The sequence below is a fragment of the Lolium rigidum genome, chromosome 7 (genome assembly GCF_022539505.1).
Source record: "Lolium rigidum isolate FL_2022 chromosome 7, APGP_CSIRO_Lrig_0.1, whole genome shotgun sequence".
Classification (NCBI taxonomy): Eukaryota; Viridiplantae; Streptophyta; class Magnoliopsida; order Poales; family Poaceae; genus Lolium; species Lolium rigidum.
The window spans coordinates 197,951,576-198,004,982 of NC_061514.1; the positions used below are offsets into that span (position 1 = coordinate 197,951,576).

General features: G+C 43.5%; 2 protein-coding genes and 1 long non-coding RNA gene across 7 annotated transcripts; 1 reads left to right on the plus strand and 2 right to left on the minus strand.

Moving 5' to 3' along the window:
* Positions 1-4,175: 4,175 nt before the first annotated feature.
* Positions 4,176-6,887, minus strand: LOC124677163. Of its 5 annotated transcripts, XR_006993967.1 has the most exons (4): positions 5,533-6,887; positions 5,386-5,428; positions 5,179-5,272; positions 4,176-5,036 (listed from the first exon to the last, which is right to left on the minus strand). It is a non-coding gene; the product is annotated as an uncharacterized LOC124677163 (long non-coding RNA). The 5 variants fall into 5 exon arrangements; XR_006993966.1 differs by having other exon boundaries at positions 5,386-6,887; XR_006993965.1 differs by having other exon boundaries at positions 4,176-4,727; positions 4,993-5,036; positions 5,179-6,887.
* Positions 6,888-36,805: 29,918 nt separating this feature from the next.
* On the minus strand, positions 36,806-37,758 carry LOC124670305 (non-specific lipid transfer protein GPI-anchored 20-like). The gene is made up of 3 exons (XM_047206810.1): positions 37,413-37,758; positions 37,260-37,322; positions 36,806-37,161 (listed from the first exon to the last, which is right to left on the minus strand). Exons 1-3 carry the CDS (start codon positions 37,756-37,758, stop codon positions 36,992-36,994), a joined length of 579 nt encoding a protein of 192 aa, XP_047062766.1. The 3' UTR covers positions 36,806-36,991.
* A 5,383-nt stretch (positions 37,759-43,141) lies between these two features.
* Positions 43,142-44,113, plus strand: LOC124670192 (non-specific lipid transfer protein GPI-anchored 20-like). Its single transcript, XM_047206704.1, has 3 exons — positions 43,142-43,484; positions 43,635-43,697; positions 43,797-44,113. Exons 1-3 carry the CDS (start codon positions 43,142-43,144, stop codon positions 43,964-43,966), a joined length of 576 nt encoding a protein of 191 aa, XP_047062660.1. The 3' UTR covers positions 43,967-44,113.
* Positions 44,114-53,407: the final 9,294 nt, after the last annotated feature.

Here is a 53,407-nt window from a genome sequence, read left to right on the forward strand (position 1 = left end):
GGGAGCGGAGCAGAGAGATCGGAGTCGGCGGTTGCAGGCAGGCACCGTCCTTGCTGCAGATGGAGAAGCGGTCGTTGCGGGGCGAGAAAAGGAGGGATGTGGCGAGGGGCGGCGGCGCTGCTGTCCTGCCGGAGCTGCGGTGACGACGGCGGGGTCAGCGGTCAGGGAGCAGCGGCGGGGGCGGAACCCTAGGTCGGGGTCAAATAAATCGCCATGGGAGGTGGGGGTCGGAGCGATACAGGTGGTGGGGGTCGGAGCGATACAGGTGGTGGGGGTCGGAGCGATACAGGTGGTGGGGGTTGGAGCGATGCGGGAGCTGCGCGTTGGTCCTCACTCGCCGATTCGGGTTGGAGAAGCTCGGGAAACTACTCTGGACCAGTTTCTGGCTACATACAGAAAACGAGCTTCACGGTGGGAGGAAGCTGTGTAGAAATTGGGCTGATCTTTTGGGCTTCAGCGGTTGGCCACCTAGAAGCTGCTCTATAAACCCAAAAGAAGTCACCCTGAAGTGGAGACACAATTTTTGTTGCACATGTCCACAGACAGGTAGCAAAGATTATTTACAAGACAACAATCGCAATAATGTTTGTCCTTGCACTCGTGAACATAATGTCTGCACAGCCCACCTGGGAGATTGATCTTCTGGTCATCCTTGTTACTAGCTATGATGATGCGGCCTAATCACGAGACATGAAACAAAAGAAAAATCGTTCTCATGTTTCTAGGAGAAAATAAATCACGCGTGAATAACCAGTGAACTATAACTTCGATGTTGAAGGACAAGTACCGCAGAAATAAAACAGTCACACAAAAACTAGCCACATGGGCTAGTACGAAGTACTTACCTTGCGTAACAGTAGCAAAACATACGAGATGCATAGACATCATCATCAGAGCTAGTAGTACACGGATGCGACTAGTATAATTGTCCATCCTCTATAGGCACTAACTTTGATGCTTTGTCGATGTGATAAATCGGTGAGACAACACAAACAAATGACTGAGCTCCTATATATAGAGAGATTGAGAGAGGAAAAGAGATCCCGTGATATAACTTTCCCCACTCCCCTCAATCACGCAATTATTAATTTGGTCCTTGATTGATTTACTACTGCACTCAAGTACGCTGATTGGGGGGAGCGGAGGCGAGATTTAAGTTGAAAAATTGGAGCCCAACAAAAAAAACCAAACGGTGCACTCAATTAACGCGCTAAATAACTCAAAAATCGGGCTTTTAATGCCCCAAATTCTATTTACTGCCATGGCACTGTGTTGTGTTACAGGGTGCTTCCCGCCCGGGCCTCACGATCTCCATCTAACGGTGTACCTAGAGCGGTTGCTTTTTTGGAAGTTTGTGGTACACGTGTGGCCAGGCTGTCACGAAATAAATTCACGGATTGTGGCTGCATCTTCCGTCTCCAAACTCTAGAAACCAGAGGTGGTGGTGGTGCTCGTTCGACGACGCCCGCACGGCCCCGGCGCGCTCGACCTCCGCCGGCGACTCATCCGCCCGGCCACGGCGCACCCGAACTTCGCCGGCGACTCACCCGCCCGTCTCGGCGCGCTCGTCCTTCGCCGGCGACTCACCTGCCCGGCCCGGCGCGCCCGACCTTCGCCGGCCACTCACCCGCCCGGCCCTGATGGAGGCGGCGCTTGACGCCGTCTTCCTTGCGGCGGATCTCGACCACGTCGGCCGGATCAGGTACCTCCTGATCCCCTCGATTTTGGGCAGATTTTGAGCTACAAATTGGTGAGCTATCATGACGGATGTAATATTTGTAACGGGATCATGTACTTTCCTACATTTTTTCCTCAATTCTGGATACAATGTTGTAATTGGATGCAACTGTAGCAATTGTTTCCCCAAATCTGGATGTATATTTTTGCAATTGGATGTACTTTTCCTATGTTTTTTACATTCCGAAATAGTGAAAGGTTTGAGATGTATTTTTTCCAGAACTCTAGATGAGACTGACGCTTCTGAATGTAATTTTTGTCATTTTTCTACATCCAAACTGTTCGAATGGATCAAGGTGTCGAACACTAGTATGTTTTGTGATCCCAACTTCGGTGTATGGATGTATTTTTTATGTCTTTTCTACATATGTCTGCAATTTTTACATCCGAACTATACCACAAACTATCTGTTATCGGTTGTTTTTGAGAATATAATTTTTGCAGCGGTGTATAGTTTTTTTTGGCAAGAATGAACTGCAAGGGCTAATTATTCTTTCGTTTGGGAGATGTGGGGACCACTGCATGTGACGACACTTTCGGACGGGAAAGACCTCGCCCATCACTATCAACTTGCTATTTTAGGAAATTTTTAGATTCAGACAAGGGAGCACTCCGGTAGACTAACCGGTGCTATAGCACCGTGTAGCATCGTCCATTTAATGCCTTTGAGGAGGCGAAATAACTTACCGCTTCTAATCTCCCGCGAGAAACGGGCTACACTGGAACGTTGTGTGGCCGGATCGTAAACTTTTTTATTCCGAGCGCTGAGCGTCCCCGGATGATAATATCGCCCGATCCTCCACCTCTACATGCCGACACGTGTCTTTCTCTCTCTAAACAATAAACCCTAAAAAGGCAACTAAAAACTTTCTGCTCATTTCGCACATCGAGGGGCCACACAACCGCTATTTCCCCACCCCTTGCGACCGATGGCCGTCGACGGAGAACCCGTCGCCCGTGAACACAGTCGAGGGCGTCGCAGATGCAGATGCAGAATTCCCCCCTCCCCCACGCGCACATCCCCGGCATGCATGCCCGCGTCGTTCCTCCGTCGTTGGAGAATCCCGACACGACGGCTAGTGCAGCAGCACCGCCTGCTCCTGCTTTATCTCCAAGCTCCACTTTTGCAGCAACACCGACGGCCTTATGTAGCATAACCACATGCCTCCAGTAGTAGTGCCACCCCCTCGTTTGCAGCATCCCGCCGCTAGCACCATTGACGTACGATGGAAGCATCGCGGGCGACCAGTTGGAGAAGGTGCGTCCGCCTGTGGGAGTACCACCGACGAACGATTGGAGCAGCACCGGCGGCCCGTCAGAGCATGTCCAGCCGCATGTGGGAGCATGGCTCTCTGCCCGTCGGAGCGCGACCGGTGGATGATTGGAGCAGCGTCGGCGGCCCGTCGGAGCAGGTCCGGCCGCCCGTGGTAGCAATTCCGCCCGCCGTGGGAGCACCCTCGATGGACGATTGGAGCGGTCGGCGCCCGTGGGAGCAGGTCCAGCTGCTCGTGGAAGCAAGTTTGTCCGCCTTTGGGAGCAGCACCGTCCGCCCGTGGAAGCAGGTTTGGCCGCACGTGGCAGCAGGTCCGTCCGCCCGTGGGAGCACCGCCGCCATCGCCCCTTGCATAATCTGGTGGCGTGTGTGGCCACTTTGTACACCTTGCACGCTCCCGAAACTAATGGAGCTCGCCCCGTGCATTAGCAACCAGCGCGGCCCCTTGATGAGTCTCGCCGGAGAGAGCAGAGAGAGATCACATGGAGAGAGATTGATGGATATGGAGATGGTGAGCGACGGGGAAAGAAATGAGAAGCGACAGGATAAAATTTGTTCATTCGAGTGGTGGATGATTTTGTCATTATAAAAGAAACAAAGAAAGACAAGTGTATTTTTTTAGACAAAAGGCACTTAATGCCCGACTTTTAATTAATAAAGCCTTTAGGTTTTGAATACACAAATACCGGTACATGCTGCGGCATACAACTTCGCTAAACATAAAAAAGAGCTAAAGCAGAAACAAAGAAAGACAAGTGTATATTCATCTCATCATAATGTTACGTCATACTTGTAGGTTAAGACACATGTTATCTCCTGTTCTGGAAATAATAAAATAATATAGAATTATTCGTTTAATTGTTTTTTAAAACAATTTTTCATAGATCTGTCGCCTGTGACTATCCTGGGTTCCTCGGGTGAGAGCTGACATAACCACCTAGACTATGACGGACTAGTGGTTGGGGGCGCCTCCTCACCGTGCGGTGGTTGTCCAATTCCATTCCAATAGGAGTCCTATTTCATTTTGTGTGTTCGTCATCCCAATAGCAGTGCTATTTCCTTTTGTGTGTTACCATCCCTTCCACTCTCCAATCCCTGCCAAAATGCATCTTCAATACAACAAAACTACATGTAACTGTTATGACCTGAAAGCTGAATCTTCATATAGTATACCAAACAGCGCGCATTTACTTAATTTAAAAGTTCAAATATTTCTCGATATACATGCAACATACCTCTTGAGGTACCCATTCATTCTACAGTTCCATAAAACAGTGTAGTAAGTTCATTTGTATTAGGTATCCATAGTCAATCGGGCTATAGGAAAAAGGCAAAAGTTACATGTTACATTCACAGTCCATGGTTCTTATGCTAGTGGCCAGGTTACAACACATGCATCTCTACATAGTTGCACTCAGCTTAGCTTGAGTCTTTTTAATGGACATGGATTAATCTGAATCTGCCTGAAGTAGTACCTGTATCAGAAACCCCTCCTCCTTTGCCATACAGTTGCAGCCCAATCTTATCATCCCAATCACGGTCAAATTCTTCTAAGCATCCGTCGTCGTTCTCTGTGTACATTCTTCTCCCACCGGCATGCCCCAATACAGTTTTTGATGTGGAAGCTCTCGGTCTGGTGCTTCATCAAGTCACGGGAGGTACCTGTGTTGGACCTTGGCATGCCAATCTGCATCTCCGTCTTTCTAGGAAACTCATCCTGTCATCATCGATTAGTTCGGACAAAAAGGGGAAACAGAAAGGCCTAGTACTTTCAATCCAAACAATGCAAGGCAGAACAACCAAACTACATCTTCACTCAAATGCTAGCCAAAGACAACAACAAGGCCACCAAATGAAGATATATATATATATAGTGTAGGTGTCAATATCCTGACAATTAAACGGAAGATAGTACTAACATAAACATCCATTTGCCATAGGATGTAGGTGCAATAAGATCAGCAATAAGAAAAATAACCTACCAGCTCAACAGAAGATACAAACAGTCCTCAGTTCCATCGCCTCCCTGAAGGTAGAAGATACAAACATCCAGTATAATAAATGGTGAGCTCAATGCAGCAAGGTAACTATCCTTCTGATCTATATGTAGCAAGTATAGATTTGTGTCACTTGAAAAAAGTAGTGGTCAAAAATGTTGAATCTCTTACCAGAACAATTTGTCAACCTAGTCATTTTCGTAGTCCAACTCCAGAGTCCAAACCATGTGACAACTGGATACCCCTGAAAGCTTTTCTCAGAAACCTGAGGAACACACTTTAATTTAGCTACGTGGTCAGCCAAATAAGATGGCATATCAGAATAATAGTGAACTTTCAAATTGTGTAGCCACACAACTGAAAGATCCATACACACACCATAATTGAATCGCATTTTGTTTCTAGCCTTCCAGTCATGCTACTACAAAGGATAACAAAATAAATTCAGCAAAGGCAAGGAATAAAGCAACAAAAATAGAAGAACATGTATGATACTAAAACTGCCAAGTGTAGATCATCACTTACCTTGTTGTAGACGTGAAACAATCTTGTCATGGTGGCGTACATGGGAGCTTTCTGAAACCACAAGATAAGCCTTGAGAATAAATTCACCATTGCATATTGCAGTGCAAGGAATATGGATGATTAAAATTTTCGAGTAAACATGCACCACATCTATTATATTAAACTGCACTCTGTGTGGCTTGTGAGGTCAGTGGAACAAAATAAGTCAACTCTTGCCGGCAAGTCGCTATACAACTTAGTGTACATGAATGAATGGCTATATTTTTTTGTGATTAAGTAAGGCGGAGAGAATACACTATATATGAAATTGCAGTGAATTAGTTTGAGGAAAAAAACCACAAAAGTGCAGGTCAGAGCCTGGATCACCACATTCTCTTCAGAGCTATCTAAAAAAGTCCACATAGAGAACCATAGACTGTCAATCAGTGTAAATATCAATAATTCAATATCTCGTTGCGCCTGCAACCCAAATGACGTGGTACAAACATAAAGAGGGAACATCGCCATGCTTATTTGGATCCTAAAGCTGCAGTACGAGATGATGCAGCAGTATGTAAAGGCCTACCTATTTACCAACAAGTGGTTCTCTGATTTCTCCAAACAATATGAACTGTCCCTTGTTAGTATTGTCAGTACAGCTGATGCTGAAATCAAAGGTAAAAGTTATATGTAGAAGCAAGCATGTAAGAAACATTAGGAACCTGGATTTCACGATGCAGTTACAAGTTGGAATAGAGCAACGTTTAGACAAATGGAAAACGGAAAAAGTTGCAGAAAAGGAAACCTTCAGCAGCGGTGCATCTTCTTCATGTATCTTGCATTCCCCATGTAAAATAATTTCTCCTCCCTGCCAAGCGCCCAAGAGACATACATCCGATGTGGAACTATGAGAAAAAAAAAAAGGAAAGAAAACATCACGGTAGCAGAATCAGGCGGCGGCAGTGCTTGGAATTCGACGTCCTCTGTAGCCCTCATTCGGGCGCATCGACTCATCCGCCTGCACCTGTAAGGGCGATCTTCTTTTTCAGAAGAAGAGTCGATGAGGCGATCCACCTTCCTCGGCCGCCTATCGAGGCGAACTACTTCAGTCCCTCTCGTGAAGGATGATCCTAGCATCTCCTTCCCGGCAGTGCTCCGGATCAAGATGCCGCCCTCCATCAGATGCAGAGCCCTGGCGTTGCAGCCCCGTCTGCACACACCGCTGGGACTCCTGGATGTCGTTTACCCGCTCCTGACCCAACGACGTCGACGAGAAGAAGGGGCGGAGGCGGACGAGCAGTGGGGTGTTGCCGCCGTGAGACAGTGGGAGATGAGGCCGAGAATGTGGGGGAGAGGAGTCTTGCGTGCGTGGGAGACCTAACGATGACAGGGGCGTGGGGCTCGAGATGTTACCCACTGCCTGCGGTACAAAACCAATGCAGTACAACTCGAACGAGTAGTACAAAGGCCAGGGAAATCAATCAATGAGGCAAACTTTCCGCAACCAGGAACAAGCAACGCGACTATCGTGGAGCGATGTGAGATGGGGCAAAGGTATACGCACTTACTTGTTCTCAATATGTACCTTGTTTTGGGAAACTAGGACCTCCTATTGGTAGCCCTCTTCAGTGGTACGATTAGGCCCTGTCAATCCAACGTTTAACGTTAAGTGGATCGTACCCTTCTATCTCTTTAGCGGATACTCAATGATTGTACGTACCAAGATTAATAAAGAAGCTTATATCTATTTTCATGTGTACTCTCGGGACCATCTAGCTGGCGATTAACTTTAGGTCATCAGTAGCTTGACTCTTAAATAGACAGTTTGTATTATTAGGAGGCTAAAGATCACAATATATAGTATAAGTACAGGTGCAAATATGCAGGAAACCCCCTAACATATAGGGAAACTACAATATACAAATATATACATCTAACACCTCCCCTCAAACTCATGGTGATCCACAACACTGAGTTTGGAGAGTAAGAAGTCATGCTGCGCTCTGGTTTGTGTCTTTGTAAAGAAATCCGCCAACTGCAAGTCTGAAGGCACATACTGAAGCGCAACAACCTGAGCCTGCACCTGAGCACGTGTATAAAAAACATCAACACCAATATGCTTGGTAAGCTCATGCTTGACCGGATCATGTGCAATACTGATATCACCTGTACTGTCAGACAAATGTGGAGTGGGTGTCGTAATAGAGACCCCAAAATCTGCAAGCAACCACTGTAACCAGGTCACCTCAGAAATCAACAAGGCCATAGCCCGCAGCTCAGCCTCAACACTCGAACGAGAAGCTGCTACCTGTTTCTTCGTCTTCCAAGCAACAAGCGAACCACAAGAAACACATAGTAAGCAGAAAGTGAACGATGATCCGTAGGATCACTCGCCCACGTAGCATCCGAGTAGCACTAGAGATGGAGAGAGCTAGAACGAGGAAAGAAAAGGTGACGAGTGATCGTGCCATGAAGATAACGAAGAATACGGAGGAGATGACTGTAGTGAACGGTGGTAGGAACTGAGACAAACTGACTCAGAATATGAACATGATAAGAGATATCAGGACGAGTGACAGCAAGATAAACAAGACTCCCAACAAGATGGCGATAACGTGTTGAATCAGGAAGAGGATCACCATCAGTAGGACGAAGCTTAACATTAAGCTCCATAGGAGTCTCAACAGTGCGCTAATCCCCAAGAGCAACACGAGCAAGAAGATCCTGAATATACTTTTCCTGAGAGATAGAAAAGCCATCAGAAGTGGAGGAGACCTCAATCCCAAGAAAGTAGCGAAGAGGACCAAGATCAGTCATAAGAAACTGATCACGAAGACGAGACTTGACAAAGGCAATATACCCAGGATCATCACCAGTAATGATCATATCATCAACATAGAGAAGGAGAAGAGTCAGTCCACGAGGAGAAGTGTGAACAAATAGCGTTGGATCATGAAAGCTAGGAGAGAAACTAGCAGCAGTCACCATAGAGGCAAAGCTCTCAAACCAGGCACGAGGGGCCTGTTTCAGGCCATAAAGAGAACGCCGAAGACGACAAACCATCCCATCGGGAACAAAATACCCAGGAGGAGGCTGCATGTAAACCTCCTCACTCAACTCGCCATTAAGAAAAGCGTTCTGAACATCAAGCTGGGACACAGACCAGCGTCGAACAGAAGCGACAACAAGAAGAGTACGCACAGTGGTCATATGAGCCACAGGGCAAAAGTCTCATCATAGTCACGGCCGTGCTCCTTCTGAAAGCCACGAGTCACAAGACACGCTTTATAGCGCTCAAGAGATCCATCAGAGCGGGTCTTAATTTTATAGACCCACTTACACGTGATAGGACGAATACCAGGAGGGGAGAAACGAGATCCCAGGTGCCAGTGCGCTCAAGCGCAACAATCTTCTCAGCCATGGCAAGCTGCCATTCAGGATGACGCTTGGCATCCCGATAAGAAGTCGGCTCGGAGGCAACAGAGAGACCATACTGACTAGGAGAGTAACGGTCTAAAGCACGACGCTGACGAACAGGCCGTGAAGAGGGAAGCTCATCGACGGAAGACGACTCATCAGAAGAAGAGGAAGAAGGAACAGCAGAGGAAGGGTCCTGATGGTGTGCAGTCGACACGTCCGTTGGGAACCCCAAGAGGAAGGTGTGATGCGCACAGCAGTAAGTTTCCCTCAGTAAGAAACCAAGGTTATCGAACCAGTAGGAGTCAAGGAACACCTGAAGGTTGTTGGTGGCGGAGTGTAGTGCGGGGCAACACCAGGGATTCCGGCGCCAACGTGGAACCTGCACAACACAATCAAAGTACTTTGCCCCAACGTAACGATGAGGTTGTCAATCTCACCTGACTTGCTTAGTAAACAAAGGATTAGATGTATAGTGTGGATGATGATGTTTGTTTGGGAAGAACGAGTAACGAACAATTGCGATAGATTGTATTTCGGATGTAAAGAATGGACCGGGGTCCACAGTTCACTAGTGGTGTCTCTCCCATGAGATAAATAGATGTTGGGTGAACAAATTACAGTTGGGCAATTGAGAAATAAAGAAGGCATAACAATGCACATACATATATCATGATGAGTACTATGAGATTTAATCAGGGCATTACGACAAAGTACATAGACCGCTATACAGCATGCATCTATGCCTAAAAAGTCCACATTCAGGTTATCATCCGAACCCCTTCCAGTATTAAGTTGCAACAACAGACAATTGCATTAAGTATGGTGCGTAATGTAATCAACACAAATATCCTTAGACAAAGCATTGATGTTTTACCCTAGTGGCAACAGCACATCCACAACCTTAGAACTTTCACGTCACTCGTCCCAGATTCAATGGAGGCATGAACCCACTATCGAGCATAAATACTCCCTCTTGGAGTCACAAGTATCAACTTGGCCAGAGCCTCTACTAGCAACGGAAAGCATGCAAGAACATAAACAACATATATGATAGATTGATAATCAACTTGACATAGTATTCAATATTCATCGGATCCCAACAAACACAACATGTAGCATTACAAATAGATGATCTTGATCATGATAGGCAGCTCACAAGATCTAACATGATAGCACAATGAGGAGAAGACAACCATCTAGCTACTTCTATGGACCCATAGTCCGGGGTGAACTACTCACACATTGATCCGGAGGCGATCATGGCGATGAAGAGACCTCCGGGAGATGATTCCCCTCTCCCGGCGAGGTGCCGGAGGCGATCTCCTGAATCCCCCGAGATGGGATTGGCGGCGGCGGCGTCTCTGTAAGGTTTTCCGTATCGTGGCTCTCGGTACTGGGGGTTTCGCGACGAAGGCTTTAAGTAGGCGGAAGGGCAGAGTCGGGGGCGTCATGAGGGGCCCACACGCTAGGGCCACGCGGGCCCAAGCCTGGCCGCGCTGCCCTAGTGTGTCGCCACCTCGTGGCCCCACTTCGTATCTCCCTCGGTCTTCTGGAAGCTTCGTGGAAAAATAAGACCCTGGGCGTTGATTTCGTCCAATTCCGAGAATATTTCCTTTGTAGGATTTCTGAAACCAAAAACAGCGAGAAAACAACAAGCTGGCTCTTCGGCATCTCGTCAATAGGTTAGTGCCGGAAAATGCATAATAATGACATATAATGTGTATAAAACATGTGAGTATCATCATAAAAGTAGCATGGAACATAAGAAATTATAGATACGTTTGAGACGTATCAAGCATCCCCAAGCTTAGTTCCTACTCGCCCTCGAGTAGGTAAACGATAACAAAGATAATTTACGAAGTGACATGCTATCATAATCTTGATCAATACTATTGTAAAGCATATGAGATGAATGCAGCGATTTGAAGCAATGGTGAAGATAATGAGTAAACAAATGAATCATATAGCAAAGACTGTTCATGAATAATACTTTCAAGACAAGGATCGATAAGACTTGCATAAAAGTTACTCATAAAGCAATAAATTCAAAGTAAAGGCATTGAAGCAACACAAAGGAAGATATAAGTTTCAGCGGTTGCTTTCAACTTCAACATATTTATCTCATGGATAATTGTCAACACAAAGTAATATAACAAGTGCAATAGGTAAACATGTAAGAATCAATGCACAAAGTTGATACAAGTGTTTGCTTCTAAGATAGAAGGAATAGGTAAACTGACTCAACAATAAAGTAGAAGATAGGCCCTTCGCGAGAGGAAGCATGGATTACTATTTTTGTGCTAGAGCTTTTCATTTTGAAAACAAGAAACAATTTTGTCAACGGTAGTAATAAATCATATGTGTTATGTATAAGATATCCTATAAGTTGCAAGCCTCATGCATAGTATACCAATAGTGCTCGCACCTTGTCCTAATTAGCTTGGATTAACATGGATTATCATTGCATAGCATATGTTTCAACCAAGTGTCACAAAGGGGTACCTCTATGCCGCTCTGTATAAAGGTCTAAGGAGAAAGCTCGCATTGGATTTCTCGCTTTTGATTATTCTCAACTTAGACATCCATACCGGGACAACATAGACAACGGATAATGGACTCCTCTTTAATGCATAAGCATTCAACAACGATTAATATTCTCATAAGAGATTGAGGATTAATTGTCCAAGCTGAAACTTCCACCATGAGTCATGGCTTTAGTTAGCGGCCCAATGTTCTTCTCTAACAATATGCATACTCAAACCATTTGATCATGAAAATCGCCCTTACTTCGAGACAAGACGAACATGCATAGCAACTCACATGATATTCAACAAAGGTAAAAGTTGATGGCGTCCCCGAAACATGGTTATCGCTCAACAAGCAACTTATTAAGAAATAAGATACATAGCTACATATTCTTCACCACAATAGTTTTTAAAGCTATTTTCCCATGAGCTATATATTGCAAAGACAAAGGATAGAATTTTTAAAGGTAGCACTCAAGTAATGTACTTTGGAATGGCAGAGAAATACCATGTAGTAGGTAGGTATGGTGGACACAAATGGCATAGTGTTTGGCTCAAGGATTTGGATGCACGAGAAGAATTCCTCTCAATACAAGGCTAGGCTAGCAAGGTTGTTTGAAGCAAACTCAAGTATAAAACGGTGCAGCAAGACTCACATATGAACATATTGTAAGTATTATAAGACTTTACATCATCTCCTTGTTGTTCAAACACCTTAACCAGAAAATATCTAGACTCTAGAGAAACTAATCATGCAAACCAGATTTTAACAAGCTCTATGTAGTTCTTCATTAATGGGTGCAAAGTACATGATGCAAGAGCTTAAACATGATCTATATGAGCACAACAATTGCCAAGTATCAAATTATTCAAGACATTATACTATTTACCACATGCAGCATTTTCCGTTTCCAACCATATAACAATGAACGAAGTAGTTCAACCTTCGCCATGAACATTAAGAATAAAGCTAAGAACATATGTGTTCATACGAAACAGCGGAGCGTGTCTCTCTCCCAAACAAAGAATGCTAGGATCCGAATTTATTCAAACAAAAACAAAAAACAAAAACAAACAGACGCTCCAAGTAAAGCACATAAGATGTGACGGAATAAAAATATAGTTTCACTAGAGGTGACCTCGATAAGTTGTCGATGAAGAAGGGATGCCTTGGGCATCCCCAAGCTTAGATGCTTGAGTCTTATTAAAATATGCGGGGATGAACCACGGGGGCATCCCCAAGCTTAGACTTTTCACTCTTCTTGATCATATTGTATCATCCTCCTCTCTTGACCCTTGAAAACTTCCTCCACACCAAACTCGAAACAAACTCATTAGAGGGTTATTGCATAATTGAAAATTCATATATTCGAGAGGTGACATAATCATTCTTAACACTTCGGACATTGCACAAAGCTACTGAAAGCTAATGGAACAAAGAAATCCATCAAACATAGCGAACGAGGCTATGCGAAATAAAAGGCGAGAATCTGTCAAAACAGAACGATCACGTAAAGACGAATTTTTTAGAGGCACCGGACTTGCACGAGATGAAAATGCCCAAATTTAATGAAAGTTGCGTACATATCCGAGGATCACGCACGTAAATTGGCAGATTTTCTAAATTTTCTACAGCGAGGGCGGTTCAATGTCGTGACGACAAGAAATCTGTTCTGCGCGAGTAATCCAAATCTAGTATTGACTTTACTATCAAAGACTTTACTTGGCACAATAATGCAATAAAATAAAGATAAGAAGAGGTTGCTACAGTAGTAACAACTTCCAAGACTCAAATATAAAACAAAAGTGCAGAAGTAAAAGAATGGGTTGTCTCCCATAAGCGCTTTTCTTTAACGCCTTTCAGCTAGGCGCAGAAAGTGTGAATCAAGTATTATCAAGAGATGAAGCATTAGCATTCTTACCAGGGGCCTTGCGCCTACCTTTCTTACTCTTATTCTTACTCTTTGGTTTAGGGAATATATGACCGCATCCGGGCGTAGAGGTAAAATTTAGAGTGCCTTTCCCCACATCTATGATTGCTCCCACAAGTTTCAGCAGGGACCTTCCAAGTGTGATTTGTCCTGTCCCTTGTGGAGTTCTTTCAGTGTGCCATTCGGAGTAATTTATCATCATATCATCAAGAAGCTTTGTTGCCGCCCCCAAAGTAATGGACATAAAAGTACCTCCAGCAGCTGAATCCAATAGGTTCCGCGAAAAAAAATTCAGTCCTGCATAAAAGGTTTGGATGATCATCCAAGTAGTCAGTCCATGGGTAGGGCAATTCTTTACCAAAGATTTCATTCTCTCCCATGCTTGAGCAACATGTTCGTTATCCAATTGCTTAAAATTCATTATGCTACTTCTTAAAGATATAATTTTAGTGGGAGAATAATATCTACCAATGAAAGCGTCCTTACATTTAGTCCATGAATCAATACTATTCTTAGGCAAAGATAGCAACCAATGTTTAGCTCTTCCTCTTAAGGAGAAAGGAAACAATTTTAATTTTATAATATCACCATCTACATCCTTATACTTTTGCATTTCACAAAGTTCAACAACATTATTAAGATGGGCAGCAGCATCATCAGAACTAACACCAGAAAATTGCTCTCTCATAACAAGATTCAGTAAAGTAGGTTTAATTTCGTAAAATTCTGCTGTAGTAGCAGGTGGAGCAATAGGTGTGCATATGAAATCATTATTATTTGTGCTAGTGAAGTCACACAACTTAGTATTCTCAGGAGTACCCATTTTAGCAGTAGTAAATAAAGCAAACTAAATAAAGTAAATGCAAGTAACTAATTTTTTTTGTTTTTAATACAGAGAACAAGACAGTAAATAAAGTAAAGCTAGCAACTAATTTTTTTGTGTTTTTGATATAAGAAGCAAACAAAGCAGTAAATAAAGTAAAGTAAAACAAAGCAAGACAAAAACAAAGTAAAGAGATTGGATGTGGGAGACTCCCCTTGCAGCGTGTCTTGATCTCCCCGGCAACGGCGCCAGAAATCTACTTGATGGCGTGCAGTCGACACGTCCGTTGGGAACCCCAAGAGGAAGGTGTGATGCGCACAACGAGAAGTTTCCCTCGGTAAGAAACCAAGGTTATCGAACCAAGTAGGAGTCAAGGAACACGTGAAGGTTGTTGGTGGCGAGTGTAGTGCGGCGCAACACCGGGGATTCGGCGCCAATGTGGAACCCGCACAACACAATCAAAGTACTTTGCCCCAACGTAACGAGTGAGGTTGTCAATCTCACCGACTTGCCGTAAACAAAGGATTAGATGTATAGTGTGGATGATGATGTTTGTTTGCAAAGAACGAGTAACAAACAATTGCAGTAGATTGTATTTCGGATGTAAAGAATGGACCGGGGTCCACAGTTCACTAGTGGTGTCTCTCCCATAAGATAAATAGATGTTGGGTGAACAAATTACAGCTTGGGCAATTGACAAAAAAAGAAGGCATAACAATGCACATACATATATCATGATGAGTACTATGAGATTTAATCGAGGCATTACGACAAAGTACATAGACCGCTATCCAGACATGCATCTATGCCTAAAAAGTCCACCTTCGAGGTTATCATCCGAACCCCTTCCAAGTATTAAGTTGCAACAACAGACAATTGCATTAAGTATGGTGCGTAATGTAATCAACACAAATATCCTTAGACAAAGCATTGATGTTTTATCCCTAGTGGCCACAGCACATCCACAACCTTAGAACTTTCTCGTCACCTGTCCCGCATTCAATGGAGGCATGAACCCACTATCGAGCATAAATACTCCCTCTTGGAGTCACAAGTATCAACTTGGCCAGAGCCTCTACTAGCAACGGAGAGCATGCAAGAACATAAACAACATATATGATAGATTGATAATCATTTGACATAGTATTCAATATTCATCGGATCCCAACAAACACAACATGTAGCATTACAAATAGATGATCTTGATCATGATAGGCAGCTCACAAGATCTAACATGATAGCACAATGAGGAGAAGACAACCATCTAGAGTACTGCTATGGACCCATAGTCCAGGGGTGAACTACTCACACATCGATCCGGAGGCGATCATGGCGATGAAGAGACCTCCGGGAGATGATTCCCCTCTCCGGCAGGGTGCCGGAGGCGATCTCCTGAATCCCCCGAGATGGGATTGGCGGCGGTGGCGTCTCTGTAAGGTTTTCCGTATCGTGGCTCTCGGTACTGGGGGTTTCGCAACGAAGGCTTTAAGTAGGCGGAAGGGCAGAGTCGGAGGCGTCACAAGGGGCCCACATGCTAGGGCCGCGCGGGCCCAAGCCTGGCCGCGCCGCCCTAGTGTGTCGCCACCTCGTGGCCCCACTTCGTATCTCCCTCGGTCTTCTGGAAGCTTCGTGGAAAAATAAGACCCTGGGCGTTCATTTCGTCCAATTCCGAGAATATTTCCTTTGTAGGATTTCTGAAACCAAAAACAACGAAAAACAAGAATCGGCTCTTCGGCATCTCGTCAATAGGTTAGTGCTGGAAAATGCATAATAATGACATATAATGTGTATAAAACATGTGAGTATCATCATAAAAGTAGCATGGAACATAAGAAATTATAGATACGTTTGAGACGTATCAGGTCCGAAGCCGGAGAACGTGGAGAACTAGGGGAACTAGACGGAGGAGAGGATGGCGCCGAGGTCGAAGGGGGCGCATCAGAACTAAGAGGTCGAGGAGAAGGGACATCGGGAGGTGCATCAGGAAATAGAAGAAAAGATATATCATCCACCGTGTAGGTACCAGAGGTGGGGCGAGGATAGAAGTGACGCGTCTCATCAAACGTGACATCACGAGAGATGCGCATCCGACGACCAACGGGGTCCTGATGCGCGTAGATGACAAATCCGTTGGGAACCCCAAGAGGAAGGTGTGATGCGCACATCAGCAAGTTTTCCCTCAGTAAGAAACCAAGGTTATCGAACCAGTAGGAGCCAAGAAGCACGTTGAAGGTTGTTGGTGGCGGAGTGTAATGCGGCGCAACACCAGGGATTCCGGCGCCAACGTGGAACCTGCACAACACAATCACAGAACTTTGCCCCAACGTAACAATGAGGTTGTCAATCTCACCGGCTTGCTGTAAACAAAGGATTAGATGTATAGTGTGGATGATGATGGTTGTTTGTGAAGAACAGTAAAGAACAATTGCAGCAGATTGTATTTCAGATGTAAAGAATAGGACCGGGGTCCACAGTTCACTAGTGGTGTCTCTCCCATAAGATAGCAGATGTTGGGTGAACAAATTACAGTTGGGAAATTGAAAAATAAAGCAGGCATAAAAATGCACATACATATATCATGATGAGTACTATGAGATTTAATCAGGGCATTACGACAAAGTACATAGACCACTATCCAGCATGCATCTATGCCTAAAAAGTCCACTTTCGAGTTATCATCCGAACCCCTCCGGTATTAAGTTGTAAACAACGGACAATTGCATTAAGTATGGTGTGTAATGTAATCAACACAAATATCCTTAGACAAAGCATCGATGTTTTAACCCTAGTGGCAACAAGCACATCCACAACCTTAGAACTTTCTGTCATCGTCCCAGATTTAATGGAGGCATGAACCCACTATCGAGCATAAATACACCCTCTTGGAGTCACAAGTATCAACTTGCCCAGAGCCTCTACTAGCAACGGAGAGCATGCAAGAACATAAATAAAATATATGATACATTGATAATCAACTTGACATAGTATTCAATATTCATCGGATCCCAACAAACACAACATGAAGGATTACAGATAGACGATCTTGATCATGATAGGCAGCTCACAAGATCTAACATGATAGCACAATGAGGAGAAGACGACCATCTAGCTACTGCTATGGACCCATAGTCCAGGGGTGAACTACTCACACATCGATCCGGAGGCGATCATGGCGATGAAGAGACCTCCGGGAGATGATTCCCCTCTCCGGCGGGTGCCGGAGGCGATCTCCCGAATCCCCGAGATGGGATTGGCGGCGACGGCGTCTCTGGAAGGTTTTCCGTATCGTGGCTCTCGGTACTGGGGGTTTCGCGACGAAGGCTTTAAGTAGGCGGAAGCTCAGGTCGGGAGGCGCCACGGGGGCCCCACACAACAGGGCCGCGCGACCAGGGCCCAGGCTCCGCCACCCTGGTGTGTCGCCACCTCGTGGTCCCACTTCGTTTCCTCTTCGGACTTCTGGAAGCTTCGTGGAAAAATAGGACCCTGGGCGTTGATTTCGTCCAATTCCGAGAATATTTCCTTACTAGGATTTCTGAAATCAAAAGCAGCAGAAAACAGCAACTGGCTCTTCGCATCTCGTCAATAGGTTAGTGCCGGAAAATGCATAAATATGACATATAATGTGTATAAAACATGTGAGTATCATCATAAAAGTGGCATGGAACATAAGAAATTATAGATACGTTTGGGACGTATCAAGCATCCCCTAGCTTAGTTCCTACTCGCCCTCGAGTAGGTAAACGATAACAAAGATAATTTCTGAAGTGACATGCTATCATAATCTTCATCATACTATTGTAAAGCATATGAGATGAATGCAGCGATTCGAAGCAATGATGAAGATAATGAGTAAACAAGTGAATCATATAGCAAAGACTTTTCATGAATAATACTTTCAAGACAAGCATCAATAAGACTTGCATAAGAGTTACTCATAAAGCAATAAATTCGAAGTAAAGGCATTGAAGCAACATAAAGGAAGATAAAGTTTCAGCGGTTGCTTTCAACTTCAACATATATATCTCATGGATAATTGTCAACACAAAGTAATATAACAAGTGCAATAGGTAAACATGTAAGATTCAATGCACACAGTTGATACAAGTGTTTGCTTCGAGATAGAAAGAATAGGCAAACCGACTCAACAATAAAGTAGAAGATAGGCCCTTCGCAGAGGGAAGCATTGATTACTATATTTGTGCTAGAGCTTTTCATTTTGAAAACAAGAAACAATTTTGTCAACGGTAGTAATAAAGCATATGTGTTATGTATAAGACATCTTATAAGTTGCAAGCCCCATGCATAGTATACTAATAGTGCTCGCACCTTGTCCTAATTAGCTTGGATTAACACGGATTATCATTGCATAGCATATGTTTCAACCAAGTGTCACAAAGGGGTACCTCTATGCCACCTGTACAAAGGTCTAAGGAGAAAGCTCGCATTGGATTTCTCGCTTTTGATTATTCTCAACTTAGACATCCATACCGGGACAACATAGACAACGAGATAATGGACTCCTCTTTAATGCATAAGCATTCAACAACAATTAAGATTCTCATAAGAGATTGAGGATTGATTGTCCAAACTGAAACTTCCACCATGAATCATGGCTTTAGTTAGCGGCCCAATGTTCTTCTCTAACATTATGCATACTTGATACGTCTCCGACGTATCGATATTTTCTTATGTTCCATGCCACATTATTGATGATATCTACATGTTTTATGCATACTTTATGTCATATTTATGCATTTTCCGGCACTAACCTATTAACGAGATGCCGAAGAGCCGGTTGTTGTTTTCTCGCTGTTTTTGGTTTCAGAAATCCTAGTAAGGAAATATTCTCGAAATTGGACGAAATCAACGCCCGGGGGCCTATTTTGCCACGAAGCTTCCGGAAGATCGAAGAGAAGACGAAGTGGGGCCACGGGCGCCGCCACACTAGGGCGGCGCGGCCCAAGGGGGCCCGCGCGGCCCTAGCGTGTGGGGCCCCCGTGACCCCTCCGAGGCTGCCCTTCCGCCTACATATAGTCTTCGTCGCGAAACCCCCGATCCGAGAGCCACGATACGGAAAACCTTCCGGAGACGCCGCCGCCGCCAATCCCATCTCGGGGGATTCAGGAGATCGCCTCCGGCACCCTGCCGGAGAGGGGAATCATCTCCCGGAGGACTCTTCACCGCCATGGTCGCCTCCGGAGTGATGAGTGAGTAGTTCACCCCTGGACTGTAGCTAGATGGTCGTCTTCTCCTCATGTGCTTCATTGTCGGATCTTGTGAGCTGCCTAACATGATCAAGATCATCTATCTGTAATTCTAAATGTTGTGTTTGTCGGGATCCGATGGATAGAGAATACTATGTTATGTTGATTATCAATCTATTACCTATGTGTTGTTTATGATCTTGCATGCTCTCCGTTATTAGTAGAGGCTGCGGCCAAGTTTTTACTCTTAACTCCAAGAGGGAGTATTTATGCTCGATAGTGGGTTCATGCCTCCATTAAATGCGGGACGATGACGAGAAAGTTCTAAGGTTGTGGATGTCTTGTTGCCACTAGGGATAAAACATTGATGCTATGTCCGAGGATGTAGTTATTGATTACATTACGCACCATACTTAATGCAATTGTCTGTTGTTTGCAACTTAATACTGGAAGGGGTTCGGATGATAACCTGAAGGTGGACTTTTTAGGCATAGATGCATGCTGGATAGCGGTCTATGTACTTTGTCGTAATGCCCAATTAAATCTCACAATACACATCATATCATGTATGTGCATGGTCATGCCCTCTCTATTTGTCAATTGCCCGACTGTAATTTGTTCACCCAACATGCTATTTATCTTATGGGAGAGACACCTCTAGTGAACTGTGGACCCCGGTCCATTCTTTTACATTGAATACAATCTACTTGCAATACTTGTTCTACTGTTTTACGCAAACAATCATCATCCACACTATACATCTAATCCTTTGTTACAGCAAGCCGGTGAGATTGACAACCTCATCTGTTTCGTTGGGGCAAAGTACTTTGGTTGTGTTGTGCGGGTTCCACGTTGGCGCCGGAATCCCCGGTGTTGCGCCGCACTACATCCCGCCGCCATCAACCTTCGACGTGCTTCTTGACTCCTACTGGTTCGATAAACCTTGGTTTCTTGCGAGGGAAACTTGCTGCTGTACGCATCACACCTTCCACTTGGGGTTCCCAACGGACGCGTGCTCGTACGCGTATCAAGCTAAATTTACGGCGCCGTTGCCTGGGAGATCAAGACACGCTGCAAGGGGAGTCTCCACAATCCAATCTCTTTACTTTGTTTTTGTCTTGCTTTATTTTATTTACTTTCTTGTTTGCTGCATTATATCAAAACACAAAAAAATTAGTTGCTAGCTTTACTTTATTTACTGTCTTGCACTATATATCAAAAACAAAAAAAATTAGTTACTTGCATTTGCTTTACTTATTTCAACATGTTTCCTTTTAATTTTACTGTAAAAGATATACCTGTGGGACAAGGGTCTATAATTGGAAGAGATAATATAGAAAAAAATTTCACCCATGTTAGTATGCATGAAGATCTTAAAGATATACCCCTTGCAAAAGCTGTCCCTACTTATGAAGATGCCTCTGTTTGTTTGGTACGCATGATGGAAGCTAGATTTATTAGTCTCAACCCCATGATACAACACATGTTTCTTACACTTTCTGATATGGAGCGGGGAGAGAAGAGAGATTTTGTTCTAAAAGTCTTAGTGCGAGAATTTGAAGATATAGCTAAAGAAGCTAGAAAAGTTTTTATTAAGCATAAGAGGCTTGGCTTTTATACCGACTTTGCAAGAACACTTGAAAAAAGGGATATGGATAGAATTAAGTACACTAATAGTGTTAATGATGGTGGGGAGATTAAAGCACCAGTACCATGTAAGCTCCTAGCGATGCATGAAGCTCTAGATGATAATTATGCTTGGCTTGTTCCTGAAAATTTGTTTGATGAGAGTAGCAAGCCCAAGACTAATGAAAAGGGAGCCGCTGAAACTTATGTATCCAACATACTATGCATGGTTGAGAAAACTCCCAACACCCCAGGTAATGATGTCAATACTTCGTCTCTTGACAACACTTGATATACACTTTCTGCGCCTAGCTGAAAGGCGTTAAAGAAAAGCGCTTATGGGAGACAACCCATGTTTTTACTACAGTACTTTTATTTTTTATTTGAGTCTTGGAAGTTGTTTACTACTGTAGCAACCTCTCCTTATCTTAGTTTTGTGCATTGTTGTACCAAGTAAAGTCGTTGATAGTAAGGTTCATACTAGATTTGGATTACTGCGCAGAAACAGATTTCTTCGCTGTCACGAATTTCGACCTGCCTCTCTGTAGGTAGCTCAGAAAAATATGCCAATTTACGTGCGTGATCCTCAGATGTGTACGCAACTTTCATTCAATTTGAGCATTTTCATTTGAGCAAGTCTAGTGCCTCAATAAAATCCGTCTTTACGGACTGTTCTGTTTTGACAGATTCTGTCTTTTATTTCGCATTGCCTCTTTTGCTATGATGGATGAATTTCTTTGTTCCATTAATGTCCAGTAGCTTTGTGCAATGTCCGGAAGTGTTAAGAATGATTATGTCACCTCTGAACATGTGAATTTTTATTATGCACTAACCCTCTAATGAGTTGTTTCGAGTTTGGTGTGGAGGAAGTTTTCAAGGATCAAGAGAGGAGGATGATACAATATGATCAAGGAGAGTGAAAGATCTAAGCTTGGGGATGCCCCGGTGGTTCACCCCTGCATATTTTAAGAAGACTCAACCGTCTAAGCTTGGGGATGCCCAAGGCATCCCCTTCTTCATCGACAACATTATGAGGTTCCTCCCCTGAAACTATATTTTTATTCCATCACATCTTATGTGCTTTGCTTGGAGCGTCGGTTTGTTTTTGTTTTTGTTTTTGTTTGAATAAAATGGATCCTAGCATTCATTATGTGGAAGAGAGACACGCTCCGCTGTTGCATATGGACAAATATGTCCTTAGGCTTTACTCATAGTATTCATGGCGATGGTTGAATCTTCTTCGTTAAATTATTATATGGTTGGAATCGGGAAATGCTACATGTAGTAATTCTAAAATGTCTTGAATAATTTGATACTTGGAAATTGTTGTGCTCATGTTTAAGCTCTTGCATCATATACTTTGCACCCATTAATGAAGAAATACATAGAGCTTGCTAAAATTTGGTTTGCATATTTGGTCTCTCTAAAGTCTAGATAATTTCTAGTATTGAGTTTGAACAACAAGGAAGACGGTGTAGAGTCTTATAATGTTTAAAATATGTCTTTTATGTGAGTTTTGCTGCACCGGTTCATCCTTGTGTTTGTTTCAAATAACTTTGCTAGCCTAAATCATGCAAACCAAATTTTAACAAGCTCTATGTAGTTCTTCATTAATGGGTACAAAGTACATGATGCAAGAGCTTAAACATGATCTATATGAGCACAACAATTTCCAAGTATCAAATTATTCAAGACATTATACCATTTACCACATGCGGTATTTTCCGTTTCCAACCATATAACAATGAATGAAGTAGTTCAAATTTCGCAATGAACATTAAAGATAAAGCTAAGAACACATGTGTTCATACGAAACAGCAGAGCGTGTCTCTCTCCCAAACAAAGAATGCTAGGATCCGATTTATTCAAGCAAAAACAAAAACAAAAACAAACAGACGCTCCAAGTAAAGCACATAAGATGTGACGGAATAAAAATATAGTTTCACTAGAGGAACTCGATAAGTTGTCGATGAAGAAGGGATGCCTTGGGCATCCCCAAGCTTAGATGCTTGAGTCTTCTTAAAATATGCAGGGATGAACCACGGGGGCATCCCCAAGCTTTGACTTTTCACTCTTCTTGATCATATTGTATCATCCTCCTCTCTTGACCCTTGAAAACTTCCTCCACACCAAACTCGAAACAAACCCATTAGAGGGTCAGTGCATAATTCATATATTCAGAGGTGACATAATCATTCTTAACACTTCTGGACATTGCACAAAGCTACTGTAAGTTAATGGAACAAAGAAATCCATCAAACATAGCAAAACAAGCAATGCGAAATAAAAGGCAGAATCTGTCAAAACAGAACAGTTCGTAAAGACGAATTTTAAAGTGGCACCAGACTTGCTCAGATGAAAATTTCCAAATTGAATGAAAGTTGCGTACATATCTGAGGATCACGCACGTAAATTGGCAGATTTTTTTGATTTTTCTACAGAGACTACTGCTCAAATTCGTGACAGCAAGAAATCTGTTCCTGCGCAGTAATCCAAATCTAGTATTGGCTTTACTACCAAAGACTTTACTTGGCACAACAATGCAATAAAATAAAGATAAGGAGAGGTTGCTACAGTAATAACAACTTCCAAGACTCAAATATAAAACAAAGTGCAGAAGTAAAATAATGGGTTGTCTCCCATAAGCGCTTTCTTAACGCCTTTCGGCTAGGCGCAGAAAGTGTGAATCAAGTATTATCGAGAGATGAAGCATCAACATCAATATTTGTTCTATTAATAGAATCATAAGGTAACTTCATTTTCTTTCTAGGGAAGTGTTCCATACCTTTGTTGAGAGAAAATTGATATTTAATATTACCTTCCTTCATATCAATGGTGGCACCAACAGTTCGAAGAAAAGGTCTTCCCAATATAATGGGACAAGATGCATTGCATTCAATATCCAAGACAACAAAATCAACGGGGACAAGGTTATTGTTAACCGTAATATGAACATTATCAATCCTCCCCAAAGGTTTCTTTATAGCATTATCAACAAGATTAACATCCAAATAACAATTCTTCAATGGTGGCAAGTCAAGCATATCATAAATTTTCTTAGGCATAACGAAATACTTGCACCAAGATCACATAAAGCATTACAATCAAAATCATTGACCCTAATCTTAATGATGGGCTCCCAACCATCTTCTAACTTTCTAGGAATAGAGGTTTCAAGTTTTAGTTTCTCCTCTCTAGCTTTTATGAGAGCATTTGTAATATGTTTTGTAAAGGCCAAATTTATAGCACTAGCATTGGGACTTTTAGCAAGCTTTTGTAAGAACTTTATAACTTCAGAGATATGACAATCATCAATGTCTAAACCATTATGATCTACAGCAATGAGATCATTGTCCCCAATATTTTGAAAAATTTCAGCAGTTTTATCAATTTCAGCAGTTTTAGCAGTTTCAGGCAATTTTACACGCTTTGCACTAGGAGTAGTAACATTGCCAACACCAATTATTTTACTATTGATAGTAGGAGGTGTAGCAACATGTGAATCATTAACATTACTAGTGGTGGTAATAGTCCAAACTTTAGCTACATTATTCTCTTTAGCTAGTTTTTCGTTTTCTTCTCTTTCCCACCTAGCATGCAATTCGGCCATCAATATAATATTCTCATTAATTCGAACATGGATGGCATTTGCTGTAGTAACAATCTTATTATCAATATCCTTATTAGGCATAACTTTCAATTTTAAAAGATCAACATCAGAGGCAAGACTATCAACCTTAGAAGCGAGAATATCAATTTTATCGAGCTTTTCCTCAACAGATTTGTTAAAAGCAGTTTGTGTACTAATAAATTTTTTAAGCATGGCTTCAAGACCAGGGGGTACACTCCTATTATTGTTGTAAGAATTCCCATAAGAATTACCATAACTATTACCATTAGCAGCAGGATATGGCCTATAGTTGTTACCAGAATTATTCCTATAAGCATTGTTGTCGAAATTATTATTTTTAATAAAGTTTACATCAACATGTTCTTCTTGGGCAACCAATGAAGCTAAAGGAACATTATTAGGATCAACATTAGATCTACCATTCACAAGCATAGACATAATAGCATCAATCTTATCACTCAAGGAGGATGTTTCTTCAACAGAATTTACCTTCTTACCTTGTGGAGCTCTTTCCGTGTGCCATTCAGAATAATTTGTCATCATATCATCAAGAAGCTTCGTTGCCGCCCCCAAAGTAATGGACATAAAGGTACCTCCAGCAGCTGAATCCAATAGGTTCCGCGAAGAAAAATTCAATCCTGCATAAAAGGTTTGGATGATCATCCAAGTAGTTAGTCCATGGGTTTGGCAATTCTTCACCAAAGATTTCATTCTCTCCCATGCTTGAGCAACATGTTCATTATCTAATTGCTTGAAATTCATTATGCTACTTTTCAAAGATATAATTTTAGCGGGAGGATAATATCGACCAATAAAAGCATCTTTACATTTAGTCCATGAATCAATACTATTTCTAGGCAGAGATAGCAACCAATCTTTAGCTCTTCCTCTTAAGGAGAAAGGAAACAATTTTAATTTTATAATGTCACCATCTACATCCTTATACTTTTGCATTTCACATAGTTCAAAAAAATTATTAAGATGGGCAGCAACATCATCAGAACTAACACCAGAAAATTGCTCTCTCATAACAAGATTCGAGTAAAGCGGGTTTAATTTCAAAGAATTCTGCTCGTAGTAGCGAGTGGAGCAATAGGTGTACATAAGAAATCATTATTATTTGTGCTAGTGAAGTCACACAACTTAGTATTCTCAACAGTACCCATTTTAGCAGTAGTAAATAAAGCAAACTAAATAAAGTAAATGCAAGTAACTAATTTTTTTGTGTTTTCAATATAGAGAACAAGACAGTAAATAAAGTAAAACTAGCAACTAATTTTTTTGTGTTTTTGATATAAGAAGCAAACAAAGTAGTAAATAAAATAAAGCAAGACAAAAACAAAGTAAAGAGATTGGATGTGGGAGACTCCCTTTGCAGCGTGTCTTGATCTCCCCGGCAACGGCGCTAGAAAACAGTCTTGATGCGCGTAGATGACACGTCCGTTGGGAACCCCAAGAGGAAGGTGTGATGCGCACACCAGCAAGTTTTCCCTCAGTAAGAAACCAAGGTTATCGAACCAGTAGGAGCCAAGAAGCACGTTGAAGGTTGTTGGTGGCGGAGTGTAATGCGGCGCAACACCAGGGATTCCGGCGCCAACGTGGAACTCGCACAACACAATCACAGAACTTTGCCCCAACGTAACGGTGAGGTTGTCAATCTCACCGGCTTGCTTGTAAACAAAGGATTAGATGTATAGTGTGGATGATGATGGTTGTTTGTGAAGAACAAGTAAAGAACAATTGCGGCAGATTGTATTTCGGATGTAAAGAATAGGACCGGGGTCCACAGTTCACTAGTGGTGTCTCTCCCATAAGATAGCAGATGTTGGGTGAACAAATTACGGTTGGGCAATTGACAAATAAAGAAGGCATAACAATGCACATACATATATCATGATGAGTACTATGAGATTTAATCGGGGCATTACGACAAAGTACATAGACCGCTATCCGAGCATGCATCTATGCCTAAAAAGTCCACTTTCGGGTTATCATCCGAACCCCCTCCAGTATTAAGTTGTAAACAACAGACAATTGCATTAAGTATGGTGCGTAATGTAATCAACACAAATATCCTTAGACAAAGCATCGATGTTTTATCCCTTGTGGCAACAGCACATCCACAACCTTAGAACTTTCTGTCACTGTCCCAGATTTAATGGAGGCATGAACCCACTATCGAGCATAAATACCCCCACTTGGAGTCACAAGTATCAACTTGGCCGAGCCTCTACTAGCAACGGAGAGCATGCAAGAACATAAATAACATATATGATAGATTGATAATCAACTTGACATAGTATTCAATATTCATCGGATCCCAACAAACACAACATGAAGGATTACAGATAGATGATCTTGATCATGATAGGCAGCTCACAAGATCTAACATGATAGCACAATGAGGAGAAGACGACCATCTAGCTACTGCTATGGACCCATAGTCCAAGGGTGAACTACTCACACATCGATCCGGAGGCGATCATGGCGATGAAGAGACCTCCGGGAGATGATTCCCCTCTCCGGCAGGGTGCCGGAGGCGATCTCCTGAATCCCCCGAGATGGGATTGGCGGCGGCGGCGGCGTCTCTGGAAGGTTTTCCGTATCGTGGCTCTCGGTACTGGGGGTTTCGCGACGAAGGCTTTAAGTAGGCGGAAGGGCAGGTCAGGAGGCGCCACGGGGGCCCCACACAACAGGGCCGCGCGGCCAGGGCCCAGGCCGCGCCGCCCTGGTGTGTCGCCACCTCGTGGCCCACTTCGTTTCCTCTTCGGACTTCTGGAAGCTTCGTGGAAATATAGGACCCTGGGCGTTGATTTCGTCCAATTCCGAGAATATTTCCTTACTAGGATTTCTGAAACCAAAAACAGCGAGAAAACAAGAATCGGCTCTTCGGCATCTCGTCAATAGGTTAGTGCCGGAAAATGCATAAATATGACATATAATGTGTATAAAACATGTGAGTATCATCATAAAAGTAGCATGGAACATAAGAAATTATAGATAAGTTTGGGACGTATCAGGTCCCAATAGCGATAGCCCTTATGCTCATCACTGTATCCGAGAAAAACATACTCAACAGACTGAGCGGTCAGTTTGGTGCATTCGCGAGGAGGTAGGAGAACATAGCAAATGCAAGCAAATAAACGAATAGTCGAGTAATCTGGAGAACTAGCACAGAGACGCTCGAGAGGAATGCCACTTTGAAGGGCAGCAGAAGGCTGAATGTTAATGAGGTAAGTCGACGTAGCTACAGCCTCAGCCCAGAAATGCGGCGGAAGAGAGGAAGCAATCATCATAGCACGAGTAGTCTCAAGAATATGACGATGCTTATGCTCGGCGACACCATTTTGAGCATGCGCGCCGGGACACGAGAATTGAGCGAGGGTGCCCTGATCAGCAAGGACACCACGCAGAGATATACTCACCTGCAGAATCAGCATGAAACACACGAATAGTCGTAGAATACTGAGTACGAACCATGGCCGCAAAGTGCCGATAAATAGAGAGCACCTCACTGCGAGAGCGCATAAAAAACAACCAGGTGTACCGTGAAAAATCATCAATGAATAAAATATAGTATCGATGGCCCCCTTTTGAAGCAAAGGGAGCCGCACCCCAAACATCTGAATGAACTAAATCAAAAGGTCGCTGAGATACAAACACACTAGTAGGATAGGGAAGCTGAATCTGTTTGCCTAACCTACAACCCTGACAGTTTAAAGACACATCTCCTGAGACAGACCCCAGAAGACCACGACGGAGTAATGACAATAAACGGGAGCCACAAAGGTCACCCAGACGATGATGCCACTGTTGAAAAGAGACAGTGACTGATGGCGTGCAAGACACACGTCCGTTGGGAACCCCAAGAGGAAGGTGTGATGCGTACAGCAGCAAGTTTTCCCTCAGTAAGAAACCAAGGTTATCGAACCAGTAGGAGTCAAGGAACACGTGAAGGTTGTTGGTGGCGGAGTGTAGTGAGGCGCAACACCAGGGATTCCGGCGCCAACGTGGAACCTGCACAACACAATCAAAGTACTTTGCCCCAACGTAACAGTGAGGTTGTCAATCTCACCGGCTTGCTGTAAACAAAGGATTAGATGTATTGTATTTCAGATGTAAAGAATTGGACCGGGGTCCACAGTTCACTAGTGGTGTCTCTCCCATAAGATAAACGCATGTTGGGTGAACAAATTACATTTGGGCAATTGACAAATAAAGAAGGCATAACAATGCACATACATATATCATGATGAGTACTATGAGATTTAATCAGAGTATTACGACAAAGTACATAGACCGCTATCCAGCATGCATCTATGCCTAAAAAGTCCACCTTCAGGTTATCATCCGAACCCCTTCCAGTATTAAGTTGCAAACAACATACAATTGCATTAAGTATGGTGTGTAATGTAATCAACACAAATATCCTTAGACAAAGCATCGATGTTTTATCCCTAGTGGCAACAGCACATCCACAACCTTAAAACTTTATGTCACTATCCCAGATTCAATGGAGGCATGAACCCACTATCGAGCATAAATACTCCCTCTTGGAGTCACAAGTATCAACTTGGCCAGAGCCTATACTAGCAACGGAGAACATGCAAGAACATAAACAACATATATGATAGATTGATAATCAACTTGACATAGTATTCAATATTCATCGGATCCCAACAAACACAACATGTATCATTACAAATAGATGATCTTGATCATGATAGGCAGCTCACAAGATCTAACATGATAGCACAATGAGGAGAAGACAACCATCTAGCTACTGCTATGGACCCATAGTCCAGGGGTGAACTACTCACACATCGATCCGGAGGCGATCATGGCGATGAAGAGCCCTCCGGGAGATGATTCCCCTCTCCGGCAGGGTGCCGGAGGCGATCTCCCGAATCCCCCGAGATGGGATTGGCGGCGGCGGCGTCTCCGGAAGGTTTTCCGTATCGTGGCTCTCGGTACTGGGGTATTCGCGACGAAGGCTTTAAGTAGGCGGAAGGGTAGAGTCGGAGGCGTCACGAGGGGCCCACACGCTAGGGCCGCGCGGCCAGGGCCTGGGCCGCCCCGCCCTATTGTGTCGCCACCTCGTGGCCCCACTTCGTATCTCCCTCGGTCTTCTGGAAGCTTCGTGGAAAAATAAGACCCTGGGCGTTGATTTCGTCCAATTCTGAGAATATTTCCTTTGTAGGATTCTGAAACCAAAAACAGCAGTAAAACAAAGAATCGGCTCTTCGGCATCTCGTCAATAGGTTGGTGCCGGAAAATGCATAATAATGACATATAATGTGTATAAAACATGTGAGTATCATCATAAAAGTAGCATGGAACATAAGAAATTATAGATACGTTTGGGACGTATCAAGCATCCCCAAGCTTAGTTCCTACTCGCCCTCGAGTAGGTAAACGATAACAAAGATAATTTCTGAAGTGACATGCTATCATAATCTTGATCATACTATTGTAAAGCATATGAGATGAATGCAGCGTCGAAGCAATGGTGAAGATAATGAGGAAACAAATGAATCATATAGCAAAGACTTTTCATGAATAATACTTTTAAGACAAGCATCAATAAGACTTGCATAAGAGTTACTCATAAAGCAATAGATTCAAAGTAAAAAGCGTTGAAGCAACACAAAGGAAGATATAAGTTTCAGCGGTTGCTTTCAACTTCAACATATATATCTCATGGATAATTGTCAACACAAAGTAATATAACAAGTGCAATAGGTAAACATGTAAGAATCAATGCACACAGTTGATACAAGTGTTTGCTTCTGAGATAGATAGAATAGGTAAACTGACTCAACAATAAAGTAGAAGATAGGCCCTTCGCAGAGGGAAGCATGGATTACTATATTTGTGCTAGAGCTTTTCATTTTGAAAACAAGAAACAATTTTGTCAACGGTAGTAATAAAGCATATGTGTTATGTATAAGACATCCTATAAGTTGCAAGCCTCATGCATAGTATACCAATAGTGCTCGCACCTTGTCCTAATTAGCTTGGATTAACATGGATTATCATTGCATAGCATATGTTTCAACCAAGTGTCACAAAGGGGTACCTCTATGCCGCCTGTACAAAGGTCTAAGGAGAAAGTTCGCATTGGATTTCTCGCTTTTGATTATTCTCAACTTAGACATCCATACCGGGACAACATAGACAATAGATAATGGACTCCTCTTTTAATGCATAAGCATTCAACAACAGTTAAAATTCTCATAAGAGATTGAGGATTAATTGTCCAAACTGAAACTTCCACCATGGATCATGGCTTTAGTTAGCGGCCCAATGTTCTTCTCTAACAATATGCATACTCAAACCATTGATCATGAAAATCGCCCTTACTTCAGACAAGACGAACATGCATAGCAACTCACATGATATTCACCAAAGGTAAAAGTTGATGGCGTCCCCAGAAACATGGTTACCGCTCAACAAGCAACTTATTAAAAAATAAGACACATAAGTACATATTCTTCACCACAATAGTTTTTAAGGCTATTTTCCCATGAGCTATATATTGCAAAGACAAGGAATGAAGTTTTAAAGGTAGCACTCAAGTAATTTACTTTGGAATGGCGGAGAAATACCATGTAGTAGGTAGGTATGGTGGACACAAATGGCATAGTGTTTGGCTCAAGGATTTGGATGCACGAGAAGAATTCCTCTCAATACAAGGCTAGGCTAGCAAGGTTGTTTGAAGCAAACTCAAGTATAAAACGGTGCAACAAGACTCACATATGAACATATTGTAAGTATTATAAGACTTTACATCGTCTCCTTGTTGTTCAAACACCTTAACCAGAAAATATCTAGACTCTAGAGACCAATCATGCAAACCAAATTTTAACAAGCTCTATGTAATTCTTCATTACTAGGTACAAAGTACATGATGCAAGAGCTTAAACATGATCTATATGAGCACAACAATTGCCAAGTATCAAAATTCAAGACATTATTCCAATTACCACATGCGGCATTTTCCGTTTCCAACCATATAACAATGAACGAGGTAGTTCAACCTTCGCAATGAACATTAACAATAAAGCTAAGAACATATGTGTACATAAGAAACAGCGGAGCGTGACTCCCTCCCAAACAAAGAATGCTAGGATCCGAATTTATTCAAACAAAAACAAAAACAAAAACAAACAGACGCTCCAAGTAAAGCACATAAGATGTGACGGAATAAAAATATAGTTTCACTAGAGGTGACCTGATAAGTTGTCGATGAAGAAGGGGATGCCTTGGGCATCCCCAAGCTTAGATGCTTGGGTCTTCTTGAAATATGCAGGGATGAACCACGGGGGCATCCCCAAGCTTAGAATCTTCACTCTTCTTGATCATAGTATATCATCCTCCTCTCTTGACCCTTGAAAACTTCCTCCACACCAAACTTGAAACAAACTCATTAGAGGGTTAGTGCATAATCAAAAATTCACATGTTCAGAGGTAACACAATCATTCTTAACACTTCTGGACATTGCCCAAAGCTACTGGAAGTTAATGGAACAAAGAAATCCATCAAACATAGCAAAAGAGGCAATGCGAAATAAAAGGCAGAATCTGTCAAAACGAATCAGTCCGTAAAGACGAATTTTCCAGGGGCACTTAACTTGCTCAGATGAAAATGCTCAAATTGAATAAAAGTTGCGTACATATCTGAGGATCACGCACGTAAATTGGCAGATTTTTCTGAGTTATCTACAGAGAATCCTACTCAAATTCGTGACAGCAAGAAATCTGTTTCTGCGCAGTAATTCAAATCTAGTGTCAACCCTACTATCAAAGACTTTACTTGGCACAACAATGCAATAAAATAAAGATAAGGAGAGGTTGCTACAGTAGTAACAACTTCCAAGACTCAAATATAAAACAAAAGTGCAGAAGTAAAATAAACACATGGGTTATCTTCCAAGAAGTGCTTTCTTTATAGCCATTAAGATGGGCTCAGCAGCTTTAATGATGCACTCCCAAGAAATAAGAGTTGAAGCAAAGAGAGCATCAAAAAGCAAGTATGAAACAAATTTAAGTCTAACCCACTTCCTATGCATAGGAATCTTGTAAATAAACAAGTCATGTAGGCATAATGCAACAAGCATAGGAAAACTAGACAAGCGCAACTTCAAGATTTTCAGCATATAGAGAGGTGTTTTAGTAACATGAAAACTTCTACAACCATATTTTACACTCTCATAATGATTTTCAGTAGCATCATGAACAAACTCAACAATATAACTATCAAATGAAACATTCTTATCATGAGTCTCATGCATAAAATTATTACTACTCCCAACATAAGCATAGTCATTCTTATTAATTGTAGTGGAAGCAAATTCAACAAAGTAGCTATCATCAAATATAGGAGGCATATTGTAATAATAATTAAATTTATCCTCCATAGTAGGCGGCACCAGAAGACCACTATCATTATAATCATCATAAATAGGAGGCAAAGTATCATCAAAGAAAATTTTCTCCTCAATGCTTGGGGGACTAAAAATATCATGCTCATCAAAACCAGCTTCCCCAAGCTTAAATTCTTCCATAGCATTAGCAACAATGGTGTTCAAAGCATTCATACTAATAACATTGGCATTATCATGCATATAAAGTTCCATAGGTTTTTTAATTTTCTCTTCAAACACCTCATGTCCTAACTCAATATAAAGTTCATAAAGATCTCTAATTTTTTTTGTTGTTTTCCATTAAGCCTAACTAGTGAAAATAAAAACAAGAAACAAAAAGATGCAATTGCAGGATCTAAAGGAAATAGCTTCGAGCACTCACACACCGGCAACAAGACTAGGAGATAGCTTAGTAGTCGGAGGATGTGAATACCTTTTACCTTACCTCCCCGGCAACGGCGCCAGAAAATATGCTTGATGGCGTGCAAGACACACGTCCGTTGGGAACCCCAAGAGGAAGGTGTGATGCGTACAGCAGCAAGTTTTCCCTCGCAAGAAACCAAGGTTATCGAACCAAGTAGGAGTCAAGGAACACGTGAAGGTTGTTGGTGGTGGAGTGTAGTGCGGCGCAACACCAGGGATTCCGGCGCCAACGTGCAACCTGCACAACACAATCAAAGTACTTTGCCCCAACGTAACAGTGAGGTTGTCAATCTCACCGGCTTGCCGTAAACAAAGGATTAGATGTATAGTGTGGATGATGATGTTTGTTTGCGAAGAACTGTAAAGAACAATTGCAGTAGATTGTATTTCAGATGTAAAGAATTGGACCGGGGTCCACAGTTCACTAGTGGTGTCTCTCCCATAAGATAAACGCATGTTGGGTGAACAAATTACAGTTGGGCAATTGACAAATAAAGAAGGCATAACAATGCACATACATATATCATGATGAGTACTATGAGATTTAATCGAGGCATTACGACAAAGTACATAGACCGCTATCCAAGCATGCATCTATGCCTAAAAAGTCCACCTTCAGAGTTATCATCCGAACCCCTTCCGCATGAAGTTGCAAACAACAAACAATTGCATTAAGTATGGTGCGTAATGTAATCAACACAAATATCCTTAGACAAAGCATCGATGTTTTATCCCTAGTGGCAACAAAGACATCCACAACCTTAGAACTTTCCGTCACTCGTCCTGCATTCAATGGAGGTATGAACCCACTATCGAGCATAAATACTCCCTCTTGGAGTCACAAGTATCAACTTGACCAGAGCCTCTACTAGCAACGGAGAGCATGCAAGAACATAAACAACATATATGATAGATTGATAATCAACTTGACATAGTATTCAATATTCATCGGATCCCAACAAACACAACATGTAGCATTACAAATAGATGATCTTGATCATGATAGGCAGCTCACAAGATCTAACATGATAGCACAATGAGGAGAAGACAACCATCTAGCTACTGCTATGGACCCATAGTCCAGGGGTGAACTACTCACACATCGATCCGGAGGCGATCATGGCGATGAAGAGCCCTCCGGGAGATGATTCCCCTCTCCCGGCAGGGTGCCGGAGGCGATCTCCTGAATCCCCCGAGATGGGATTGGCGGCGGCGGCGTCTCTGGAAGGTTTTCCGTATCGTGGCTCTCGGTACTGGGGTATTCGCGACGAATGCTTTAAGTAGGCGGAAGGGTAGAGTCGGAGGCGTCACGAGGGGCCCACACGCTAGGGCCGCGCGGCCAGGGCATGGGCCGCGCCGCCCTATTGTGTCGCCACCTCGTGGCCCCACTTCGTATCTCCCTCGGTCTTCTGGAAGCTCCGTGGAAAAATAAGACCCTGGGCGTTGATTTCGTCCAATTCTGAGAATATTTCCTTTGTAGGATTTCACGAAACCAAAAACAGCAGTAAAACATCAATCGGCTCTTCGGCATCTCGTCAATAGGTTAGTGCCGGAAAATGCATAATAATGACATATAATGTGTATAAAACATGTGAGTATCATCATAAAAGTAGCATGGAACATAAGAAATTATAGATACGTTTGGGACGTATCAGTGACGGAAGCAGCAACCGCAGGAGAACTGGCAGATGAAGTGTCAGTGGATGGAACGCGAAGCCAGTCTAACTCCCATAGCCCCGGAGAATCAAGGCTGCGAGGGCCAGCTCCAACCAGGGCATGTGTACGACGGTCCTGAACAGCACAAGAATCAGCGTCAAGAATGACGCGCCAACCAGAATCAGTAAGCCGACTAGCAGAAAAAAGATTCATCTTAAGACTAGGAACATGAGAAACGTCAGGAACAGAGAAAGAGGGAGTAGAGGGGGTGCCTCGACTGGAAACAGGAAGAGTGGTACCATCAGCCGTGATAACACGGACATGAGAAATAAGAGAGCGAAGAGCAGAAAGAATAGAAGACGCGGAAGTCATATGAAAAGAAGCTCCAGAATCCAGATACCACGGGGATGACATACATGACTGTGTAGAAGATGGTGGTCGCGTGGTGCCAGAAGAGCTAGGCACAGAACCAGCAGTACCCGACGAGGAAGAGCCTGTAGCAGCGAGCAGACCACGAAGACCACGGATAATGTCCTGGTTAGAGAGTGCAACTGCAGAAGATCCTAAAGAACCAGCCTGCTTACGAGCATGGTACTGCTGACGTAAACTGGGATCCCTCCTCCAGCAGCTAGAGACATCGTGGCCAGGCTTGCCACAGTAGGAGCAGGGAGGACGAAGAGGTGTTGTCATACCACGAGGTTGTTGAGGCTGACTCTAGCCCTGGACCGGAGGAGTAAAGAGTATCGGCGGTACTGGAGACCGCAATGAAGACGACGGCACAGGAGGACCACGAGCAGACGACACAGGAGGACCACGAGCAGCAAGTACAGAGGGAACCTCAAGATGACCAGCACCACGAAGACGAGTCTCCTCAGCACGAAGCTCAGACAGTTCCTCAGAGAGCGGAACACGACCACGAGCAAGCAGCTGGGCACGACGAGGCTCAAACTCCTTGCAGAGCCGCGACAAGAACTCAAATACGCGCTGAAACTTCAGATCCGCGCGCACAGTCAGACAGCGGCCGGGAGGCGGACGGGCGTGCGAGCGGGCGAGCGGCGGCCGGGAGGCGGCGGGCGAGCGGCGGCCGGAAGGCGGTCGGGCGGGCAGCGACCGGGAGGCGGCGGCCGGGAGGCGGACGGGGCGGGAGAGCGGCGGCCGGGAGGCGGCGGCCGGGGAAGGAGCAGCGGTCGGAGAGCCGGGCGGCGGCCGGGAGGAGGTTCTGTCACGGACGGATCAATTTTTGCTCTCATACCATGTTAGGGTAATAGACAACTTGTACTATCAGGGGCCAAAGACCACAATATATAGTACAGATACATGTGCAAATATGCAGGAAGCCCCTAACACACGGAGAAACTACAATACACAAATATATACGTCTAACAGACTCCACCAACTCTTCTTCTAGCCTGCATGGAGCAGGCTTCCAAGCATTGGATAGGGGCATCTACTCCGGAAGCCAGGCCAGTCAAAAAATCGGCCCTACTATGCACTTGACACAATAATTGGTTCGTAAGCTGTAAAAGAAGATTTGTTACTCGTGTAAAAGAACGAGCAGCTTTTTTTTGGGAACGAAGGGAGTATCATTATTATTTTTGAAAAGGAAAAGAAAACTAGAAGTGCTCATCGGGAATTCGGAATTCCATCTTATTATTTATCTCAACTCAGTCACAACAACAAAAAAATGTATACATACAGATACGATTCAAAACAAACAGAACACCGGCACGTTCACAACTGTGCAACTACACAAGCGTAAAATACATACACATACATAATCAAGACGTATTGCAGCAAAGCGAGTGCGTGCTCAGCTCAAACCAGCATGGCTCCAACGACAGCAAACAGCACGGGCACACCAGAGCCGGCCCTCCAGGCAGAGCTGGGCGCCACCTGCGGTCTTGTCTGCCCTTGGCTAGGGCTGCTCGGCGGCATCGTCACGGTGGGCTCCGGCGTCGGCGCCGGCAGCTCCGGCGTCATTGGCGCTGTAAATTTGTCAGAATCCATAACGTGTCATCAGTGAGAATTAGTGGCGACAGAGACGAGCATGTATAGATGGTCAATTAAGCGAGGAGGTTCTTACGCAGCGGCGGCATGGCAGGAGAGACTCCGACGGGACCTGGAGCTGGGAGCTGAGCCGACGTATCTGCGGACCAAATTTCACATTAGTTTCAGAACACCACGAAATTCCCGGCCGTGTTCTGGAACGGGGTTGGACTGGACTGAAGAAGGCAACCTTTGCACTGAAGCGGGACGGACATGGAGTTGCAGGCCTTGGGCAGCGTCACGGCGAGGGTCCGGTTGATGGGCAGACCGAGCGGCACGTTTCCGGTGAGGATGAGGCAGGCGCAGCTCGTGCTCACGTTCACCACCCCCGCTAGAGACCGGCAGCAGTCTGCCGTCGGCGACGAACCCCCGCCGCTAGTGCTGTTGGTGATGTACCCGAGGCACGGAGTGAAGCTGGTGATGAGCGACGCCGTGCACGACGTCGCCACGGCCTGCCCCGACACCGGCGCCGGCGAGAACAGGGCCAGCACTACAACTAGCGCGGCCGCGGCTAGGGCGAGCAGCTTGGAGCCCATTGATCTCTGCCTTCACGTTCCCTTGCCTCGTGTTTTTCGGAGGGAAGAGTGTGGACTGGTCAGGTTGGAATGCATCGTTTGTTAACTGTGTGTGATTATATACGATGTGTGTCATCCATGCTGGTAGATCAAAATCAGAGGGTAGCTGTACCAGTGTAACAACCATAACTAACAAATATCCCTTCTTTAATTGTTCTTTCCAAAGTGGTGACGTGTTGAGTCTTGAGATCGTCCGGTAGGAAGGGTTCGTCACCAAATGCTTCGGTCTTCGTTGACCATCCATCCATGCCTGTGAGTTCGACATTGCCACATGGCATAGCTGGAGCGCATGTTTTTGTTGTTCAGGCAAAATGCAACAATTAACCCAACTATCATGTGGGGGTGGTAATTAAGGAAACATATGAAATGAATGGACATAGATTATTTGGGGACTTAGAGCAATTCCAATAGTATAGCCAACTGTTGGCTATAACAAGATGTCATATCATTTGTAGTGATCATATAGCTAACATGTACAATAGTTGGCTTTAAGAATGTAGTACTTTACTAATACTAGCTAAATGCCCGCACGTTGTTGCGTGTAAGAAAAAAATAAAGCTCAATATTTATATTTCATGAAGATATTTTTTAGGAATCGATTTGAGGAATCAATGTGATTAGGGTTCCGTTTACCGCCGCCGGCTCTTTAAGCCCGCAAACCTGCAGCTCTCCCTCCTTGTCTCCCCCTATGTCGTAACACGACATATCCCGATGAGCTTTTTGTGGCGGTGTTGGAGGTCTTGGACTCATGGAGGTGATGTCATCTTTGCCGGTGCCGCATGTTATTCTTGCTGGCAAGGAATCAAAGGCGTCGGCATGCCGTCGTTTCTGCCCTCGCGTTGTTTTTGGAAGTGGGCTTCCCCGGCCTGCGTAGATTCGTTCTAGGATGGCTACGTCGCGGCATGGTGGGGTGTTGATAGGGCGTTGCATGTGTTGGAGATGCGCCCGTGCGGCAGCGGGGTTGGTCTGTTGTACATGCGCGACTCGTCCTCCGGAGGAAGACGAGTTATGATGGTTCCTTGGTTTCCGGACTGGTGGCTCCGGGTGGTGTACATGGTGGTGCCTTCGTGCGGGTGTTGGTTCGCAATATTGGTGTATAGGCAGCGGGATGGCCTGCATGGGAGGCATTCATGGTGTAGCACTCCTCATGCTCCTTGCCGAATCTTGGCACAATCTCTTGGATGGTGAACCCTATTCGGGCGAAATCCTTTCCCAACGTTGTCGGCGCTAGTGATGTCGACATTCTCGAGCGCCGATCACCTCCTTAGAGACGTCATTGATGATGGTGCTCCTCCACCATTGACTTTGGGTGAAAATCTTTCAACTGATTGTTGCGTCGTGGTTCTTGGAATGCGACAGGCTGTCTTACGAAGTGGTCATCTTTTCCACAAAGGACATGCTCGGAATCTCTTCTTCTTTGGGTGTCCGATTATTGACTGCAATTTGAGCTTTAGGGTGAGCATTCCATCGTCTGGCCGTACGGCGCCCTATTTTAATAGGTGTACTTATGCATGTAGTATGTGATGAAGTGCAAAATATCTAAGCATCTGAACTCAGTGTATACAATTACCCTACACCCACACATCAGCTGAACTATCCATAAGATATTGCATTTCCAATCTCCCAACTATATTTTCTGAACGTGGTGTATGCTAGTCGTACCTAGAAGGCTAGAACCAGTTTTGTGAACGTGGTGTAAGAGAAGAGTACAAACAATTTCTCTTCTCTTAATAAATCTTCCGAACAAGGAAACCAAGAGAACATATGGCAAGTAATTTATCAGGCACACATGATGTCATTTATGCAGAAAGGCAGACGTTCAGTTTTTCTTTTTCTTTTTCCCCTCTCGGTTTTTTTTTTTTTTTTTTTTTTTTTGCGAAACTTTTTCCCCTCTCGGTTGGATAGGTAAGCCGTGTCTTCGTTTTCCTCTCGATCCGATCGGCCAGGCTATGTGCGGCGACTTGTGATGTCGTCTGTTTTTTTTCGGTTGCACGTTGATTGGTAGGCCACTGGTTTTTTTCAATCGCTAGATGCTGGTATTTTTCGGATCTCCTCTGTTTACTTTACGGAACATAACCAAGGATCTAGAGGTCACGTGTTTCTTTCAATCTCTTAATTTAGGCCTAATAGAGTCAGAAACTGCTAACCTTTCCGAACAAAACCACTTTTAAGTGTGAGAGCGACGTGGGCTTCGAGATTCCAGAAGATGATGGGCCTAAGGAATAATTGTTTTGACCCGTTTGTGACACCAGGCAGCCACCTATTGCAATTTAATAGTAAAGATACGGCCCACATTTCACTCTCACAAGGTGCCTAGGAGCACGTGCAAGAGCTGGCTATTGCATAGTAGACCACCTCCCTTCTCTCTCCTCTTCTCTCTCCTCCAACTCATCTAAAATATATTATTTAATGTCTTATAGTCAGCTGACTGGACTCTATTGTACTTGCTCTTATGATGAAAGATGACACGTAAACACAAGTGAAAGGATGTGCTTATTTGAGTATGTCAGTTTGAAATCAGGTATTCATTAAATATAAGGGTGGTGTGTGTGTGCGTGCAAATTTATAATCCCTCTAGATTATGGTTTCCGGCTTCTTTGGATCATACATCATGCAATACAAAATGGTGTTAATGCTAAAATATTTTTTTAATGGAAAGCTATTTTGAACAAGGAAACCTAGTGCACTCGTCAATTAATTTGGAACGGAGGAAGTATGATAAAACCGGTTGCGCCGAACAAGAACGGGGGCGGCTCTGACTCTCCTTCATCGAAGCGGCGAGCACCAAATCAATATGTTTGTTAGATCTGGTGTACAAAGTAGGTGACATGGTTAAAAGATATCTAGGAACATAGGTGCAACGTTAAAGCACAATTCAAGGAAGCACCAACATCGATCAGAACCGAAGATGGGGAAGACGGCCTCTGGGACAACATGATGGGGTAGGCTTCGATTGGGGGTTACCATGTTGTTCACATGCTTGAACAAGCTTGGGGGGATTTAGTTAGGGGTGGCCACAATTGATGGTGGAAGCGGCCAAGGAGCTCTATCTCGTGACATAAGGCGACAACGAGGTTGTTACTTGGCCAATACGTTTCCATGCAACTGTCTTAACTCACTGATTATTTGGTGGCGGGGTGGGCGATGTTTAGTCACAACGCGGTGTCACAATGATGGCATCCACAAGCTTCAGATTGTGATTGGGTATGTCGAGGCGACACCTAGTGAGATGGCTCGATCCCTTGTGTGCTTGAGCAATATTCATAGCACACTAGCCACAACATTTGATCGGGTAGTGAATATTTCGCAACTAGTTGGCATGGTTGGGATCTACTTATAAGTGTGGTTTTAGGAGATGGATGGTTGGCATGTGGGCGCTAGCTGATTGGGAATGTTAGCATAGAAGGCTAGGAAAGTAGGAGCCAAGGCACACCACAACTGGTCCAAAAGCTTGATTCTTTGGAACATAAGTGTTTGAGGTAGATAGGAATTTTTTCTCTAGGCATGAAACTTGGTACATGGTAGGTTAGTTCTATCAGTCAAAATAGTGGTGCCATAAGTTTTGGGGACTTTCATGTGTTGGCTAGATCTGAAGTTCCCAACCAAGGTCCAAAACTATCTTGAATTTGAATTCGGAAAAGGTTTTAAAATTTTACAGCATGGAGCCATGGATAGGGTTTTTTGTTAACTGAGATCTATGTACTAATCTTGAGCGTACATATATTTTTAGTAGAATATTTAGAGGTCATGGAAAGTAATTGACAACGGAGATAAGAAATTTCTTGGATTATTTCCAATAATTTGATTCCCCTTTATTTGGAAAATGTTTAACAAGACAATTAATTTACATAGACAAACTTCCAAAACAATAACAAGTCTTTATGAAGCCCTATTTTTTACCAGTTTGTTTTTTGCTAAGTAAGGTCAAACAAAGTAAGCCCTTAAATGCAGTGCTACATTTTCCTAGTACTGTTTTCTTCCAAACAAAGAAGAAATACACGTCAACACTCTGGAAAGAAATATTTGTTACGGTAGCTACACTGCCACAAACCAACCTCTGATCATCGGTTGACTACCCTGCAATCTGAACTCCCAACACGTCAACACTGGAAAGAAGATTGTATAACAAAGATTGGTTATGGTGGTTATGCTGCCACAAACCAACATCTGATCTACCAACATGACGCCAATGCCAACACTATGGGTGTGTTTGGTAGCTCGGTTGGACTCAGAAAATCTCAACCCAACCGAGATTTGGATGTTTGTTAGCCCGGTTTAGCTCTCTGGGCACTGCCCACCTCGTACCAAAAACGTCTCTCAGCCATGCCGAGTAGAGAAGCTCAAATCGAGCTTCGCTACTCAGCCTGGCCCGACTCGCCCCGCAACTTCGTCCCGAGCCCGCTAGGGGTCAGCCGCCCGCACCTTCCCACCTCCTCATTTCCCCCAACCCCATCTCCTTCCAAGACCGCTGCCCATCGCTGCCGCCGGACGCGAGCACACTGCCGCCGTTACCGAGCACCGTCTGCTTTGCGCCGCCATGGACACGCAGTCCGCCGCCGCCAGGACGGCGCAGCCATCCGTCGCGCCAGGACGGCGCCGCCTCCACACGCCTCCATGCGCCGCCAGGACGTGCAGCGATCCGCCGCCGCAAGGATGGCGCCGCCTCCACGCGCCTCCAGGACGCGCAGCCTCCACGGCCACGACCCTGTGCTCCGCCGAATTCTTTTGCCAGGACGGCGCCGCCTCCACGTGCCTCCATGCGCCTCCAGGACGCGCAGCCTCCACAGCCGTGACCCCGTGCTCTGCCGAGCTCGGTTGCCAGGACGAGCGCCACCAGGGCCGACGACCGCGCCGCCACGGACGACGAGCTCCACTGCGCTGCGACGGACGAGCCGAAGACCACGCCGCTGCGGCCGAGCACCATTTGCGCCGCCAGTCAAAGTTTCCAGGAAGTGCAAAGGACCTGATTGCTTTTTTCGATTTGTGTTCAAGGTTGTTTGTGTAAGAAATTGGACCTCCTTGCAAATTATTTAATTTATGTAAATCTCAGCAGAGATGGACTACCAAACAAACTCTTAGCTCAGCACGTCCCAACTGAGTCGGACTACCAAACAAGTGACACAAATCTCAAACTAACTTGGCTAGGGTCAGCATGTGTGAGGAGAGATAGACTTTCTCATGTGACCCGGGCTACCAAACACACCCTATATAAACGCAAGCAACCAGCGATGCATTCCAGACTCACTAATCCATTTGCCCCCTCCCTTCCCCTACAAAAAAATCGTGCGTGCTTGTGCGAAGTTGCGAGACGTGCCGTGCCAGACAGGTAGCTATAGAGATCACCATGAACCTCACGATGTTCGCCGTAGCCGCGACCATGCTGCTGGCCCTGGCCGCGTCGGTTCCGGCGCCGGTGTCCGGGCAGGCGGTTGTGACGTCGTGCGCGGCGTCTCTGGTGACCAGCTTCACGCCGTGCCTCGGCTACATCACCGGCAGCACCAACGGTGGAGGATCGTCGCCGACGGCGGACTGCTGCCAGTCCCTGGCGGCGGTTGTCAGCGCCAGCACGAGCTGCGCGTGCCTCATCCTCACCGGTAACGTGCCGTTCGGCCTGCCGATCAACCGGACACTCGCCCTCACGCTGCCCAAGGCCTGCAACTCCATGTCCGTCCCACTTCAGTGCAAAGGTACCAGAAGAACACTGTAACCGTCCTAATGTGAAATTTGTAGTGCTATCTCTGATAGTCCAAGAGCATCAAAGGGCCGGGAATTTTGTGGTGCTTTAAAAGAGTCAAACATTGTAACCGACCTAATGTGAAATTTGGTCTTTGCTGCAGATACGTCGGCTCAACTCCCAGCTCCAGGTCCTGTCGCAGTCTCTCCAGCGATGCCCCCGCTACGTAAGAATCTCCTCGCTTAATTGATTCACCTTCTATGTATGTTTGTTTCTGCCGCCACGAATTCTCACTGAAGTGTTATGGATCTTGTGAAACCTACAGCGCCAATGGCACCGGAGTTACCGGCGCCGACAGCAGAGCCCACCGTGACGCCGGCGCCGAGCAGTCAGACCCAGGGGCAGACGAGGCCGCAGGTGGTGCCCAGCTCTGCCTGGAGGTCCAGTGCTGGCGTATCCGTGCTGCTTGCCGTCGTTGGAACCATGCTGGGTTGAACAGATTTGAATAGAGCTCAGCAAAGCACTGTTCGTGTTGATTACAATGTGGTTTTTTGATTGTTTAGTTGGAGAGTTATAGGCAGACACATATTAGTATTTGTCTGACAGTCGTTTGAGCTGTGTACGCTAATTTATATTCTTTGAATTGTCAATGTAGCTGAATAATATGTGTGATTGCACAGTGGAGAACCCCCGATAAGCATTTGTGGTGCTAGTAAAGTGTGGTTTGCCGCCCTAAAAGTCAAGTAGGGCTCGGGATTCATGAGTTTGAGGTTAAGAGTAGAGCTTTTCTACGTAAATGATTTTTCAAGCTTCTTACTAAAGAAGGGATGTGGTGAACTCTTCTAAAGAGAAAGTACATAGGCACACCTGCTTTGTCTCGGGTTTCTTGGAATTCGGTCGAGTCGTACTTCTAGGATGGTCTTATGGCGACGAAGAATTATTCTTCCCATATGGTTCGTCCTTAATTAGAGATGGCTTGGAGATAAGGTTCCCGGAAGATAAATAGCTAGATAATGCCACACTCTCTGAATAATATTCAGCTCTATATAATATTGTGCGTCATAAAAGTGATACGGTCGCTATGATATTGGAATTTCACGACGAAATATAATGTTCAGATGAGATCTCGTTGGTCCTACGCATCATGGAGTGCTTTACTACAACATATGGCTTTGGTCCATTTGACGCAGGGAATAGACGAGTTTATATGAATGTTCTTGTTGATAAACAAAAAGATATGGAAGATGAAGATTCTACCGATGAGTGGTAAATTCTATGAAGATTCAAACAAAAACTTTAATCCGGCCAGACGTTTCTGTTGATAAACAAAAAGATTTGGAAGATGAAGATTCTCCTAAAATCTAAGGTTTTTGTATGGTATCTTCATCGAGGTGTAATCCTCATCAAAGACAACCTTGTGAAGCATAATTGGGATGGAAGCAAAAAAGGCGTGTATTTTGTCAATATGATGAGACTATTAAACACATTTTTTCTTCCGGTTCAAATTTGCTAGATCTATATGGTTAGTCATCTAGATAGGTCAACTTTGTGCGACCCATGAGATATAACTTACTTGATACCATGATACTTTGAGTCTACAATTAAGAAGGCCGTGTGCATCTTTTTGATGCAGAGGCTGGGCTATGCCCCCCAATTAAAAAAAGCCATCTAGATAGGTTGTCCCTTATATTCACCATGTATTGGTGCGAATATATTTGAAAATTGACCCAATGGTGTGGATAAGAAGTTTAAGCTACTAATTAGAGTGGGAGTAAGTGTCGTTATCTAGTCGTTATGGCTATGTCAATTGGCTCAATGGTGTAGAAATGACAAGGTTTTCAATGACCATTTTTTTCTCTCATGCAGGTTATATACCGGTAGACATCTACGCTCCATTCATGGTCATCTTGACAACTTGCGGAGGATTGCGGCCTCTTTATGGAGGTGTCTACATAGTTGAAGAACATGGCGAGGAAACTTTCTTACTCAATATGGATGACATCGTAATCTACATATTGGTCCTCCATCACCATAAGCACCTTAGCTGTTTCTGTGATGAATGATTGTATTGCGTATCCTTATTTTTATTCAGTTTATTGACACCTTTCAATTTGTGTGGTTGTATGCATCATTGTTATGCAGAGGGTGGCTGTAATGTTTAAAACTTTTAAATAATAAAATGCTTATTATCAGGAAAAAAAACTAATAGTCCGAGAGCATCAACGTGCAGTTACTCATCTAAGTTCATACTACGTTTGATACTATATGTAATTTCATAGCAGAAATCAAAAGGTTTATCTAATTCTCAGTCGACCTATACTTAAGTTGGATCCTAGTCAAATATGGAACCTTTGGATTACGTTGTGATTCATATTATGTTGGGAGTAAAGCATGGTCGCAACTGAGGTTATTCAGAGTTGCACATTGTTTTTTATAAAAGGATTTTTAAATATACAATTGATACCAAATAAACCCAGCCCCTACAATAGTACGACGACAAGAGCAAGTCGAGACATCTCGAGGATGCACACAACCAAAAGAGCAAAAAGAACAAAAAAATCTAACAAATCGGTGGCATGCAACACAACCATAAAAAAACCACCACTCATGGGAACACACAACCTACGGAGAACAATTTCAAGCTATCTCCGAACAATGCCTTCAACAAGGGAACGACGCGAAAATGCTGACATTGCCAGGTACAACAAACAAACTCAAACCTAGAGGTTTCACCGTAAATGATTTAGGTTTGAACAAAGGCCTCATGTTTCTTTGGATCAAAATTTTGGACCGGTGAAAAAAGTGAAATAGTTACAAGTGAGGAAAATGATTTTCCCAAAAAGAATTTCTAAAAAAACATCAAGAAGGTAATCCTTGAATCTTATGTTGTCGTAGCTATCGTCCTGACCTATCTTTCCTTTTGTACGAAATTTTTTGGTACTTAATCAAGAAAGAGGCATTAGTGAAAGATTGTCAAGATGAAACTTTAGATGTCAAACAATTTTTTATTATTAGTACTGTCACCCCTAAAAAACAATATGCAAGGGTAATGAAGGAATACATGCCCATAAGTCTTGGCAACCATAGCCTAAAGATTAAGGATGTCAATTTTACCCACGGTACGGGTGCCGTATCTGCATGGGCAGGATATGGATACATTTTTATGCCCATGGGTAGTACCTGATACGTCCAAAACGTATCTACTTTCCCGTACACTTTTGCTAATGTTTTGCCTCTAATTTGTATATTTTGGATACAACTAACACGGACTAACGCTGTTTTCAGCAGAATTGCCCTGGTGTCTTATTTTTGTGCAGAAAATCATCTTTCAGGAAAATCCCCGGAAATAATTGCAATGGGCCTATTTTCACAGAAGACCTACGGGGCCAGAAGACGAGACGGGGGGGGGGGCACGAGGCGCGCACACCACATGGCGGCGCGGTGGGCCCCTGGGCCGCGCCGCCATATGGGGACGCCGCCTCGGCCAGCCCCCGACGCTCCCCTCTGGACTACTTAAAGCCCTTGACCTAAAAACGCACGGGGGGTTCGACCAATTTGCCAGAAGACATCTAGAACTCCGCCGCCATCGAAAACTCTACTTTCGGGATCAGAAACTCCGTTCTGGCACCCTGCCGGGACGGGGAATTGGAGGAGATCATCACCATCATCGCCACCGACGCCTCTCCATCAACCATCCATGTTTCCCCCATCCATGTGTGAGTAAATCCCCGCTGTAGGCTGAAGGGGATGGTAGGGATTGGATGATATTGTTCATGTAATAGCCATAAGATTGTTAGGGCATGGTGCCTAGTATCCGTTGTTGGTACTTTTATGATATTGTTGTGATACGTCCTAAACGTATCTACTTTCCCAAACACTTTTGCTATTGTTTTGCCTCTAATATGTGTATTTTGGATACAACTAACACGGATTAACGCTGTTTTCAGCAGAATTGCCCTGGTGTCTTATTTTTGTGCGTAAAATCAACTTTCGGGAAAATCCCCGGAAATAATTGCAATGGGCCTATTTTCACAGAAGACTTACAGAGCCAGAAGACGAGACAGAGGGGGGCCACGAGGGGCGCCCACCACATGGCGGCGCGGTGGGCCCCTGGGCCGCGCCGCCCTATGGTGATGCCGCCTCGGCCAGCCCCCGACGCTCCCCTCTGGACTACTTAAAGCCCTTGACCTAAAAACGCTCGGGGGGTTCGACCAATTTTCCAGAAGACATCCAGAACTCCACCGCCGTCGCGAAACTCAATCTCGGGATCAGAAACTCTGTTCTGGCACCCTGCCGGGACGGGGAATTGGAGGAGATCATCGCCATCATCACCACCACGCCTCTCCATCAACCATCCATGTTTCCCCCATCCATGTGTGAGTAAATCCCCACTGTAGGCTGTAGGGGATGGTAGAGATTGGATGAGATTGTTCATGTAATAGCCATAAGATTGTTAGGGCATAGTGCCTAGTGTCCGTTGTTGATACTTTTATGATATTGTTGCAACTTGTTATGCTGAATGCTTGTCACTAGGGCCCGAGTGCCATGATTTCAGATCTGAACATGTTGATTCATGATGATATTCATTGTTTTATGATCTTACCTGCAAGTTGTATACACATATTGCTGTCCGGAACCCGAGGCCCCAAGTGACAGCAATTGGGACAACCAGAGGGAAAGGCTGTGATATGAGGATCACATGTGTTCACGGAGTGTTAATGCTTTGCTCCGGTACTCTATTAAAAGGAGTACCTTAATTACCAGTAGATTCCCTAGAGGCCCGGCTGCCACCGGCTGGTAGGACAATAGATGTTGTGCAAGTTTCTCATTGCGAGCACGTACGACTATATACAGAACACATGCCTATGGTTATTTAGTACTTGGATATTGTTTTATTATTATCTGCAAATGCCTTGCCTTGATTATTACATGAGTTCTCTTATCCATGCAGCGCCCGTTCATCCATCCCTATGCCTACAGTATTTTAATCCTGATGTTTACTATAATCACTACTGCTGTCTTTATTACACTATTGCTTATATTTCACTACTGCTACTGCTATAAAACTGTTGCGACTGATAAACTCTTGCGAGCAAGTCTGTTTCCAGGTGCAGCTGAATTGACAACTCCGCTGTTAAGGCTTATAAATATTCTTTGGCTCCCCTTGTGTCGAATCAATAAATTGGGTTTTACTTCCCTCGAAGACTGTTGCGATCCCCTATACTTGTGGGTCATCATGTTGCAACTTTTTATGTTAATGCTTGTCACTAGGGCCCAAGTGCCATGATTTCAGATCTGAACATGTTATTGATTCATGATGATATTCATTGTTTTATGATCTTACCTGCAAGTTGTATACACATATTGCTGTCCGGAACCCGAGGTCCCAAAGTGACGTAAATTGGGACAACCGGAGGGGAAGGCTGTGATATGAGGATCACATGTGTTCATGGAGTGTTAATGCTTTGCTCCGGTACTCTATTAAAAGGAGTACCTTAATTACCGATAGTTTCCCTAGAGGCCCGGCTGCCACCGGCTGGTAGGACAAAAGATGTTGTGCAAGTTTCTCATTGCGAGCACGTACGACTATATACGGAACACATGCCTATGGTTATTTAGTACTTGGATACTGTTTTATTATTATCTGCAAATGCCTTGTCTTGATTATTACATGAGTTATCTTATCCATGCAGCGCCCGTTCATCCATCCCTATGCCTAGAGTATTTTAATCCTGCTGTTTACTATAATCACTACTGCTGTCTTTATTACACTCGTCGCTTATATTTCACTATCGCTATCGCTATAAAACCGTTGCTACTCGATAAACTATTGCGAGCAAGTCTGTTTCCAGTGTGCAGCTGAATTGAAAACTCCGCTGTTAAGGCTTACAAATATTCTTTGGCTCCCCTTGTGTCGAATAAATAAATTGGGTTTTACTTCCCTTGAAGACTGTTGCGATCCCCTATACTTGTGGGTCATCAAGACTATTTTTCGGCGCCGTTGCCGGGGAGCATAGCTTTATTTGCAAGTTCACCGGAATTGATATTGTTCGCTGCAAATCCTCCATCATGGGTAAACCTCGCGATGCTAAAGTCGCCATATTACCATCCACTACAAGAAAAGGTACAACTCGAGTACCTCTCGCTGCTCTTGATTCACCATCTGTGATAAGTCAACTTGTTTCACCACCACAAGCTTCACATGTTGGTACTTCTGCTGAATCTAAAAATTCCTCTTATAATGTTGATGATGCTTCTACTGTGCTTGATGATAATGGTTCATTAGGTCCTTTTCTAGATGCTACAATTGCTAGGTCTAGACAAATTGAAAATACTGAAATTCCTAATGAAAATACTGTTACACCTGTTAATTCACCTGAGTCTGTTGAACACTAGTGATGATTTTGATGAAGATTATGTGGAACTTGATGATGATTTTATTGATAAATGCAATGCTACTACTGGTGCAAGTAACATTAAAAAGCTTCTTGCACAACATGCTGTTAGATATAAACTGTCTCCTGATTCTAAATTTGCCACATCTCCTATAAACATTCAGGATAAGGATTATGATTTTTCTCTTGATTTATCTCATATATCTATTGTTGAGAAAATGCCTTTTTGTGGTACTGAAAAGGAAAGTGCTGTAGAGCACATGAATGAGCTTTCTACTTTGAGTAGCTTGTTTTCTGATGATATCAAGAAGCGTACTTATTTTGTTGCTAAAAAATTTCCTTTCTCATTAAAGGATGATGCTAAAACTTGGTATAATAGTTTGCCTCCTGATTCTATTGATAGTCCAAATGGTTTGCTTGATGTTTTCTTTCGAAAATATTTTCCTGCTAGTGCTCAACATATTGCTTTGCAGAAAATTTACAGTTTTGACCAGGAAGATGGAGAGAAATTGCCTGAAGCTTGGGCAAGGTTTTGCTCTCTTCTTAGAGCCCGGCCTGGACATGGTTTTGAAAAGCATGACTTACTTGATATATTTTATAGTGGGCTAACCATTGAGTCTAGGGCATACCTGGATAGTTGTGCTGGTTGTGTTTTCAGGAAAAGAACTCCGGACGTAAGTCGAAGAATTAATGGCTAGAATAAGCCAAAATCATGATGATTGGACTACACCCGAACCAACCCCAACACCAATATTGAAGAAGAGGGGTATGATTGAATTAAATGATGAAGATATGAGGGAAGCCAAGAAATCTCTTAAAGACAAAGGTATTAAATCTGAAGATGTGAAGAATTTACCTCCCATAGAAGGTTTATGTAAGATAACTCCCCTTCATCCACAATTGAGGTACATTCTCTTCAACGCTTTGATAAATAAGACATTCCTTACTCAAAACCTCCTGATCAATGTTTAGATGAATTTGATAATTATGTAGTTAAGCAAGATAACTTTAATATGAGAGTAGAGAATCATTTGATGGAAAATTCTCAGGCTATTAGTAAATTGCATGATATTGTGGAGAGAACCTCCAATGATGTTAAGATGCTTGTTAAACATTTTCATATGGTTCAAACTCAAATTGATCAACTCACTAAAGTGCAAAATGACTTGTGAAAAAATACTTCTAAAGAAAAACATGCTTATGAAGTAACAACTAGAGGTGGTGTTTCTACTCAGGATCCTCTATATCCTGAGGGGCATCCCAAAAGAGTTGAACAAGATTCTCAATGAACTAAAGAAACTAGTGCTCCTTCTAAGAAAAAGAAGAAGAAATATAAAATTGTTGTAGAATCTTCTGAACCTGTTAATGATCCTAATAGTATTTCTGTTCTGATGCTGAAACTGAAAGTGGTAATGAACATGATAAAGATAATGATAAGAATGATGTTTCTGATAAAGAAGAGGTTGAAGATGAACCTGAAAAGCATGCTAAAAATAAAAAGTACACTAAATAAGATTTTATTGCTAAGAAACATGGTAATGAAAGAGAACCTTGGGTTCAAAAGCAGATGCCTTTTCCTGTTAAGAAACTAAAATCAAAGGAGGAAGAACACTATAATAAATTTTGTGATTGGATGAAACCTTTGTTCTTGCAAATTCCTTTGACTGATGCTATTAAATTGCCTCCTTATTCAAAGTATATGAAAGACATTGTCTCTAACAAAAGGAAAATTCCTAATGAGGAGATTTCCACTATGCTTGCTAATTACTCTTTCAATGGCAAGGTTCCAAAGAAGCTGGGAGACCCAGTATACCGACTATCCCTTGTTCCATCAAGAATAATTATGTTAGAACTGCTCTATGTGATTTGGGAGCAGGAGTTAGTGTTATGCCTTTTTCTCTTTACAAGAGACTTTATTTAGATAAGCTGATACCAACTGATATATTTTTGCAAATGGCTGATAAATCTACTGCTGTTCCTGTTGCTATATGTGAGGATGTTCCTGTTCAAGTTGCTAATAATTGCTTAATATTAACCGATTTTGTTGTGTTGGAAATGCCTGAAGATGATAATATGTCTATTATTCTTGGAAGACCTTTTCTTAACACTCATGAGGGATGTTATTGATTGCAATAAAGGAAAAGTTACTTTCAATATTGATGACAAGGAGCATACTGTTTATTTTCCCAAGAAGATTGATAAAGTATATGAGGTTAATACAATTTCTAATTTGAGAACTATGAAAGTGGGAGTTATTGATTGTCCTATATATGAGCCTAAAGGAGGATATCAAAATATTATGATTGGATCCATATCAATACAATATAAGGTAACATGATTGATTTGAGGTTTATTTCTTCTTATGTCATGTAAAATTTATTTGGTGGCAAGACTTGATCAACCTTGTTAACAAGTACATTTTAAATGCATGGAAGAGCTAAAGAACATTTCTTTCTTTCTCCACACTTGTTTTACTTTCTGTAATACTACTTGTTTTGCAAGATACTTTAGTTGTTTAAAACTTTTAAAATCTTTGTCTGCCCTGAAACAGTTATTTTAACACCCAGAAATGTGCATTTTTCGAAGTTTTCAAGAATTTACAAAAATTATACCATTGGTCCTATTTTTAAATTTGCAACCTGGGAGTGCCTGGGGCTGACCATAGGGCACCCTGGGGCTGCACCCCATGTGCCGGCGCGGCCAGCATGGGGGGCGCGCCACCCTGTGGGGAGGGCCCCACCTAGCCCTCCACTCACTTATCCACCTACCACTCCACTCTCTTCCACGGGAAAACACACCACCATTGTTCAAACCCGAGTTTCTTGCTGTTCTTGCTTGAGATTTTCGATCTCCTTGCTCAGCCCATCTTTGCTGCTGAGATTTGGGGCATTTGTTCTCCGGTATGTGACTCCTCCGATTATCCAAATAGAATTTTGTTTAGTTGAGTATATCTTGAGTATTTTGCTGCTGTAGGTGACATGTTAAGTGAGTTTGCATGCTTGTTCTAAGTTGTAGAAATTAGTTTTGATGTATGTTTAGTACTCTATCAAGTTCCTATAGTAGTCACCCTCATTTATATGTCTCAAAATCAACTTTTATAATGATTGTTGAAAAATTTCAGAAAAGAAAAATGCATAACCACACCTTTGGAGAAGTGTTCGAGAGGGATACGACAAGAGTGGAAAGGCCTTCAAGGGCAGCCACTCTAGTTAGGCGATCCTATGATGAGGATGTCATTGCACCTAGCTTTGAAGATGAAGAGGACAATGGGATTCCTAATGCTTCATCCTTTCCGTGCATTGACTTTTTGCGTAATGCAGGGCTACTTGATGACTTCTTGTTTCTCATTAATAGTGTGAGCTTATCCACCTATATGGAAGATGAGAGTGATCAATTTTATAGGCTAACTAAAATGTTCGTTGAAAGCTTTAAAGTCAGCAACTCACCTTTCACACCATCAGTTAAATTTAAGATTTATGACATGCCTATTACTATGAAGTTGGGGGATTTTTGTGCTGCATTGGACATTACTCCTATAGGT

Coding starts and splice junctions, on each gene's coding strand:
- LOC124670192 (XM_047206704.1), top strand. CDS start 43,142: ATGAACCTCACGATGTTCGCCGTAGCCGCGACCATGCTGCTGGCCCTG. Junction 43,485..43,634: donor CGTCCCACTTCAGTGCAAAG/GTACCAGAAGAA, acceptor TCTTTGCTGCAG/ATACGTCGGCTCAACTCCCA. Junction 43,698..43,796: donor TCCAGCGATGCCCCCGCTAC/GTAAGAATCTCC, acceptor TGAAACCTACAG/CGCCAATGGCACCGGAGTTA.
- LOC124670305 (XM_047206810.1), bottom strand. CDS start 37,758: ATGGGCTCCAAGCTGCTCGCCCTAGCCGCGGCCGCGCTAGTTGTAGTG. Junction 37,323..37,412: donor CGTCCCGCTTCAGTGCAAAG/GTTGCCTTCTTC, acceptor TTTGGTCCGCAG/ATACGTCGGCTCAGCTCCCA. Junction 37,162..37,259: donor TCCTGCCATGCCGCCGCTGC/GTAAGAACCTCC, acceptor ACAAATTTACAG/CGCCAATGACGCCGGAGCTG.